This window comes from Oryza sativa, chromosome 2 (assembly GCF_034140825.1).
Source record: "Oryza sativa Japonica Group chromosome 2, ASM3414082v1".
In the NCBI taxonomy this organism is placed as follows: domain Eukaryota; kingdom Viridiplantae; phylum Streptophyta; class Magnoliopsida; order Poales; family Poaceae; genus Oryza; species Oryza sativa.
In genome coordinates, this window is record NC_089036.1 from 28,758,813 (window position 1) to 28,815,329 (window position 56,517).

The window sequence follows — 56,517 nt, forward strand, 5'->3', positions numbered from 1 at the left end:
CCAATTTTGCTATATATTTGTCGACAAATTTTCTCTTAAAAATTTAACACTATAACTTATATGTAATTACACTATAACTATAATATAACTTATAATATAACTTGTATGTAACTTTCAAAAATCTCTCCATAACATATTATTTTGGTAAAATAAAGGTTGTGGGAACAATTTTTTTTCAGATATGTGTGTACTGTGATTTTTTTTTCTTCCTCACCAAAACAAATCTTTATAATAGATCTAATAATTTAAAATTACGTGAAACTTACATGCAAGTTACAGTGTAATTACATACAAATTACAGTGTAATTACACTACGATTGTACTGTAATTACATCTGTCAAATTTTTAGAAGAAAATTTGTCGACAAATGTATAGGTGGTCCCATGATGACTGCTGAGGTAGAGTGGGCCATATACGGGTCGAATCTTCTTCGTTGCTTTTGCACGAGCGATCACATTCGGCCCATTGAGCCAGTCAGCCAGAGGAATAAGTTCACCGGAGATCCCTCAACTTAACAACGAGATTTTTTGAGATCCCTTAACCACAAAACCAGAAATCTCTACCCCTAAACTATACAAAACCGTTCACTCAAGGTCCCTAGGCAGTATATATGGGTGGTTTCACTGACGTGGCATACTAGTCAGAAAAAAAAAATTATACGTGAGGGCCACATGTCAGCTGCACATTCCTTCCCTTCTCTTATCCTTCTCCTCTTTTCTCTCTTCTCTCTTCTCTTCTTCTTCAGTGAGGGATCTAGGCCGGCGGCCGGTGGGCGGAGCGGCAGCGGGCCGGCGGTGGACGAGCGCGCCGGGGCGGCGAGGAGAATGGCGGAGAAGGCGAGTGAGGCGGGCGGCGACCTTGCTCCCGTTCGCGTGCGTGGAGTTCTTCCGACCTTGCTCTCGTCCGGCGGTGCGTCCAGGGCGCGCCCGGCGCCGTGGAGTTCCTCTTGTCCGTCGTCAAGGGGCAGCACGCCACCACCGTGGACAAGACGACGTCCACACCGCTGGTTCGTTCTTTCTAGGAAGAGACGACGTGCGGCGTGCAGGATTCGGCGAAGGTGAGCTCGCCGGAGGAGGCGGCTTTGAGCATCCTGCATGCTTCAGCTCTCCTCCTTCGCCTGCTTCCGCGCCGACCCCACTGACGACGACTTCATCACGCCATTCCCATACGCGTCCCACCCGCCGCCCTCGTCTCCTCAGCCATTGCCGCCGCTGGAGCTTGAGCTGGTCGTAGTAGAGCGCGGTCAGCACCTCCTAACCACAAAACCGTTAGTGGTGTGCATGCATAGCTTAGTTAGCTGATTAGTTAGAGTTAGTCAATACATGCATGTGTTGCATGAGTTGTGTGGCAGTTAGCTTCGTGTATGCGGCTAGCTAGTGGCTGCCAAATTAAGTGGATCGCGTGCTGCGTGCGCGTACGATGTGGCCGAAGTTTGTGTTCTTAGCTATAAAAGTCATGTAATCTCGGCTTCCGGCTTCCGGCTCCGGCCGTTCACGCCGCCCGAAGATGATGCGGCGCACGTTGTCGACGTTCTGGACGCGCTCACCGGCGCCGTCGAGCGCGATGGTCAGCAGGTCACCCGCGGTGGCCTGCTCGAGCACCGCCGCCACGCGCGCGGGGCTCCAGGTCGCGGCACGTATTGGGAGCCAGCAAGAGATGACGCCGGCGAAACCACCCACCGCTCCACCCGCCACCCGCTGACCGCTCCCCGCCGCCGGCCTCCCTCACCGAAGAAGAGAAGAGAGAAGAGAGAAAAGAGAAGAGAAGAGGAATAACAGAGAAGAAAAAAATATGTACGGCTGACATGTGGACCCCACGTATTCTTTTAATTGTTTTTGCTGACTATGATGCCACGTCAACAAAATCACCCATATATACTGCCTAGGGACCTTGAGTGAACTTATTCCTCAGCCAGACTGCTCCCAAAAACCAGAATTCCCACGCGGCCACTCTGAAAGAGGACTCGCAGGAAAATTGGGAAAAAGTATATTGAATGTCCCTCATCTTGTCATCAGATTACAAAATTGTCCATTAACCGCAAAACCGGGTCACTCGGGGTGTTTAGGCAGTTTTGACACCGGTTTCATCTGACGTGGCAATTAAGCCAGCGTAGCACCTACGTGGGCCCCATATGTCAATGAAACATCCCTTCTTTTTCTTTCCCCCTCTCCCGTCTCTTCCCCATCCTCGCGTCCGCACTCCAGAGTGGCGCAACGGGCAGCGGCGAGCGGCCGCTAACCCACGGACCCCGACGACGGCGTGGACGATGGGCGGCGGCGACAAGCTCCATTCCTCGCTCCCCTCCTCTAGCTCCCTCTTCCTCGGCGTCCCCGGCCCCTTCCCTTCTCTCCAAACGATCTTGAGGAGGAGCAGCGGCGGCAACCTCCCCGCTGCCATGGACCCTGACGATGGGGCGAGCGGCGGCTGACGAGCTCCATGTGCACCCCTCCTCCACCTCCTCCCATAGTGCCCCCGCCCCTTCTCTCCCGTCGATCTTGAGGAGGAGCGCGTGGTGACGGACCTGGGACTCTCTGCGTTTGTCCACAGTTACGCCGCCTACCTTGACGACCGGCTCGAGATCCGCCTCCTCCTCCCACCACCGCGCTCGACTCTGGCCCCGCGCCGCGCCGTTCCTCGTCATCGACAGCCTCTCCCGCATCCACGGCATCGGGGAGACGCTGCTCATCGTCAACCACGACAGCGCCGCCGCGGTTTGTCCGGGACAGGCGCGCCGCGACGGTGGCGTTGGAGTAGACGGGCAGCTGGCCCTCCCTATGCTCCCCCTTCGCCTTCCCCCATGCTCCCGCCGTCGCCACCGCCGGCTGTCGCGCCTCCTCTCCTGCCTCGCCCCGCCGGCCTCCTCCCCACCAGGCGCCCCCCTGCCCAAACGAGAAGAATAGTGAGAGAGAGGAGGAGGTGAGAAAAGAGGGGAAAGAGAGAGGTGATGACGTGGATAGTCTAACAGGATGGGTTCATGTGGTCCCACGCTGATTCAGATACTACGTCGGACGAAACCGGGGTCAAAACCGCTTAAGGATTCAGAGTTAGCCGGTTTTGTAAGATAAGGTATGTTATATATCTGTTGTTTTTGCGGTTAAGGGATGATTTTGTTATCCGATGACTAAGTTGAGGGACCTTCGGTGTACTTTTTCCTAGGAAAAGCCACTCTTGAGCTTTACTGTGCGGCTGAACGGCCCATTTGGCAGAAGGCCCAAGTGGCTCGTGTGTTCTACGCAATAGTTAGGCCCTTGTACAAAACTAGAGAAAATTCTGAATTTCTGACGAATATATGTGCGTGTAGAGCAGTTAACCATGAAGTTGGTATTCCCTGATGAGTTTGCACGACCCGTCAAGAACAGATATCGATCACAACTCACAAGCTTTTCCGGCCCGTCCAAGAAATATTGCAGTCTTTCCGTTAAGAATAAGAAGAAGAAGAAGAAGAAGAAGAAGAAGAAGAAGAAATGTTGCAGTACTGCAGAAATCACCAAGCACAGCGTAAGGATTCTGTCTCACCGAACTGTTCGTCCATTTTGCAGTACAAGACTACATAGTTTGCAGAAACGGAGAAACCAACTGGACCGCTGCCACCGAAAATGGAGAATCTATGACATAAATACTCTCAACAGCCAGTTTCGTAGATCGTGCTTGGGTCATCGCCATGCGCTGGCGCGTCAGCAAGAAGGTTAAGTGCAACTCCATTTGTGGTACTTATCATGGATGGTCCTAATACAGTTCTCCATTTAAGGGCTTGTTTTGTTGTGAACGCATCAATTAGCGACGCATGTGCTTGAAATACTTTGCTCATCTATTGCGTTCATACGTACATCATCAACTTAACAACTGTAACCAGACGCATTTATCCTCGAGGTTGGTGGAATGGCGACCATCACCGTACCTGTCCCTGGAGATGAAGTACTCCGTACATCAAACGCCAGAAGATTCTTCTACTCCACGGAAGCTTCAATCGGCCTCACACAGTGCTGGATCAGTAGCCTTGCCGTGCATGCAACCAGGCTAGCTTTCACGGTTCCATGAGCAATTGAGCACGCAAAATTAGCCCACGATGCTGCCATGCTTAGGATCTCAATTACCAGGTCGCAAGAAAAAAATCATTCTGAGTAGGCGGTTTCATGTTGTCCTGGAAGTACAAAAACAAAAACAGAAGAGCAAAACGTGTTTTTCATTCTCCAGGAGAGCAACGATCGATCGAGCCACGGTGTAGACAATGTCCCAAATTAAAAGAGAGTTGCGTGACGTCCTACGATTTTTCCCTGGCTCCCAACAAACGCTTGATCCGTCATTCAATCAATTGCGTAATCACGCTCGCTCGGGACCTGAAGTTTGTTGCGCGTTGGCGACGAGGCACTTGACCAGCAGCAGGCCACAGCCCACAGGGGCAAGTCCATGTCCATCCTTCGCCGCAAAGCAGAGCAAAAGGGGAGCAGCAGCAGCAGCCAGACAGCCAGCCAGCCAACAGACACCGGGACCGGAGAGATCGACCGATCGATCGACCAGGTCAGGCGTGGTGTGCCCCGGCCGACAAGAGGCTCTGGCTCGGTTCACCGCTCGGCAAACGCAAGCCCGGGGGCACGGGCCGCCACCGGCGCAGTCAGCCAAAACGCACGCAGAAACGCGATCCAACCACCGCCCGATCGAGGCGCGCAGAAAAGGCGGAGCGGATGGCGAAACGAGAGGGTTACGCACTAGTACGCGCGGCTGCGTCCTGGAGCGCGGGTCAACCGTACGTGACGCCGCACTAGCTAGCGAGTGCTCGGCTCATCATCACACGCGCCCCCACCAGCCACCACCCACCACACCGCCGGTGAATGCGTGTGCCACCCATCGATCGGGCGCGCCGTCTGCCGTTCACATCCACCGCACCGCGAGGGCCGCGGCTGACCTGAGCTTAACGCCTCTCGGGGTGAGGATTATGCGCATTAGGCAAGCTTGTTCCCGAAGCGACAGGCAGGTAGCGGACGGCAGCGTCCTGGGCGGGCCAGTGGTGCCGAAATGCAAGCCATGATTGCACACTTCTTGCGGGTTTCTATTGCTTTCTGGTGTGTGCTGGAAATGTATGCATGCTGATTTTTATTTTTCGTTGCCAATGCTAGGCTGCCTCCTTTTTATCGATAAAGGAAGAGAGTTTATTTCTAGAAAAAAAAGGGGACTTAAGCATATTCCCTCGGCAATAGGTGATCTATAAGCTTCCATGTTCTGGACTTCTGACCAGGCACCAAAATCTGTGATCTTCGTTTTATCTTTGCTACTATCACAATAGGATTTATAAGTTAAAAGAGTCGGGCATTTCGCACTTTTCAAATTTACTAGCTCACCATTTGGATCAACGAGTGAAGCGGGCTCTTTGAAGCTCAAGTGTCTGTGCAAGGGACACTCTCCTCTTATCCACCATGCTCATTACTCTCTGTGTTTTATATTACAAGACGTTTAACTTTTTTCTAGTTAATTTTTTCTTTAAATTTAATCAAGTTTATAGAAATGTATAGTAATATTTTCAAAACAAAGCAAAAATATTATCAAAATATATTTAATGCTAGATTTAATGAAGCTAATTTGATATTTTAAATTTTATTGATTTTTTCTACTAACTTAGTTAAACTTAATAAAATTTGAATATGAAAAAAATTCAAACGACATATAATATTATGACAGAGGGAGTATGTCCCGTTGATCTATTCTTAGGTTTACTAGCGCCCACATCGCTATCATCCTCCAAATTCTCTGGGAGAACCGAGTCTCTTCCATTCTCATCCTCCAAAACAGTTGGGAGAAGAAGAAGAAAAGCCTTGATTGTTTGATCGTGGTTTTATGAGCTGTGAAAAAGCTAACCTACGCAATAATGATAATTTATATACAAAATTATATTTTAAGCAAAGAAAGCCAATGCAGAAAAAATAAATGAAAGAAATCAACTTAAATTTAAGTTATACGGGGTAAAAGTCTAACTTTTGCTGCAACTGATAATACGACAAGCAGATTTCCATGGGAGGCGTCATTAAAAGGACTTACTGCTAGCATTTTACATAATCAAATTGCGCTCCCTCCTTCCAAATAAATTACTATGAGAATAGGCTTATTTCATATTTTGGTTTTTTCAAATAAGTTGGCCATATTTGTAGTTTCCATGTACTTAAGATTTAAATGAAAAGATAAATTAAATGTTTAATCAAAACATGAGAAATCATCTTAATATTCATTGGTTGCATGCGTATATATGCTATTTAATTTTTGTTATATGAAAGATAGATTATTTTTTTCCTTAATCCTCAGTATAAAAATAATATGTCTAACCCTTTTGATGGGGGGAGTACTTTGCAAGTACGGTTGTGGAGAGAACATATGCAGGTTGACTTTTTACATATTGCTTGCACGAAGAGGGTTGACTTGGCAACTGCCCAGTGGCATGGCTCTTTTGCTCTTTTGACATCATGATTATTAGTACTAGTAGTATTCATAGAACATACTCCTTCCGTTCTAAAAAAGATAAATCTTTGGTTTCCGTGTCCAACGTTTAACTGTCAGTCTTATATGAAATTTTTTTATAATTAGTATTTTCATTGTTGTTAGATGATAAAACATAATTAATACTTTATGCGTGACTTATCTTTTTAATTTTTTTTATAATTTTTTTTAAATAAGACATACGGTTAAACGTTGTATACGAAAACCCAGGTTTTGATTAATACTTTATACGTGACTTATCTTTTTATTTTTTTATTTTTTTTTGATGGAGGGAGTAGAGTCCGATAGAAAAGGCGAAATACGTTGAAAACAAGGAGCCGAAGGCGAATCAAAACTCTGCCTGCACTGCCGCTACAATTCCAGTGATGATGCAAAGCTCACGTTAGATTAGCAGGAGTAACATTCAAAAAATTATATATTTTTCTACCGGCTCCACTGGATAATACTACTATATGATCCAGGGCTAATTCAAACAGAGAGAAAAATATTAGCACAGCAATTGAAAAGTCCAACCTTCTATTTTAATTAACAGAAAGTGTAACGGGTGATCTTAACAAGAGTGAGCCACATCTCCCAAATAATATATTTGCTTAGTGAAGTAGGAGTACTAGCTACTGGTTTGATGTTGTTTATTAGCAGCAACTCCTGTACTTTGGTATGTTGATGGTACCATGAGCAAAAACAAAAGGATGAATCCTACCAAAGAGCTGGAAGATTGGAGTATATAAAGTTAAACAAACAAATAACTTGTTGCACCAGGAGAAAGTAAGAAAATAATGCATGCAACTAAAGAGCTGGAGAGAGTGGGACAGCATGTAAAGCACAAAATGTAGCATCGGAGTGAATTTCTATTCACAACTTTGCAGTTGCATGTTATAATTTGTACCGAAACCTTAAGAGGAATCTATCAAAACACAAAATGTTGCAGTATTAAGCTAGCTAGGAGAATCCAAACACTAAACAGTGCATGTTAACAGTTAACACGTCATAATCAGCCACCAGTCACAACACTGCCCACACGAATACAACATCATCATCATCACATATGCACATCGTGGGCAGCCCACAAGTCGCCAGCAAGACCTGAAATGACCTGAAATGAATACAAAGAATCATACCAAATCATCTAAATCGATATCAACTTTCGTATAATCGAAGGAAATTATGCTCGCTAATAACAGGACGTACTCATAACGAATACTATGTTTGTTTGTGTACATCTTCCACCGTGCCATCAAGAAAACGAATACTACAATCTCATGATGTTTGTCTATTGTCACGGTAGTCAAGGCCTCAAATCAGAATGTAGTTATCGCAATGATTCCACTCTCTAACACTGATTAATTGATTTGAAAGGGATGAATTAAAGTGGTTGCATCGTGTCATGCTAGTAGAGGAATGCATGTTCTTTCCCCCCCCCATCAAGTTTTTCTAAGATTTAGCAGCGTATTTTTGGCCTGTGCGCACCGTGTTGCACAGAGCGCTTCAAATATGTTGTTTTTTCCCCATCTGTACGTGGTAACTGTGCAAAAAATGGAATGAGCAGATACTATTAACTTCGGTATGCACAAAGAGGTTGAGACCATTTAATTAGTATGGTTTGGTGCACCAGAAAAGGGAGTAATGGAGGCAGAGGCAGCCATCGCCCATAAATACGCTGCCTGCCTCCATGTGAAAGCTCTGACCAAATGAATTGAATTGATGCTATTTCATGGAGTATTCATAGACCATTGGATCAGATTCAGAATTCATTTCAGACACAAAACAATCAAGAACCTTCTTTTAATCCCTGTGCACAAAGCCACATACACTCCTATCCCCCTCTACTCAGATCCCTCTCACTCATAAATCCAGCATTTAATCCTGTGTACAAACGACCTGTACCGTGCAGTCCATGCACATCAACAAGTCCACTCATTCTTAAACCCAAGCATCAAAGAAAAAAAAAAGAAACTAAGGTTAATTAACAATTTTGCAAATCAAGATTAGACAACTAGCTGTACAAACAAACAAGCAGCTCTTACAGTAATGGTCGGCTGACGAGCAGTAGTAACCTATATGTCAACGAAGTGGTTTGGAGTTGGGAGTATAAAATCTTATAGAGACTTTTCATGGATGGACAAAATGCGAGTAAGAAAGGAGAAGAAAAATCTAAAAAGGATGGTAATTGGGATTAGGTGGTGATAAGCGGTGAAGAGAAGATGAAAAAGGTGAAAAAGAAAACGTGAAAAGATCACCGGAAGCGTCCGCCGTCGGCGAGCTTCCTGGAGCGGCACCGAGTAATGGAGGCGGCGGAGGAGAGGTTGTGGAGCGGCGATGGCCGTAGCTCGCAGGAGAAGGTGCCTGGGTCGGGCGGATGGGCGTGGCGGTGGCGGCGCCCGGGGCTGGGCCGCACGAGAGGGCTGAGGCAGACGGCGAAGCCCGATGGCATGGTGCTGGTTTGGCGCCGCCGGCATGGGGTCCTCCGCATCGGTGAAGGAGATGGCTGCCATGGGGGATCAGTCGGCGAGCTGCTCTCCTCGTCGCTGCCGTCGCAGTCCCGCTCCGGCGAGAGCCCACGGTTGCTGACCACGCGGCAGGAGCGCCTAGGCGGGGGCGACGAGGCGGCTGCGGCTGCGGCTGGCGCTGGCGGCTGCTTCTTGCGGCGGCGCGGCATGAACCCGGCGAGCCAAGAACGGTTTCTGCTCTCCCTGTTGTCGCCTCCCTTGTCCTTCTCCTCCGATCTGTGATGGTGGTGGTGGTGGCCGAAGAGCGTGGCGATGACGGAGAACTTCCCCGCGCGCCGCTTCTCGTACCCGATGTCCCCCTCCTCGAGCCCGCCGCTGCTGCCGTAGGCGGGGCCGACCTGCGGCGTCCGGAAGAAGAGGAGGCTGGGATGATGCTTAAGCGCGCCGCCGCCCGAGGAATCCGACTTCCTGCGGGACACGTACGGCGACACCGACCTCGGGAACGCCGGCGCCGCCGCGGCCGGTGGCGCAGCCGGAGGAGGAGGCGACGACGACGCCCCGTTCTGCGCGGCGGCGAGCGCGAGCAGGCGGTCGTTGAGGCACGTGGCGCAGACGCCGCCGCCCGCCTGGTACGGGTGCTTCTTGCACCTCATCCCCATCTCATCGACTCATCTCGCCGCCGTCGCCGCCGCCGCCGCCGCGCGCTCCGGCCACGAGGAAGGAGCAATCTACAACGGCGCACGCGCACCTGCCTTCCTTCTTCCCCTTCCCTTCCCTTGAAATTTGGGCGAGTTTTTTAAAACGGAGATTGGTGCGCGTTTTGGCGAGGGGATTTTTTTTTCCTCTTTTTTTTCGGTCCGCGACGCTGCGTCCGCGGGCTTAAATAAGCTTCGGCGAAACGAAGGGCTTACCAAGTGCAGGGGGGACGGAGTAAATGGTGGCCTTGACTACGCTTTTGGGCGAATTTTGGTTTGATTGCGGTTGCTTTTCTATTCGTGTTTGTGAGACTTGCGAGTAGAGTAGAATAGTAGTAGATGCAGATGTATAGTAGTAGTACTAGTTGAGATAGATTTGGCACGGGACCATGCTTGGATTTGGTTGCGGTGGTGCGGCGGCTGAGCACACATGCACACCGTTGAGAGCGAGACATACATGTTCGTTTTTATCGGCTAATCTTTGAAAAGTGTATTTTGGGTTTGGCCTATCTACACGAGTCATCTTAAAGGGATTCCTTATCTTAATTAATCCAGGGAGATGCTCTACTGTTATTGAACAAATGCTGCCACTCCACTAGCTAGCATCCCACAAATTGTTGCTTGGCCATTCGGCCTACTTTTCAGGTTCTTCCTCTCTGAAGCCTATAAACCCAAGCCGTGGACTTCCCAGACCTCTCGATTCTCAGCCTTGCTTACGGCCCTTTTTTCCTTGTCATGATCTGGTGTAGGTGATTTGGTTTATGGTTCAACCAAAAGCGAAGAATTGTCTCGTTAAACCATACGCTCCAGTGTGTCGCTGAGGTCTAGACACGTCGGTATTTATACACCATATAATTTACAGTTAATTGCACAGTGGGCCACTTATGTTTACCAAGGTTGCAACTTGGACTAGGGAGAAGAAAATATTTTCACTTTGATTTAGATAAGTTTGCAAAATGATTCACTTTGTACCACTTCCCTCTCCAGCTCTCTCATCACTTTCTTCTCTACAATCTAGGAAACTTGGTGAGCTCGTGAAGGCAGCAGCACGCGGCTCAAATTCTTAATGCATCAGATCAGCATGAGCATGATTCAACTACTACCAATACAGGATCTGCTAGCTAGGTGCTCGCTTCTTGCGTTGATTATGGGAACTGGGAGCCTGGGAGATCCTTGAGCTTCACGTCAGGTAGAGGGCACGGCCCGGAGGAGATGCTCCTTGGCGATGAGCAGTAGGCGCTCGTCGTAGCCTCCGCAAATTGGGGACATTCCCCGGTGCAGTTCACCAAAGCATCAACTATGCTTGCTCCAATGCTTCACGATACGCAGTGCATGGCAGAATGTGTAGGTCGAGCAGAGCGCGTACGGCACCAGCAGAAATCGAGCTCGAGCAGCAATATATGGACGGCAACGTACTAGTGGAGGCATGCGTTCTTGAACATTTTGTGTGTGTATATCCTTCTCATCTCCTTCCTCCGTTGAGCCTGCTCTCATCTCTGCTTCCTCGTCGACCACAAGTAGCTGGCCGTGATTAGGGAGGAGAGGAGAGGAAGAACACTATTTGATATTGATGTGTGGGCCACTGGTTAAAAATGCAAAGTTCAGTAATAAAACCCGGTCAAAAGTGAAAAGATCTGCTGATAGCTGGTCCAATTTACAACTTGGGTAATAAAACCTGCCCTAAAGTGCAATTCACTCTATAATTTATCCTCAAGTGATTACGTTGCTGACTGTGATCTCTCAGGTAAAAAAAAAAAGGCCCGACCAAAATCCATTCGGAGGGCGTGAAATCGATAGCAAATTAGCAAGTACTCGTACTATACGTACTTAATAACGCCTTGCACGAACCGCATGCACCACACGTATAAACCAGCTCGTCACTTTCTCGGGTAATATATAATCGCGTTCCAGAAGACGTTTGCGCTCATCCTGAGCCGTACTATCCATTCATCCACTCTCAGCTTTGGCACGGATGCAGTGCACCAAAAGTTATGGAAAAGAGCAACTTTCACCGCACTTAATTAGCACAGTAGAAGCTTCCCGTTTACACTGATGCTTAGTCATTAGTCACTCGAGAAAGGACCCGGTAAAACAGAAAGATCTCAAGACGTACGAGCGCGACTTTGCCGGTGTCGATCGGTTTTAATTTGGTCGCTGATCGATCACGCCGAGATGGCCTCTCGCCGCGCCATGACGGAGTGGGACGGAGATGGACTGTTCGTTCGTCTAGAGAAAGAGCACAGGGCGTAGCTACTGGTCGGTTGATTGATCGCGCGATCGATGGAGACCGACTCGAGAGACCGGGCCGGCGCGCGAGCGAGGAGGCAAGCGAAGCGCGCGCGGATGCAGCCATCGATCGGCGACCGCGCGCGCGCGCGTACGCGTCACGTCGCGCTCGTGGAGAAGCTGGCGCTGCTGGCGATGGCGCTGTCCGGGTTTCTTGTGCTCGCGCCGCGCGGGTTCGTGGAATCACGGTGGGATTGCGGCGTCACGAGGGAAAATATAGTGAAAAACGCGCGGTTGATTTTGTCGCGGGGGGGAACTGTGCAAGTGGGTAGAAAGATCAGAACGGCGACAATTCTATCGTCTTCTGGAGGGAGAAGTGTAAGGATACGTCCGTTTCTAACCTGTTCATGGAAGTGGTCATTGTCGAGATGGATTGGGATTAGTCCATCCTGCTTAATAATAATGTAAAAGAAGCTAACCTACTTGCCATTCAGCAAGCAACCAAGTATCACACGCCTCGGATATATTGCTAGTGGTTTCATTAGGGTCTATATGTTTGATTTTATTTTTTCTGATCTAAAGCATTTGGCTGCGTTTGTCCAACTCACGTCGCAAAGGAAGCTGACGAGATAGTGGAAGCGTCATCATCATTGCACTTAAACTACTCGTGTCTGGTTTACTTGTACACTCACGATGAAAATTAAGGAAAGATACCGTCAGGTTCATCGTTTTCATCTCATCGATATATATATATATATATGAGATTTCGGCAATGCTGTCGTACGTGTCGTGCCGACGCCACGCGTCGCAGTCGCATCTAATTCACACAGGGCTGATTAACGATTGACCAGGTAGCTTCTTGCTGATCAAATACCAGAAGCGACAGGAAGGGCAACATTATCTTCTTCTGCTTAATACTCTTAGCTTAAACGTCACGACTCAGCCCGATCATCTGTAGCACTATTTCTGCTAGTAATTAACTTTTGCTTTCTAGTACTATTAACCATCATGATCCGCGCCCCTTTCGCGGGGTCAAGCCTGAAAGCTCCACGTACGCGCCGCCACCGTGTGCTAGCTTTTTTCTCTCCCACTCTTCCATATGCACCTATATATCCATTTCCCCCTTCACAAGGGCGCCGTGAAACCGATGAATATACGAGGACTTGTCGTGCCATCCTGCCAAATCGACGTCCGCCGCGGGCTCGCGCCGCGCGCGGGACGGACGGGACATCGCCTCGCGCCCGTTCGCCGCGTTGCGCTTGCGCTTTGCTCGTGAAACGGCCGTGCGGCAGGGTGGGGGCGCGCAGGTGCAAAGCGGCCCGTGGGCGGTGGGCTCTCTCGCATCGGCAAAAAACGGGTGGCGGCTACGTCCCTTGTCCCAGGTGGCCCAACTGAACGGGGAGCTAGTTTTGGACGAGAAATTGTTCGAGAGGCTTGGGCTCGCGATAAGATGGGCCGAGACACCAGTGCTGCAAGCCGGCCACAGCCAGGGGCCAATAGCCCACTACTGCGGGGACCGCTAATGCGCGGGTCCACACCCCTCTCCCCTATACGTCTCTCTCCTCCCCCTTCCTCCTCCCCTTATCCAAATTCATTTGCACTTAATAAATACCAGCTTCTGCCATAGTGGAACGGAGGCGCGTCGCCATATATATACCTCTTGTAAGCCGCCGTGCGGCGTTGTAACCTCACCCCAGATATAGTGAAGATATTTTGCTGGCTAGCGTCCGTGGTTTTTCTCTCCTACTTTGGGAGGGTTTTCCACGTTAAAATCTCGTGTCTTCTGTGATTAATCTATTATTCTTTATCTTTTGTTTGCCTATCATTTCCTAACACCTTCTTCTCTTCCCTACTATAGTACACCACAAAATTATTTTGAAAAAACAAAAGTTAGAAAAATTTATGTAAAGAAATATTATATATAAATATTTGAATTTAAATTTAAATTTGAATCAGGTATGTAAACTTTTGACTTATAAACTTTGGATCTATAAACTTTAGGTGTATAAACTTTAGATGTATAGAAATACTATATATTAGAAAACATTTGAATTCAAATTCAAAATTAAATCAGATATAATTCAAATTTAAATTTGAAACGGGTATATAAACTTTAGGTTTATAAACTTTAGATGTATAGAAATACTATATATAAAAAATATTTGAATTCAAATTCAAATTTGAATCGGATATATAAACTTTTGACTTATAAATTTTTGCTCTCTACACTTTAGATGTGTAAACTTGAGGTGTATAAACTTTATATGCATAAATTTACTAAAATAGAAAAGTAATGTGGTGAAAAAAAAAGAAACCAGGTGAAGAAAGATGGAACTGATCGCAACCAGTTGGTCCTGTCGATCGATCGCGAATCAGCCTTTCCGCACTACTACTAGCAATTTGCAGTTTGATGGCGCTCGGCAGGCACACGCACAACAGGAGGACTGAACAAGTGGTGGCTCTCTCTACTTCTCTAGATGAAACGAAAAGTTTCCAGCTCAGTTTGTAGTGCCCATCGTGTCGATTGGAGTTCCTGCCACTGTGAAGCTTTTTATTCGATCGCAACTAGGACGAGTGTCAAGCTCTGATTGATTGCAGCAACTAGGAGTATAGGACGAGTGTCGATATTTGATTCGATTGCAACTAGGAAGTGCCAGTAACGTGCCAGCCTCTGAACCACACGAAGCTCAGTTGAATCAGTCCCAACTCCAGTTTCCCATGACTTGGCTCTAGATGGTTACCGAAAGGTCGCCAGACAAAACTTGATTATTACACACTGATGCTGTAAGTACGTACCTTGAGAGCAAAAAAAAGTTGCAACTACTCCTGATTCCTGAAGGATACGTAAGTGGTGACAACTTGTGCTCAAACCATGGGTCAAATGGATCCAAAACTGCTTCGTTAATAGCACTTGGTTGAAGAAACATGCTTATATACTCCATGGTCCCCTTCAATAATGGTAAAATGAGGTCCCCACATCCTCGGATATGTATCACCATCGTCGATAAAGAATTGAGGCTCAAGATCATATGCCTATGATAATGGCACATTCCATCAATCCCGAAAGCAAGGAGGGCCCCTGTTCATTAGTATGCTACAAACTGACTGACTAGCCAAATAAATACAAATTATCTTTTCAGTCTTAAAAATGTGCAATGGGCAATGGGACATTGTAGTTGATCTAAGAACATTTTGATAAGAGTTATGGATGTATGTACTAGTCATTGGTTATTGGTTAGTTCTTACACAAGTGATATGGTATACCCTCTAATATTCAGGAATTCAAGATTTCAAGTCCCAGTGCCGACGTATACTTTCAACATCATCTTCTAAGGAAGAAAAAAAGTATGACGAGTACTAATTTAAGTCAATAATAGCTTCCTTAGTCAATAGAGTAGTTGTTAAGTCCGATGAAGTTATATTGCTGGATAATCAGGTGACAGTACTAGCAGATCATGCAATAATATAATCCAAAGTGAAAACCATTCGTATGTACCACCTCATCTCGGTTCTTTTAATAACAACTTCCACATTTAGAACGTATATAAGGGCATAAGAACTGATCAGCAGCAAACAGAACCCACCATATCACAACCACGACTTCCCTTTCGAGTAAGCATACTACCTGCTTATCATTTATATGTCAGGCTCATTTGAAAACATTTCATTTCCTTGATATAGTTTGTTTTAAATTTTGATGCATTTCAGTTAATCTTGGAAAGTATGCTTTTCTTCTATGTTATGAAACACACACCGTCTTGTGGAGTTTGTGTGACTACTTGTTTTCTGAAAGAATATGCTCAGACTGGCATCTAGCAGCATACATGTGTTTTCTGACTATTTTATGTTCAACCATATGATACAAATGGGAAAAGGTTCAAGGCTCAAATGATAAAAGCTTTAATTACTCCATCCTTTGTATTGTGAGCATCTCTTTAAATACGTAGTGCATTGGATGCATAGAATATACTCTACAGATAACTCTCAGGAACTAGTTATTCTTACTGTCTACTCTCTCCGTCCTATAATATAAGGGATTTTAAGATTTTGCTTGCAACGTTTGACCACTCGTCTTATTCAAATTTTTTTAAAATTATTATTTATTTTATCTGTGACTTACTTTATTATCTACAGTACTTTAAGTGTGACTTTTTGTTTTTTATATTTGCAAAAAAAATTTAAATAAGACGAGTGGTCAAACGTTGCAAATAAAAACTCAAAATCCCTTATATTATGGGACGGAGGGAGTAATTATTTGAATTTGTGCCGCTCACAGATTTGAACCCTCAAAAGATAATTCAAGCCGTCAGCAAATGGGGCAAACGGTAAAATTTGGAAGAGTTCCTTTCAAGGTTGGCTTCTCACATTCACAGTCCCGCCCAAAGGTGAGCCTTTTTGTTCTTTTCAATGTCACGATAAACTCATTCAAACAGAAATACAATTACAGAGACATCATAATCAAAATTCCTGGAATAGTTACTGCTTTTAATTAGTTCATTGGTCGATGATAAGAGAGATTTAAAGAAATATAAGCACGTAAGGTAGATAATTTACTAATTTAATGTAAATGATTGATCATGCTTCACAGCAGGACCGATGGCAAGGAAAATCGAGCGAGCAAAGAAGCATCGAATCATACAACAAAATTCCAGAATTTCCAAATTGTCACAAGCTAGAGGAACCAGAGGACAATCAACAAACAGCACTGCTTCTATCTGGATCCCAGAACCTGTCTTCCCCCGATATTTTTCAGCTGCTATCTGTGGATGTATGTATACCAACACAACTTAATTACTCTACTATGCATTTAACTTTTCAAGAATCATTTAACTTAAAGTACAGGCCATAGTCATCCTAACTATTTGTTTGGGATCATTCATGCTGATTTAGACCGATTCAGAAACTGAATAAATTTTTGACATATATTTCATCCATTAGATATAATATACACTCCATAATACCAGTGTACTTTAATTAACAGAACATTATGCACTAAAGTACTAATGATGTGCATTATACTGTACACATTTCAGTTTGTATCATACCTTTAAAAATACATATTGCTGAAACATGTGCGTTTCATTTATTTCAAAAGTAACTAGCTGGGTGGCCTGCGCAATTGCGCGGCTAGCACCCAAACAAAATCATATATTTTTCAGTATGATTTTACTTAAGATTTATTAAATAGCTATACTTGTATTTCTAATTATATAGTTTTTAAAAGTCACACCAGCTGCTACCCTTTACTTCTGTCATATCCTTCTTTTGTTTCCTCGGTCTACCACTATTTCTATTCATTCTCCTTGAAACCTCTAAAAATTGGATCTTATAGTTTTTTGAGTTTATTATCTCGTTGGGTTTCGTTTTTATAATTTCTAGAAGTCCCGTCAAACGCTGCCATTATACTCATCTACGACCCGTCCATTGTCTTTTCTCTTTATTGTCATTGGGATTTTACAAATCGAACATAATAATCGTTCGGGTTCATTTTTTTACTTTCTATAAGTCCCGCCAAACCGTCAGTGGCTTTGCCATTGTACTCCTTTATGGTTCGCCCGCTGCCTCCCTTCTTTATTGTCATTGAGATTTTAAAATGTATCATGATTATCATTGTTTTATTTTTACTTTTTAGAAGTTCCGAAACTTTAAAAATTGGACCTTGTAGTTTTTAGAGTTTATTGTCTTGTTGGGTTTCATTTTTTATAATTTTTAGAAGTCCCGTCAAACGATGCCACTATACACCTCTACAGCCCATCCCCCGCCTATTCTTTATTTTCATTGGGATTCTAAAATCGAATATAACTATCGTTGGAATTTATTTTTTATTTTCTAAAAGTCCCGCCAACCGTCGGCGGCTCTGCAACTATACTCCTATACACCCCGCGCACGCTGCTTCTCCTTTTTATTCTCATTGAGATTTTAAAAATCGAATGTGTTTATCAATGTTTTTTTTTTACTTTCTAGAAGTCCCGGCAACCGTCTTGCCCGTCCCTCCTTTTAATCATCATTAGGATTCTATTTGATGTTTTACTAACAGTTTTTATATATCGTATCAACTGCCACCACTATTCCTAATTAAAATCTTTTTTTCTTTTTCTAATTTATTTTTTTAATTAATACCGTATAGTGTTTTTTTAATATTTTTATTTTTTATCTTTTGAATTTCAGTTGAACTCTCTTTTATTTTTTATTCTGAATTTTAATTAATCTCATATTGGTTTCTTATATGGATTCTTCTTTCACTATTGCTTATTTTTAATTCCGAATTTCAGTTGATTTTAAGTTGTATTCCTACTTTAACTTTTCTTTTCTTTTTGCTAATTTCAATTTTTTTATTTTTATTCCGAATATTAACTAATCTCATATTGGGTTCTTATATGTACTCTTCTCTCAATATTCTTTATTTTTAATTCCGAATTTCAGCTATTTTTAAATTGTATTCTTACTTGGACTCTCCTTTTATTTTATAATTTCGGATTTTATTTTATTTTTATTTTGAATTTGTATTAATCTCGTATTGGGTTGTTATATGGAAACTTCTTTCAATATAGCTTATTTTTAATTCCGAATTTCAGCTATTTTTAGATTGTATTTCTACTTAAACTCTCCTTTTCTTTTTTTCTTTTTCTCCGATTAATGTGGGAATTTCTAGCCCCCCACAGCGAACGTGGTGTCTCCTTTTAAAGCTGTTTTAATAATAAAATAGATATATCAAAATAGCACTATTAATGCACTATCACACTAATAATAAAAAGAAGGACCGAACAGAGTCTGACTGGAATAGAATTAATTCATTAGATGTGATGTACATCCTTCATCCATACGATCTGTCCATGGGAAAAGTTGCACAAAGTGAGCTATCCATGTGGGTTTCTGTAGAGTACAACTGCATGCTTCGGGAATGGTGCATTCGATCAGGGCAAGGATGCCCAAGGGAAACATGAGGAGAACAGCGTACACAATGTCAATCAAGAGATCAAACAAACCATGGATGGAATCAGGGTAAAACAAATACAGTGCTTACATGTAGATTATATGAATACAGAATTGATCTAACTGGAAATTCTTTCCCTACTGCATGATTTTAATTTCAAGACTCTGCTCTCCAGTGAAAAGGTTCCTCACACAACATATCAGAAAATCAAGACTAGGCACAAAACCTGCGTAAGAAAATGGAATACTCTACAACATTAAACCAAGTTTTTCATGTGTAGATGACTGTGGGGGGCGTGGCAGAATTCTTGAAAAGTAAATTAGCAAACATGGTACAGAGGGGATGTGGAAGGAAGAGAGAGGACATAAGACTCCAAACAGCTCAGATGCATGCAGCTCTCTCAGTTGCAAGACTAGCTACAGCAGTTGCACGAATGGTTGGTAATTGCCAATCTGAGTCTACCAATGCAAACAACACTATCATGACTGCCATAGGGAAAGATGAACATAGAAAAATGCATGTTGCAATTGCATCTGCCGCAGCACTGGTGGCAGCCTCATGCTCTGAGGCTGCAAAGTTAACTGGAGCTAGCAGAGAACAGATTTCGACAGTCATTCACATGGGCATGGAAACTAGGTCGCTAGGGGATTTGCTCATGCTGACTACCAGCGCGGCGACCTGTAAGACCAAGAATAGAACCAGCTCATATTTCTCTATATATTGTATACTAAGTTACTTGCATGAAACTTGGTTCTTTTGCTGCAGGCTTAAAAGGAGCTAATGCCTTTAAGATGCGGAACAGGGCAATAAGCAATTATGCCTTTGAGAATCTCATGAGTAACCAGAAAGATGTCCGACTTCCTATTCGAACACCTGATGGTATAATGCCCAATTAACTCATCAATGACATGCCACATTCAATTAGATTACTTCATTTTCCAGGGATACAAGATGAATGCGAAAAAAAAAACACTTTCATTTGTGTATTCATGCAGGGAAGATCCATATCAGGATGGTTTCTGTGCACTGCAAGCATGACAAGATAATATTGAACTTAGGAAAGGAGCATAGTTTGAGAACCAGTAAAGAATGTGAGCCTCATTTTACTATCCTCTTTCTTAAGTGCAGGACCATTCACCATAGGCAGTGCAAATCTGAGGTCTTACCTTTGCTTTTAATATGTAGCTGTGCTAAATTGATTTATCCAATTGTTTAATCACCCACTTTCTTCCAGACATAATTTTTGATGAACATGGTGGGACAACAGACTTCAGCTACCCAACAGATGAACATAGCTACCATGCAATAAACCTCGCAACATCTGGTGGAAACATACAGTTATTATTTGAAGAACATGAACAATACAGCGCTTGGAAGTCATTCATCAGATACCTGATAATCAACAAGAGATCAAGGCTATCCTACTGATACATGATGTACGAAAATTCGACAATCAGTAGGGACTCATGCTCTACATTCCTTACAAACCCACACATTTCTTACGTGAACAATACCAATGATCAACATCATGTTATGGGAAGCACCATTTGTGTGGTGGTGGAACACATGACTCCATCCACAAATATGATTGTGTGTATCCTTAGTTGGTGCAGATCCCGGAAGTTATACTTCCTTTGTCCAAATAAATAAATAATAATAATGTAATAGAACTTAGTAATAGTTATTCCACCAAAATGCAGTTTATTACTAAGATGTTTGGTTGAATGATGAGATCCATCCCCTGAATTATCATCTCAACGTATTTATGTATATTTTAAGATCACAGCTAGCTGGCAAAATTCAACTCAGTAAACCTGAACTGAGATGATCAGACGGGTTCCAAGGCCCTACCCCTGCCATTCTCACATATTCCATTAGCATTAACATCACAGCAGTCTTTTTACACATTTGACAGGACAATTTTGGTGTGTTTCCAACTTCAGAACTAAAAAAGGCATGAATTATTTTTGAAAGGAAGAGTTTCTGTATTTATTTGAAACATAAGTATATTTTTGAAATAAGTATGTCTGATTTCTATACTTTTTAGTGGAAGCAATAGATAAAACAATTGCATTCGCTGTAAACCACCAACCCATGAGCAAAATCGTAAGAAAAACAAGCAATTCTACAAGCAGAATAACATCACAAGACCGACATTAAGAAGGCAATAGCACAAAAAAAAATCCTACTTACATTTTAATCAACGTTGTAAGCTGAACTTGCCTAAACAAATATAATGCCGTGCTCCTTAATGGTGTCGATGACGATGCCAAGCTTCCCCTCGATCCTCTCGTTCTTCTTGGGCTCGTAGGACATGGCGAAGACGTCGGCGTCCATGGACCTCTCGGCGATGAGGCGGCCGATGGTCCTGCAGGCGTTGTCGTCGACGAGGGAGGGCAGCGTGGTCCTGAGGTCCTTGGCGTTGGTGCTGGCGACGGAGATGACCTTGCTGGTGCCCCTGTGCACGACCTTGGCGTGGACGAAGCGCTTGGAGAAGAAGACGTTGAGCAGGAACGGCCGCATGTACATGTCCGTGCGCTGCTTCCACGACTTGCGGTTGGGCCTCTCCTCCGCCTCCTTCCGCGACCGCCGCGTCCACGCCGCGCGCACCACCAGGGACGCGCGGTTGCTGGGCACGGGCGGCGGCGAGAGCGCGAGGTGGGCGATGGAGGCGGACCACGAGAGCGGCGGCGACGGCCGGAGAGAGGGCGGAGGTGCGCGGCGCGGGGGGAGAGTGGCGGCGGTGGGGTACGCGGCGGCGGCGGCCATGGGAGCGTGGGGGTTTAGACGAGGTCGCCTTATCCTGTACTTACACCAATTCTTTTAAGAGTAAATGGCATATAGGGCCACTTCTTTTTACCAATGTGGTAAGAGTAAAAGACTAGGAAGTAGGAACAGCCGAGCAGCCCAACACTTTAAATTTGAACCCAAAAAGATTACATATAAGTTTTACTTTGGGCAATTTGCTTCTTCCCTATCTTTCCCTCTCTTCCTTGCTCTCTGTCTTCTTGAGCTTGTTGGGTTGGTGTGAAAGCTCAAACAGACAGTAACATAGAGCCTATGGAGTACCGCCCTCCGTCGCACTGCTCGCATCTCGTCAATTTGCTCCTACACCACATAGTCCCCAAGCTAGAGCAGCTCTGCGCTTGCGTCGATTGGAGGCGGCCATCTCTACGGTTTATGGTCGACGATGAGCAGGCCTAGGTCCATCCTTCGTTCATTATAGGTTAATAGCATTAGGAGGGACATAGCTTGCTCACGAGCTCATTAGTGGTGATGAGTGTGGAAGCGTAAGCGTGGATCTGGAAGAAGTGAGTTTCAGTACGTTTGAGGACATGGAGAGGAGCTCATCAAGTGGCTAATGTATCAATTAGTTCCAATTTGCAATAAATTGTAAGTCCATCCGGTTCAAAGTGAAAATATGAGATGAGATGAGATCTAGTTCATTATACAACTTTGGTAAAGAAATCATGTCCAAATTACAATTAACTCTTTTTTTAATTGCAGAAAAAGCATCATAACTATGGCGAAGCGATGGCAGTTGAGATATTCAAATTTGTCAAGAGTGTCAGAGTGACAACATGCAGTTTTACAAATTTTCATTAAAAAAATATAGATCAAAGGTACATGTTATGAAATGCTTTTACCAAATTTATCATTATCCTGCCGCGGATTATAATAGCGTACATTGTAAATGCAGAGTCATATGTGTAGCGTTATCCCTTATATTAACTGACGTAATGGGTGCTTTTATCGTGGAGTATTTTACATCCTTATAACAAGTTTAATAGTATAGCGAACTATTAGCTCTAAATCATTTATAGTCAATCTAATAGCAGGTACAATAGCAAGCTATAAGCCAGCTATAAACATTTTTAAAGAGATAAAGAAAGAGAGAAAAGAGCAGCGGACTACAGATCTGTAGCCAGCTGCAGCACAGACTCCAAGACGTAATATGTGTATGACAGATGGGACCAGGTATTAATAGTATAGTAAGCAACTATTGTATGAATTGGCTATTACATTGACTATAGATGATTTGGAGCTAGTACTGGGCTATACTATTAAACTTGCTCTACTATCATTCATACAATAGTTACCTATAAGCATATAATACACCAATATATGGTCTCACCCCTCATACACATAATGTATTGAAGTCTGTGCTGCAGCTGACTATAAATCTGTAGCTCGCTTTCCTTCTCTCTATAAGCATATAATACACCAATATATGGTCTCACCCCTCATACACACACAATGTATTGAAGTCTGTGCTGCAGTTGACTATAAATCTGTAGCTCGCTTTCCTTCTCTTTCTCTTCTCTCCTCCAGCTAGACACACAACATATTGAAGTCTGTGCTGCAGCTGGCTCTTCTCTTCTCTCCTCCAGCTAGAGACACACAACGTATTGAAGTCCGTGCTGCAGCTGGCTATAAATTTGTAGCCCGCTTTCCTTCTCTCTCTTTTCTTCTCTCCTCCCGCTTTTCTTCTCTCCACTCTCTTTTCTTCTCTCATCCCCGCTTTCCTTCTCTCTCTTTTCTTCTCTCCTCCCGCTGTTCTTCTCTCCTCCATCTAGCTATAAATCTTTCTTCTCTCCTCCCACTATTCTTCTATCCTCCACTCTCCACTCTCTTTTCTTCTCTCCTCCCCGCTTTCCTTCTCTCTCTTTTCTTCTCTCCTCCCGCTGTTCTTCTCTCCTCCATCTGGCTATAAATCTTTCTTCTCTCCTCCCACTATTCTTCTCTCCTCCAGCTGGCTATAAATCTAAATCTTTCTTCTCTCCTCCCACTATTCTTCTCTCCTCCAGCTGGCTATAAATCTGCTGTTCTTCTCTCCTCCAATTGGCTATAAATCTATAGCTCTGTAGCCCGCTCTTCTTCGCTTTTCTTCTCTCTTTTCTTCTCTCTTCTAGAAATCTGTAGCTCGCTTTACTTCTTCTCTCTCTTTTCTCCACATGTGCTTACAGGTGACTTGTAGCCTGTTATTGTACTCGTTCTTACTCCACATGTGCGTGCTTACAGCTAACTTGTAGCCCGTTATTGTACTCGCTCTTACTGATACACTCCAGTTCACCCCACCCAGTTGCCCACAATACAAAAGAACACCGATGCACAAAATCCATAACACGACTCACCAAAACATTTTATACAGCGCGTAGCATGCATGTACAGATGTACCTATATGTGGTCTTACCTCTCTTGGATACCATGGAGTCAAGACTTCAGGATTACACAAACAAAATAATTTTTCCTCCAGTGAAATTAGAATATCGAATTTCACGAGGGATTTAACCGCGAATGTCATTTCTAAACTCCTGATTTTGATGACCAAGTGGGGACAACCACCACGAAGGTAAACATCTGAAAAAAATTCAGTGCCAAACAGGCAACTGGTAGCCAAAAAGGCTGGATTGAACGGGCCAATGAGCAACACACGAGAAATAATGATTTGGGTGGTGCCGAGGGCCTTCCTCTTTTCCCTTCTCTGTTGGCATCTGCTAAACAAAATTTCCAAGTTACAAAGTCTTCCCTCAACATAAATGAGGGAATACAATTCTACATCTAAAGAGCCTACGCTACCAATATACATACATGTATAGAAAGTACCCAATGCCTCCATTAGTGCTAACCAAACCCTCCAAGCTTGTAAGGTCATTGTGACCACATCAAGCAAATAGCTTCGCTCCCACCAATCGCCATCAAGCTTGCATCAATTCTGTGTGGCGAGCGACTCAATCTGTGTATCCTTGGGCTCCTACCGTTGACAATCTAATGTCCTCTTTAAAAGAAAGGGCATGACATCCAGAGCAATATGTTCATTTGTTCTCATCCGATGTCTGTGAAATCTGTAAGAGGATCCAACTCCTCAATGCCAGAAAGGACATCAGAGTCATACTGGTACGGAACAAACTCTGTTTCAGCCTCTTGAGGAAGATTATCAAAGTAGGTGAATTCAGAATCACTGATGCCAAGGTCAGATAGGGACTGGGTAATGTGGAACTCTGCTGAGTTATGCAGAAGTTGCCCCGGAATCCTATGAAAATTATTTGTAACCGGCACTTCCTGTGGTTCAGTGGTCCTTTGAATTTTGGATTTGGGAGGCCTTCCAGATTCTGATGATGCTTTGTGCTTTCCTATGGACTTAGGACCAGATTTATGCCGACCGGCATCGTATGTGTGGAAAGCAGATGAGGCCCAGTGAGAACCTTCCCCTTCAAAACAAGTTTCTGATACCATCCTGTGTAAATGAATGCAATGACACGTTAGGAAGATCAGAAGCAAAAATAAATAAATAAAAAATGCAAAGCAGAACTGTATCATCATGAAGAGGATTTTTCCGGTGCTAATAACCACTAGCTCCAATAAATACACAAAATATCTGTGTCAACAATTACCTGAATCTGTTCTCAGCATGTCTATAAGAAAGTGTGGACAGTAGTGAGTGCTCCACTGGCTCCACAGCATGTTTTAATGGTTCCGGTTCTAGTATGGACACGTTAACAACAGATGGAAAGTCCGCCTCATAATCATCTCGATCTGTCAAGAAATCCAATTCCAATTCCAAAAAGTTACGGCGGGACTCATGATTGCTTGTTGGAACTACCATTCTTGGACATTGAACCTGAGCATCTGCGAGGGCTGTCCTTACTAGATTAAAGTTTGGTCTGAAGTTTGTCATGGACCAGTTCTCGCTGAGTCTGCCAGGTTTCTGGAGTGTGTTAGAGTAACTCATAACACAGTGGGACTCACAGGCAGACTTCGATCTCCAAACAGATGAAAGAACAGCCATGAAATGTTTCTGGAGAAGCAATTCATTGTTAGGAAGCTCGCTGATTACATTGAGCAACATCTGAGTTTGATCCTGGAAAATAAGTCATAGAAAATCAAGTTGTGCACACAATAAGTTGAATATAAATAGTAGATTTGTTTAAAGCACACATATACAAAAAAAAACAGGCACAGTATAGATATATTCACATGCCTGGCCTCTTAACTGGATTAAAGCACAAGATTGCAGATTGCAACTGGCAATTGGCAGAGGTATGACTTGCTTATTAGTCAGATAGAGGACCAACCCCAGCACGACAACCATTTAACACTTGTAATCACTGTCAAAGATATTCAATGACTTGAGCTTCTAAAAACGGCCCTCCAGGAATTAAGAATATGGTATTTTACTCAAAATCCCCTTAATTTAGCGTTTTTATGTGTGTCTAGTCTGTCGGACTTTCCGAATTTGAGTCATTTCAGACATATTGATCATGTGGCATGTTTCGAATTTGAGTCATTTCAGACTTATTTTAGTGAGTGAGAAATGAGAACAGCGAGAACCATGGTAAAAATGTAAAATTTGTAAAAATTTAAGGTTGTCAGCATATTGAGAACTATCCCACTAACTACTCCCTTCGTCCCTAAATAAGTGTAGTTTTAGCTAGTCAAAGACATATTAAGGGGTCAAAAGACTACTAAGCCCTTCATTAATATGGAGAGAAAGTGAGTAGGATGAGGGAGTACTATTGGTTCGATGACTAAAAATGAGAAGAAAAGGATGTAGGTGGTATTAAAAAGGTCTAATGCTAGTGGACCACTCTAAAACTACACTCTTTTAGGGACGAATTCTTATGCTAAAAACTAGACTTATTTAGGGATGGAGGGAGTAGATGACATGAGTAAACTGACCTCAGATACTTTCAAGATAGCCTTCCCAGTCCCAGAAGGAACCTTCTCACTGTTTGAATTGTCTGTTGCTGATAAGATGTGCTTGCAGACTAATTCCCGGAATCTCTCACAGCAATGCACAGGGTGACGGTATCTTCCTCTATAAAATGCACCACCTGGTACAGAATGAAGAGAATCACTAGCCAGTTCCCAAAGAGGGCCGTACTCATTTACAGTTGCACAAAGAACAGCATCTTCCTCAGTTGTCCACGAGTCTGAAGCACAATCGCGAGACCATAGGCTCTTCTTCTTCAATCTCTCAGGCTTGATTACCATGACACGCTTTACTGGCATGCATGGGACAGAAATTCGGCCATCACTCTTAATTCTTGCCCCCGATTTGGGATCAGAATCATTAAGTTCATCTTTCAACTTAAGCTGCTTGCCTTCAAGAAAATGCTTAGGTGATAAGGCCTCGGAACTGAAACTCGATTTAGGGGCTTTCTTGAGCTTCTTCAGGCTTCTGCTATTGCTGTTCTCTTCCTCATTGGTTGACATTATCCTCTTATGCTTGTTAGAATGATGGTGTGCTGATTCATCGCTCATTAGCTCTGGTGAGGGTGCATTGTCATCAATGCTCATAGTATCTACTGATGTTTCCTCAACCATAACCTCTGACTCAGATGATAAACGTCCTTTCTTCAAAGATTTGAACTTCGCTGCCTTCTTCTTGTTCTTTTTTGACTTTTTTCGTTGAGTGCTGTCAAAGATTGACAAAAGTTATTCTTTTAGGATACAGTAAATAGATGAAAGCATATGGACACATCTAAAACCAATTGGAAAGAAAATGCAGGCATACCATGTAACCCTACAGATGAGCACCAAAGTGAAGTGCAAAACAGCACAAAAGCTCCCTCTGTTTTCATGACTGTCAACATTGACTACTACTGTTTCTACTTTGACCTTTTTTTTTTTGCGAGGAACTATTAATGGTCAAAATTATTAAAATGATTAATAGTTTAGGATTAAAGTTTCTTGTTGAAGTTTAGGATTAAAGAATTAATGGTGAATTGAACTTTCTTGTTTATGCTTACGATACAGTACACTTTAATAACATGACATCTTTTCATTTGTAAAATTATTGAAAAAAGATGAGTGATCACAGTGTGAAAATGAATAGTGCCCGCTGTTAGATAATAAAAAAGCAGAGGGAGTATATGCATCTACCCACTAAGGCCCCATTCTAATGTGCTTCTAGGGGGAGCTACTCCCTCGTTTATCATGAGCACGCTTCCCGAACTGCTAAACGGTGTGTTTTTGCAAAAACTTTCTATATCAAAGTTTCTTAAAAAACAAATAAATCTATTTTTAAGTTTATGGTAGTTAATACTCAATTAATCATACCCTAATCATCTGCATCATTTTGCGTGGAGCTAATAAGCTCAGGTTATCCCCACTATCGAACAGGGCCTAAGAGCCAAAAACAATGAACACCAAAGTGAGAGCACAATTTCTCAGTCTATACCTATTATCATTCTTTTCCTCCAACTCTTTTGCTGCTTCACGGGCTTGTCTTTCTTGTTCCTCAAACAACTGTGGGTATCACATCAGGTGACATAATTAGCCACTAGCCCCAAGAGGAAAACACAAGAATAGAAGTATGAACTGACCTGTTTTTGAGCTAGAGCCTCAACATGTTGCCGATATGCTGTAGTAGCAAAATCAACATCCCATGCTGCAGTTAAGATGATGTGTCAACACAACAAAGCATAATACAAGGAAGGGTGAGTATAGCAGAGACAACTACCTAAAACTAAGTTGCATAAATCAAATATGAGATGAAACTTTTTTCGTAAGTGCTATGGGCTGTTGGGTCAACATAAACATAAAAACACTTACACTCATAAGAAAGTGGTTCCTGGTCTTCATCAATTTCTGCTTCTAAATCTTCTTTGAGTTTTTCAATGCGTTCAAGTTCCCATTCTTCCTCTTCAACATTGACCTGATAGTTTATAGCAGCTTTATCAATTATTGGATCCCAGAGTTCCAAAAACCGCATGGCATATCTATCAATTGGCCGGAGCTGATTTTCAAAAGACGAACTTGCTTGACCTGCTGCAGCAGCTGCAGCAGCCATCTGCTTAACATCAGCAAGCATGTCAATATCTCCATCTCCTCCAGCCAAAGTTATAGCCTTTTCTTCATCTAATTGATTTATAGATAAAGCAACATGCTTGTCCTTGACCAAATCAGAACACTGATATTTATGCTCTTCATTGGTGTGTTCATCAGGTTTAGTGTCATCCTCGTTTACAAGATCATCCTCCTCAAGTCTTCCAGCAGCCTCCTCGCTGAACTCTTGATTGTCCACGGCCTCTTCCTGCTCCAGCCTCTTGAGAGCCATATAGTCAGCTTCATCTTCTGCCTGTCTAATAGCTGCTTCAACATCAACATTTGACAGCGCCAGATTAGTTCCGTTTGAGGGTCCAGCAGACAGAGAGCAATCCTTCTGCTGATTCTCTGCATGAAGTGATGAGTGCCCAGAAAAGAATTCCATAGGATCAAGCTTCTTGAAGAACTCTGTATTGTAGCTACCGCGTTGTATCACTAGATCATCAAGAGCTCGCTTCTGATTGGCTTTCTTGAGTATATTCTCCTCTATAGTGCTCTCACTGATCAGTCTATAGATGTGAACTTCACGAGTTTGACCTATCCTGTGGCATCTGTCTTGGGCCTGTTGGTCCATTGCAGGATTCCAGTCACTATCATAGAAAATGACAGTGTCTGCACCTACTAGGTTGATTCCCACACCACCACTACGAGTGGATAAGATAAAAAGAAAAAACTTTGGGTTAGTATTAAACCTCTGCATCAGTGTCTGCCTCTCTTCTGGCTGGGTTGATCCATCTAACCGCAAATACGTATACCCATATAGATTAATGAACTCCTCCAGTATATCAAGCATCTTAGTCATCTGAGTAAATATCAAGGCCCTGTGTCCTTCTGACTTCAAACGCCTCAACAAAATAGCAAGTTCCTGCAACTTTCCACAGTCAAACTGGATCAAACGCCTGTCAGGAAAGTACACTTGACGGCGAACAATCGCAGGCCTTATAGGAGAGAAAACAGGAGAAAACTCATTCATGCATTTCTCTCTGTATGCTGGTTCAATAAGAACAGGAGATTTCCCTTTGTTGCACCAGAATAATGGTGCAGGCGCTCGTGCAGCAGGAATTGCAAAAGTAAATGACTCAATAAAATCAAGCATTGTCTTGAAGCGATCCACCGATGATAGAACAAGATTTGCTAGGCTTGATGAAAATTCCATGTGGCATAAAGGGTTCTTCTTCTTCTCGAGAATATCAGACACAGGATGCTTTATGGTCAAAACCTCCCGAATATTTGTGCCATAAACAGGCCTCTTCTGGCATCTTACCCTATTCCACCATGCAATGGAAGCTGCTCTTTCATTAGCTTCTTTTATTCTCTCCTCCCACAAAGAATTGTGAATCTCTTCAAAAATATTTGTCCCATTGCTTCTCTGACCATCATTAGTAGAGCGAGAAATGCCAGAACCCCTGAGGGTTATGCTTGGAGAAAAAATGGCAGCAACCTCATCTTCCTCCCAAGAAGTCATATTATATTCATTTTGAGTAAATACAAAATTCATATCTGACAGGTCAACCTGAGAAAATGGGCCTTTATCAAGGACCATGCCAACAGAAGAGCTGATTTGCATGTTGATCCCTGCCATGTCAAAAGAGCTGATAATTGGACGGCCTTCAAAAAGATCTGGATGGTTACAAACCTTTCTAAGCTGCATAATGATGCTAATCATGCCAAAATAATTTCCACTTGCCAATGTTGCCTGTGTCTCTGAGCTTGCAATGAAATCTTCATACAAGTTCCTTTGCCTTCTGGAAAGTCGGCAATATATGACATGCTCATGCTTCTGTGGCAACTGTTTCTCCACATCCCGTTTCAATCGACGAAGTATAAACGGACGAAGGACGTTGTGCAACCGATCTATCACTTCTTTGTTTACCTTGTCTTGGCCCTCTACCATGCCTGAAATTGGATTGCAGAACCAGTCCTTGAACTCTTGATGTGACTGAAATACATGAGGCATCAAAAAGTGCATGAGAGACCAAAGTTCCATGAGGTCATTTTGTAGAGGAGTTCCAGTTAAAAGAATGCGTCGCTTCGAATTAAAATTTAGTAAAGTCTGCCATCTTTGTGATTTCCAGTTCTTTATCAAATGAGCCTCATCAAGAATAAGATACTTCCATTTTTTTCGCTTAAACACTTTGGAGTCCTGAATAACAAGCCTGTATGTAGTGATGCATACATGGAAGTAATTTGGTTTCATCCAACCTTGACGTTTCTGTTTTCTCTCTTTTGCACTTCCAAAATATGTCAGTATTTTAAACGCAGGACACCATTTGAGAAATTCAGTCTCCCAATTTAGCATAACACTAGTTGGCACTACAATAAGATGTGGACCCCATATTCCCTTCTCACATGCAAGGTGTGCTAGCAAGGAGATGGTCATAATTGTCTTCCCCAAACCCATTTCATCTGCTAGAATTCCATTCAGCCTCTTTTCATACATAGCAACAAGCCAGTCCAGTCCAATGTGCTGATATTCTCGTAGAGAATGCTTAAGAAGGAAAGGGAATTTTGTCCGCACATTTGTTGTTGAGAACGTGTTACCAGTCGGTTGTGCTGATCTTGCAGCAGCTGCAGCATCAGCAATCACATCACTATTATCTCCATTGGCCATCGCTTTAGTATCAGTTACATCACCCTCTTTAGCAGTATTTTCCTGTACAATAGGCTCTGATGTTTCTAGTTGTAGAACACTACCACTGACATGCTCAGGTCCCAGCATGCCTGCAGATTCATGATCTTCAAATGTGTCATTGTTGCCCTCCACAATCTCTGCAGACTGGTCATTATTCACTTTTACGGTCTCTGCAGACTGATCTCTGGTCAGTTTCATGGTATCTGCAGAAAGATCCCTGTTTACCTCCACGGTGTCTGCAGACTCATCATCCACAGGCATGTTGGCATTGACATCCTCAACTGATAGTGCAGGTGAATTTTCCAATTCTGTTGTGTCATCATCTGCATAGCCATCCTAAACATAAAAAAGGCATTACAAATGGACCACAGTAAAGCATAACTGAAGAAAGAAATAGAAATTCAGCAGATACCTTTTGGTATCTTGCAAGAAGTTCTTCAAGTGGGATCTCACTCTCTTTCTGCAGTAACTTAACCTACAGATTAAAAAATAATAATACCAATGATCCAGAACTGTCACAAGAAATATGTATTGCACAAGGGTGCCTCTAGTACACCATAGTAGTATGTCTTTTGTATCAGTCCTAGTTTAGACAAGAAAATAGTTTTGCATCAATCTAGGCCAAATTAGGTTGTATACACTCGAATATTCAACTGGATACTTTGAATGTGTTGCCATCCTAGAGCAAGTTTATTGTATCACAAAAAGTGGTATAGTTTAAATCGGAATCCACAAAATTACTATCTAGTTGTTATACCAAGATATTTCGTATTAAAATATTAACCTTAAGTAGTTGTGATAGCACAGATAATAAATCGATTGTATTTTATTGACAAGTTTATTCTACTGGCAACAAATCAGGAACTAGAGTGGCTAAACTTCACAGTGTGAAATTTTGAATAATAATGATGTTCAATGCTTATATTCACCTCATCTAGAGGATCACAGTCTTCTTTCTTCGCCAACTCTTCCTCTTCAGACAAAGTAGCTTCATCATCCTGTCAAAAAAGATGAGTTTATAGCTGTATAAGAAAAAACCGCAAAAAGAGTGAGATAGACTAAATCGATGCAAATGATAACTAATCCATGAATGGATGTTTCTAGTTTTGAAGGACCGCCACACAGTCATAGGATGCAGAATATATGGGAAATATGAAGGCAGTGGGAAAAACAGATGAAGATGTTCATGGTACCTTTCCTTCATCATTAGCAACATAATCTTCGTCGTCCTGAAAATGGTAGGTACATAACAGTTGTCTACATTAGAGTGTTACCACATGTTGCTCAGATAACAAATAGGAGGGGAGAAAAGCTTTTTTACTTGGCAGTCAGAATCCAAAGAAAACTATAACAGGAATCACAGGAATTTGTTTGAAAATTCTAATCCACGTCAACTTTAACAAACTTCATTTCCCTAAAAAGCTTTGTACTTGACAAAAATTGCCAGTTTGGCTAATTCACCCCCATATAACTATATTTCCATCCATTTTATTGGGTAATGTAGTCTCAAGAGAAATCAAGTCATAATGCAACGTCCCCCCACTCTGCATTTTCCTTTTCTCTTGAAGCTACAGGAGAGACTAGAGAAGTTAAAATATTCCATTTAATACGGGTAGCAAGGTCCAATCCTATTTATTAACTTATTTGCAAACATTAGTTGGAGTATGCAACAAAACTAAGGGATCGGCAGTAAGTTGCCAATAAAATCCTTTCTTCCCCACCCCAATACCATTCAGAAAACTTGGTCCAACAACAATTGTCTGTTCGTACTTTCCAATATTTGAAAGATTTCATTATCTTGTTACTAGGCAGTGGACAGCTGGTAGCGGTGGGCATAAAAACCGAGGACGGAAGACCGGACCCAAAAAAACGAACCCAAAAAGACCGAAAGCTCGGTCATTGGTCACTAATTCGGGTGTACAACCAGAAAGACCGAACTTAATTCGGTGAGTTCGGTCGTTACTTTGGATTAACCGAAAGAACCGATGGACCGAAGCAGCCAACTACCTCCCTGTATCCCTCCTGTACAAGGCCCACAAGTCCACAAGCTCATTCGCATGAACACATCAGCCACAACCTTATCCCTTTCGTCCATCACGCAAAGGCAAACCCATCTGCGCCAGCCTTCTAAATTCGCAACGCCACCCATGCTAAGCCTCCGAGCCCCCGGCTGATCGTTGCAACGCCGCCCGCGCCTAGCCTCCGCACCGCTCGACGCTCAGCTGCTCGTTGCACCGCCGCCCGCGCGCAGCCTCTCCGTGGCCCCTGCTGCTCATTGCACCATGGCCAGCACCCAAACTCCGCACCACCCAGGTCCCGACTGATTGTCGCACCACCACCTACAGCCTGCATCCACCCTACCTCCGCGCCACCGCTTGGGCCTAGCTCTCCCAGAGTCCATGTACCTTCGGTCATTTCGGTGGAGACCAAGGATCGGACCGATAGTTCAGTTAACTAAATCATCATTAACGATTTCTTGTTCACTACTTCTGTTTTCTATTTGTAAAAAACGATCTTCAGAAAAACTGAACTACCCAGACCGAATTTTCGGTCTAGACAGAATGCCCACCCCTAACAGCTAGTCTTTCTAAGAGATATGAGTGAAATAGACCAAATGGTATTGGAACGGAGAAGACAAAATCCAAAACAAATACAATGATAATAAAAATGTTCCCCTCCAAAAATAATGATAACAAAAATGTACCTTTGCATCAACAGATGAGATATTGCCATTGCATTTCACCTGAAAAGTCAAGAAAGTTTGATGGCACGTTCAGAGAACATTCAAAAGCTCGAAATCCTGAGTCCCCTGTCTTTACTATATACTACATAAGCATAAGCCAAATGACACAAAGAAATCAAGCATACAGTGTTCTTTTTCACAAACTCAGAGTAAGACTGGTAATCATCTGCTTCCTCAGAAGAAATGCCTTCATCACTTGAAGTATGATCAGATTCATCGTTGCATCCATTAGCCTGGTTCAAAGGATCTGGAAGAAACCATACACAACACAAATCAAATGAAAGGCCACAATGTGTCAAGTATTTCAGATTCCAAATACCATAAAGGTGTCTGAAACTCTGAATATATAACCTTTAATCAAATCCTTTGAATCTGAGTCACTAAAAACGTCTCTGCCATCTGGACTGCTTTCCCTGCTAACTGAGAAAGCTTGAACTGATCAAATTATCAATTGAGAGCAAAGTGGAACACAGAATTGATTCCTAAAATATGTGAAACATGGCAAAAGAGAACTGTTTTTCGGAGATCACCTTTATTTTTAGTGTACAACTTGAGAATATCATCCAGTGGTAGATCAGCTTCTGCCTGCAAAGCAGCCAATTCCTCGTTGCGCTCAGCCTCCGTAATTTGAGCTTCATCCTCATCGATTGTGTGTTCATCATCTTTCTACAGCACAAACACACACAAGAGTAATTCAATGTCCTGAGAAATGAAAAACAAACCAAAAAGGAAAAGGAGAGGTGTCATTATTATCTTTTTTGGACAGGAAAATATGTATTCCTTGCCCTGGTACACAACTTACAAAAAAAGTAATAATGGTTGGTGCCAGTACCAGTATCTGTAGAAATCTAACAAGTTGTAATGCTACCCACGAAAAATAAAAAAAAGAATCAAAAAAATCACAATAGTAGCTTACTGGCTCTTCACCCAAGGAACTGTTGTAATCATCATCGATTTCCACATTGTCTGTAAAAGCATACTGTTAAAAGCTAAAGAAAAAGGACATTTAAAATTTCAGAGATATACAGAACATTTCATAAAGCTACACACCAACATCAGTCGGACTTGATGCATTTATGTTCTCTTGTGCTAGTTCCTGCTGGGATCTTTGATTAGTCTGTAAAGAGTCATTTTCTTGATTTTGAAGGCGCACATCAACAAGATTTTCTGCCAGCATTGTTGAATATCTAGAAAAAGTTTGCACAAAACAACAGAGAGTGAGCATGCAGCGATGAACTTACTAAAAAGTAAGATAGTTCCAAAACAAAACCAACTGATAATAGATGGTAGTACCTTTCAGTCTGTCCTAAGAGGAAATCAAGTTGCTTGTCTAGGGCCTTTTTTTTCCTTTCCTCAAGCTCCAGTTGGTTCTTATAAAAAACCTGCATCAAACCCAAATATAAATAGCATAAGGTTTAGTATATTGGAAAATGTGGTGTTCTAAATATACACTGAGCCACAATGAACTTGCCAGCTTCTCTATTTTGGTCCAGAACTTCTTCACGTCCTTAGAAATATTTAGGGCAACTTTTCTCAGGCGAACTTCTTCCTCCTATGAAAATCGCAGCCAACATTAAGATAAAACCCATGAATACTGATTTGCTATCCACATAATCTACGGTCATTGAGTATGTCGCTCAATGTGCTGGTTATATATTTACTTGCAGTTGAAAGAACAAATTAGGGGAAGGAACACTGCTTGGTTCTCAACTTATCTTCATCAAAGTTCAATTCAATGTGCTGTTATAAATAATGTCTTATGTACTAATGAAATATATTTCCTAGACTGACCATAGTTTATGCCAAAACATGCAGTACTTGTGAATTTAACCTATTCTAGGCTTTATTTGTCAACCTGATCTTATTGATCAAAGTCTCCACCAAATTTAGGTTTAGCAAGCAGTTAAGCAATCAGTTAGCTATGGTTCTTCATTCTTTATTCTCGGCAGGTTAAAGTCAGATCATGGTAATAAATAAAGGGTACTCAGTTAAGGTCCCTGTGTACTGCAGTGAGGATAAACTAAGATGCACATCACTCAGTTCAGCAAACGGCAAGCATGCAGATGTGGCCATGTGGGTCATTGCCAGCAATAAATTACAGTCCAGCTTCCTTGTCGCCTTCCCAGCCTCCAACCTTTCCCATTACTACAGTTTATTATTCTATGTATATAAATGATAAAGCTGCTGATAGCCTTCAATATGGGACAGAATTGTAATAAGACAACTCTCATGGAGTCATGTTAATCTGCCTAATTAATAAAAAAAAGACAAGCAAACCTTCTGTTTTCTCTCGTCCTTTGTTGCTTGGTCAACTACACCCTTATTAGCTCTTTGAGCAATCCTTTTAGCCATGGACAGCTTCCATTTTCTCTCAGCATCAAACTCCTGCACAACATTTAATATTAACCAAGCCAAGGGAATAGGATTAGTATATCTTCATTATAAAACCATGCAAATTCACTCAGTGAAAGAAGGATCATGATCTGTCAAATGTACTAATAGCAAGTAACCTTTGCCAGCCAAGCCATTTCTCCAAGAAGATGGTCCCAGTGAGTTTTCGTCCTTCGAGGCTCCCCCCTTGGGGCTTCAAGAGCCTGCACAAGATAGGACAAAACTTTTCAGTCAGTGCAATACAAAGAAAGTGAAAATGGATTTACATATATACAAAAGAACATGACTTAATTTTCCTTCTCTAACTAGGCCTGACAAAATCAAAAACAGTATTATGCAAGCGTGGAATAGAAAGAAAAATGTGTGTGAAGATAAGAGAAATAGTATAACAATGATTTGCAGCTACTAAACATAAATACCAATGCTAAAAGCTAACCTTCTGGCGTCTGGCTCTTGTCTCATGATCTAACTTTGATCGAGGACCTTTTGATGCCATCTTTCCGATATTTTGTAGAGAACTATCTCATGTCTTGGGGCATATTCAGAAAAATCGTATACAAACTGTAAAATACATTTAGTGCATGAGATAAAAGGTCTAAACTTTTTTCCAAAAAAAAAAAGTATTACAGAAAGAAGAGAAATAAAACAGTGAAACTAGGTCATTAAGTCATCCGTGAATGGTATGACATGTTTTGAACTCCCTACGAATTGTCCAAAACATCTATTCACACGTTTCAACGAGTACCCAAAACCAACCATGATCATCATAGTCACAATGCAACATTAATAACCCCTAATAACCAACAGAGCTAATTGACAGTATCTGAGCTTATACAGCATGTGACAACATGAAATTCCTAACAGTACATGTTGGAGTTACCTGCAAAAACAATATGTAGCAGAAGGCAAATTGCACCTCAGAGCAACACTAGTCAAATGCACTGAACTCATGTTAAGTCCCATCACTCTTTGGTCAAACTGATTGGTCGATCGGAGAAATGAGCACAAAGGCATCACATAAACGCTCAGCCTAGCCACATTATCACCATCCTAACTGATACTTATGCCGCATTACCTTACTCCCAATAAAAGAATAAAATATCACCAATCTTATGCACCAAAACTTCAAAACCTGAATACCGCAAGCTGAAAGGCAGGCGCCCATGCCATCGACGCAAACCCCTGCAGAAATGCTAAACCCCACAAAAGTGCAGCCCAGACCCAAAGCACAAGTAGGAGCCCTAAACTACAGCGACATAGAGTCGAATCGACTCGATAGTTTCCTCACCTCGGCACAAACCCTCTGAACCAGAGAGGCACCCAAGCGTGGCCCCGGGGTTCAAATCAGAGAGGGGCCCACCCACCCCAAGCGCCCCACCGGCGGCGACCGGCGGTGCGGCCTCGCGGCGGCGAATGGCCCCGTCAGGGCCAGCCGTCGGAGGGGATCTCGGGCGAGGGCCTCGGGCGCCGGCGGAGCAGGTCGTCACCGGCGAGCGGCGCCGGAGGCGGGGCGGCGGCGAGATCGGGGGAGTCTAGGGCACGGGGGTTGCGGGGGTTGGGGGACTCCTTCCCCTCCGCCTCGACGCCTCGGGAGCTAAAACTCGCGCGGCTGCGAATGGACGGAAACGCCCCTGGGGGTTGCGAGGTGCGGGCGGCGCGCGTGGAGGCAGTCTGGGGATTTCGCGTGGGCTTTAGTGGATTCGGGCGCTTTTGGGATTATTTTCGCAGCTGCGGGGTGTCACGCAGGCTTGGCTTTGACGAGGAGGAGGTTTGTTTTATCGTTTTGCCCCGCTTTTGATTGCGGGACGAGTTCGCTGAGCCGGAGGAAGGATGCGAAATCGGTCCGCCGCTATCGACCCAAGTTGTTGGGGTCGTCTCCGTGGGGCCCTGTTGCAGTGAGAGAGGTACGTCGGTTTTTCAAGGAGTACTCCTTACACAGGATCGCAGAAACCTATCACTATCACTCTCTATCAGTTGTGCGGTTGTGCCATCTTTTGGGGGCTGTGTTGTAAATGGCCTGGAGGGAACAATATGGGTAGTTTTGATGGGCTTTCTAATGGGCTCTCAATTACCCTTCTACCCAATTAAATTTGCCAAGACCATCAAATTGGAATAGCTCCACTTTAACCCCCTCAAATATAGGTCTAATCTAATTCGTATATCTCAACCGTAATGCCGGATCTTGACCCTCCAAGTATTAAAACCGGGGTGAAATGTCTCTCGGTGGTTTTGAGGGTGGTTTTCGTTGACGTGGTTCCGGCAAAGTCAACACATGGGTCCCACATGTCACATCCCCTCCCTCCCACCCTACCCCCCTCCCCCTTATCTCTCCCTCTCTCTGCCCCCTTCCTCTTCCCTCTTCGTCCCTTTCTTTCCTAGACAGCTCCTCTCGCCTTCTTCTCCACAGCTGCGTGCACGGGATCGGGGGGCTAGAGGCGAGCACTCTTCTCCTCACTCTCTCTCCTAGCTTCGGGCACAATGGAATCGAGGACGGCAGTCAGCGGCTTGGACGACAGAGCCAAGGAGAATGGCGACGGTGTGGCCGAAGAGAAGGACATCACGTCACTACTAGCCTCGAGGAGGTCGACGCTGGCCTCCCGTTTTGTCATGTCATGCACATGTGTCTTTCCCTCGATCCTGAACCCTGACTGGACGTATAGGTATGTGGTATGCCAATGACAGTTATTGAAGCTGCCATCAGTTATGCATTTATGGATTCGGGTCTAGTGAATAGGGTATGCCTAAGCGCCCACCCGAGATTGGACTCGATGGTGGGTAAGACCCGGAGCGAGGTTGTCCACGATAGGTCGCGGCGGTGACCTCAGTCTCCTCCTCATGGAGGCTCGCGACAACGGGCTCTGATGCTGCCTGCTTCTTCCCCCCTCTTGTCATCGTTGAACACCATAGTCCTTACCATGGATGAAGACGGTGGCCTCTTCACCCTTGACCCGCTAGTCGGCGAGGAAGACCCACCCATCCTTGATCTCCTTCTCATCAAGGCTCGCGGCGGTGGGCTCTAATGCCGCCCGCTTCTTCATCCCCAATCTCTTTCTCCTTCCCTCTTCTCTCCCTCATCCCTCCTCTGTCACCCCGTCGCCCCCTACCCGTCACATCTCCCACGGCACGACGTTCATCCCCTCATGCGCGCGACACCGCGCAACGAAGATTGTGTCCGCCTTCACGATGCTTCTCTCCACCGGTGCTTACACAGGGACGTCGGTGATGGCCACTGCCTCCCAACCCCCTTGAGCTACTGCATCGTCGTTGCGCTGTTGCCGCCAGCCTCTGCCCTCCCCTTTACCTCCCACCGCCTTGCCTCCCGTCGAGAGACATGGGGACCGCAGCTCCCTTGAGCTCCTCTGCCATCGTCACACTGTTGCCACCCATTGCCTTCTCCTCAACCTCCCATCGCCTCGGGCGCCGCGTTGCCCACTCCTAGAGTCGCGCCGAATCCAGAAGATAAGGGTAGAGAAGAGGGGGTGGAGAAGGAGAGAAGGGATTTGGCATGTGGGGTCCGCATAGTAACTCGGCCTGCTAGAGTAGGTCAACGAGTCACGTCAACAAAAAAACACCCTCAAAACCACTAAGGGAGTCATCTTGCATTGGTTTTAATAGTTATGGGTCAAGATATCTGATATAGTAGTTAAGAGATACAAATTAGATCGGACCTTCAATCATCAAACCCAACTAATGAAGGAAACGGTCCATTTCGCATCCCTAATTTGAGTTTGCATCACTCAACTATAAAATTAGGTAAGAGTATCCTCTAACTTTTAAAATCACTGCAAATCGAGTCCCTCGACTAATTTGAAAGTGGTTTTTGACCTATGTAACCTCTACTTGGCACGTTGGCATAGTCTTAATCTAACATGGCACTTGTGGTAATCACGAAACTAGAAAAAAATTTAAAAAATTTTAAAAATAAGGAGACCCAATGTGAGTCGTAGTTGTGCCATAATTTTTCTAATGAAAGATGTAGGACTCATATGTTTCACATGGAAAAAAAATATAAGAGTAAATTTCACAAAGCTATAAATACTTTGATTAAATTATCATAAAACTACATATTTAAAGTGATGTATCACAAAACTACAGATCTAACAATAAATTTATGACAAACCTACTGGTTTAAGGCTAAGTATAAAAAAGATATAGATTTGCTGATGAAATTATCGTAAACTACAGATTTTGGGGTTTAAATCCTCAGCACTAATGCTATGTTTGAGTTATATAAGTCCAACTTCTGTTATTAAATTGATATCAAATCTATAGTTTTGTGATACTTAGTCTTAAACATGTAGTTATGTGATAAATTTAGTGCTAAATCTATAGTTTTGTGATATATCATGTTAAACCTGCAGTACTGTGATAATTTACTCAAAATAAAAAAAACATCTATACAATTACCACTTACATGTGGATACGAGTCCTATTATATATTTTTTCCTTGGCTGTAATTACATGTAAGCATTACGTCGGATAAGGACTAAGTTAATCTGTCATGTAGCCGTAGGATGAAAGCGCCGTGTAAACTACCGAGGGACTTGATTTACATTAGTTTTGATAATCGGTAACGCTCTATAGCCGGTTTTGCGCTAATGGACACGAATGAAGCTCAATGCATAGCCAAGATAATTAGGGTGTGTTTGCATAGGCTGGTTTCCAACCCGGAACAGTAACACGGAAAACTGAGCAGTCAATTAGCACGTGATTAATTAAGTATTTGTTTTTTTTAAAAAATGGATTAATATGACTTTTTAAGCAACTTTTGTATAGAAACTTTTTGCAAAAAATACACCATTTAATAGTTTGAAAAGCGTGCGCGCAGAAAACGAGAGAGATGGGTTGGGAAAAAGGGGTGCTGAACACACCCTTAAAGTGTACTCTTCCACAGAAATAATAAACTTCCAACTCAAATTTGGCCCAGCAATCCAAATATGGTGAGTGCTAGGCAGCCAAATAGATAACTCGTCTGCTACTGAAAAATAACGATTTCATGGTTTTCGGCTACAAGTTGGATGTGAATCCACATACCACATTTACGCCCCCACAAACCCAAGTGGGCGCACACACCTTATTTTTCTACCACTTAACTTTATTTCAGCTGTTCACCGCCTTGCTGCTAACAAAGGGCCTATTTCGTACAGTTCCAACTCCTAAATATAACTCCAGGAGTTGAGTCTAGAGTGGAGTTGTGTAGCTGTCTAAGGCCCCGTTTGGTAGGGCTCCAAACTCCAACTCCTAACTCTAAACTCCAACTCCAGTGAGAGCTAGCTCCGGTTGAAGTTGAAAACTCGTTAAAAGTGTTTGGCTATACTTTCAGTTCTAGATCTGAAAAAAAAAATGAAAAAATGAAAAAAAACGAAACCAATCGGCCCCAGCCGCGCCGCCGGCCGCCGGCCACGCGCGCCGCCCGTCCTCGTCCCGCAGCCCCCGGCCGCCGCAGCCCTTCGCCGCCGCCGGCCTCCGCCCGCGCGTCGTCGTCACGCCCCGTCGCCGTGGCCCCCTACCGCCGACGCTACCGTAGCCCGCCGCCGCCGGCCTCCACCCGCTCGTCATCGTCACGCTGCGCCGCCTGTCGCCGCCTGTCGTCATCCCGCCGCTGCCGCAGCCCGCCACCGCCGCCGGCGCCCGCTCGGGATTGGGAGGGGAGGAGAGAGAACGGGAGGAAAGGAGGATTGTAGGGGTAGTTGAGTGGCATTTTCGTGTAGATACTCTAAAAAATTAGAGGGTAGTGGGTCTTTTGGGATAGAGTGGAGCTGTGGAGCAGCAAAAACCCAGCTCCACCCCGTAGTTCATTTTTTAGGAGTAGCTCTGCCAACTCCACTCCAAAAAAAGGTGGATCTGGATCGTTTGGCACAACTCCGGCTCCTGATAAGTTGGAGTGGGAGCTAGAGCTATGCCAAACGGGGCCTAAACCCAGCTCCACAACTCTAGTACATTTTGTGAGAGAGCTTCACCCAACTCCACTCTCAATTTTGGTGGAGCTGAAACTGTTTGGCTGAACTCCAGCTCTAGGAGGGGTGGAGTTAGAGCTGGAGCTGTGCCAAACAGGCCCAAAGTAACAGTGCCACCGTGAAGGAACAGCAGTGAATTGTAAATAGTAGAAACAAAACAGTACTAGGCAGGGAAAATGAAGTATTATTAGCACTAGTATGCGTATCAATCAACAGTCGGCAATGCACAGAAGCATTGATCAGTCACTCTTGCAGAAGAAAAAACATGAGTGGTCAGTAACAGTCGCGTTCTCTTGTTACATTGGCCAGAAAAATGTGAAACGATGAAACACAGGCGTACATGATAGAACAATACTGCATCTGTAGGCGACCTCTTATTCTTTAGTATCGTGTCACTATCCCCCCGTGCATGTCCTATCATCAACGGAGACTTGTCGTGCTAAACCAACTCGTCCCAATGCAACTCATCCCCTCGAAGAGTCTGCAGTCTCCGTCTCAAGAACCACGACAGCCTGCCATGCATCTATCGAGCGCGAGCAGACGGCCGATTCATCCTGACGCTTACACCGTTGCCGCCATCTGCCTGCCGGCCACGCCATCCTCCTCCTCCCCGTCGCTCCGGTCGACGTCCACCGTGCCACTCCTGTACCGGCTCGCGCACACGAGGTACACGGCGAAGTCCGCGACGGCCAGCACGGCGAGCAGGAAGAAGAACTTGTCGAGGTGGCCCTCGTTAAGGTCGGCGGGGATCCAGCCGGGGCGGCCGCGCACGGCGGTGGCCTTGGTCACCGCGCTCACGATGACGTCGCTGAAGTAGTTGCCGAGCGACATGGACATCATGCAGAGCGCGCTCCCGAAGCTCTTGAGCGCGTCGGGCATCTCCCCGTTGAAGAACTCGAGCTGGCCGACGTACATCATCACCTCCGACACGCCGATCAGCGCGTACTGCGGCACCTGCCACATGATGTGCAGGTCGCTGCTCATCGCCGTGGTGGCGCCGGCCTTCCTGAAGTGCTCGACCGTGCCGGCGGTGGCCATGGCCATCGCGCCGAGCACCAGGCCGAGGCCCATCCTCTGCAGCTCGGTTGGGCCGGTGTGGCGGCCCGTGAGCCGCGACACGAGCGGGCAGACGGCCCGGCGGTACAGGAAGATGGTGGTGGCGACGGTGAGGATGTCGAAGGCCGACATGCTGGAGGGCGGGACGGAGAAGCCCGGGAACCGGGTGGTGCGGCGCATCGCGGCGCCCTGCACGACGAACAGCGACGCCATCTGCGTGAACACGACCGAATAGAGGATGGTGCAGAGCCAGATGGGGAGGAGCCGCAGGATGCTCTTCACCTCCTCCACCTGCGTCACCGTGCACAGCTTCCAGGGGTCACGCGGTTGGGTGCACGTGCCAAGCTTCGGGTTAGCGCCCACCACCGCCGCACGGTCCAAGAACCTGCAATACATGGCGAGTTCAGTGCGTGCATGCGTGATCAGTTCACAGCTCACAAAACCACACAACACTTTACCTGAAACCTTCCGTGTGCAGGAGCTTCCTCCCACCGGAATCCGCCTTCTCGTCGCTCTCGTAGAGTGTCACGGCGCCCGGCGACTCGCCGGCCTTCCAGTTCCTGCACGCGGCGAACGCGACCTGGAAGATCCTGCCAACCGGGTTGCCGCTGGGGCGGATGTACCGGTAGCGGAGCGTGCCGCCGAGGAACAGCAGCAGCGCGGTGGCCGCGGCGGCGGTGGAGACCCAGAAGCCGAGCGCCCAGTTGCCCTCGTCCTCGAGGAAGCTGAGGAAGGTGTTGGAGAAGAGCGAGCCGAGGTTGAGCGCCAGGTAGAAGTAGCTGAAGAAGGAGACCTTGGAGTGCGACTCGGCCGGGTCCTCGCCGTCGAACTGGTCGGCGCCGAAGGTGGCGACGTTGGGCTGGTACCCGCCGTTGCCGAACGCGATCATGTACAGCGCGATGTAGAAGATCCCCAGCTCCGCGCCGGAGTGCGGCTCGCAGGGCACGTGCTCCGTGCCGCACCCGACCGGCCTGATCAGGTACAGCCGCGACGACAGGGACAGCAGCGCGAGGCCCTGCAGGCAAAACACCGTGACGCGAACGAGTCAGCCGCGTGATCCACATCTCCTGGGCGTACGCGCAACGCGACCGCGATGTGCCTTGGGCCGATCGACCGACCGGTCGGCGCCACCACGTACTACTCTATGCCTCTACTATATGGACCATCCACTTTCGACACCAGCATACGTGCAGATACAATCCACCCAGTACAGAGTACAGGCCGAATTAACTCCACTCTGGACAGATTCTCCCGCACCAATCGCTGTTACTTTGTACGTACGTTCCTACGCATCTATAGACCATCATTTCCCGTGAAATGGGCAATCAGAACGGAAAAAACTGGTCACTGATGATTGCCCGACCAACAGATCAGACCGAAGTAGCTAGAAACATGAGATCAATCGATCGCACCGAGAAAGGCGCGTGGTTTTCAGATAGAACTGCGGAGAGAGAGGGATGTGCCGTGTGGTGGTGCTTACAAGGACAAAGATGGCCTGGAATATGGCGCAGGTCTTGTAGCGGCCCCAGTAGGAGTCGCTGAGGAAGGCGCCGATGAGGGAGAACATGTAAACCGTGCCGGTCCATTTGCTCACGTTGTTGGCGGCGTCGCCGTTGCTCTGCTGCAGCACCCTCGTCAGGAACAACACCAGGTTCACGTTTACCCCGAAGAACGCCAGGGTTGCCAGACCCTGGTTCACTGCACAACACACACAAAATAAAAAGGTGTCAAGGCCTTCAAGAATAATTCTAAACAAACATAAAACGATGCACACATGCAAACAGTGCGCCGCTTAACTCCCCCATGAAAGCAGCAATAAAGCCAAACTGTGGTAGGGCGATATCGTACTCCACATACCCTACAGATCGATCGATCATTTGATCGCTATGCATGGTTGCTACATCGTGGATACCATGTCCGATGTCTCCTACGGAGATCCTAATGTGGCGCTAGTAATGCGTGCGCCCGAATCCCCCGTGGCGAGGAACCCTCCAGTTGTGGGCGTTGCATGGCCGATGTCACCTCGTCATGCAGCATTCCGCGTAAAGACCCGGCGCCTACCGCCACTTTAAGCCTCAACGTCGAGTCACCTCAGACCGACTTGCACTGTTGCGAAAACACTTCACTGGAAAGCCCAGTCATCGACTTTGTCTCCATTTTTTGCTGGCCCGTCTCAGCCGGGAAGGAGATGGTGAAATCAGCAGAGTTCAGCACAAAGTACTTACGAAGAATAAGGCCGCCGGCGAGCCATCCGCCGGACTTGCCCTTCACCGCCGGTGAGCCCTTGATATCCACGGAGCCATCGAGGGTGTACTCGCAGCATACATCCTTCGGGGCGTTACTCGTCTCATCGCCTTCCACGACGATCACCCTCATCTTCATGTCTCCGTCGTTGCCAGACTGCAACCATCAAGTTACATGCTGTCAGTTAGTTTCCAGTTTCATGTGCTGCCATGTATACGCATGGTGTTTCATCACTGAACATGGAGACAAAACTGAATCTTGGCTACAGACCAACAAGCTACAGAAACAAGCTGAAACCGTGTAGCTTTGCTAACATATATGCCAAGAACGATCAAATCATGAGCACGTACTAACCATTTCTTGCTCCTCCTCGGGCTCTCCTCACCGGTGGCCTCCGTCGGCTAATGCAACGAGAAGCTCTGTGTGAGGAAGCCGAGCAGGAGGAAGAAGAGGAGGGGATCTATGGAAGTGGTTGTGTCTGAGCAGAGAGGTCTGGGATTTATAGAGCTCAGCTGCAGCTGGCTAGCTGGCTCTGCGACTGTGAGTAGGATGTGCAGATCACAAAAGGGAGGTGGAGGAGCGTGCGTGTCTTGCTCGCATGATGTCACAAACAGGTATTCTTAGGTATGTGCATCACACCGAGACGTCGCGCTCGACGATGACTGTCGCCGTTTTTCCACCTCTCTTTTTTTTTTTTTATCCCGTTCTCATAGCCCGGCCATCGTAGCACGCAAGAGCAGCCTTTTCCCAAGAAAAATTCAGATCGTTCCTGGCAATCTCAAGTGTGCCTTTTACTCTTATTTGTGGTCGGTTGGTGTGGCTGCTCGTGTTCTGTTTCAGTAACTTATGTGACTTTACCTGGTTAGATAATTGGCAAACGACGAAAAACTTAGTGCCGAGTCCAGCAATTTGTCTGGTTTTAATCAGGGTTTATCTGCACAGGAATACTACATGACAGCATATATAGCCCGCCGCATCTTTTTCACTCGCCAGTCTATTTATGCAGGGTAATTGCAAGCTGCTAGTCGACCCTGGAAATGGGTGCACGCCAAAGATGCCCCTCACGCTTTCTCTTGGAAATCCAGAAATGGAGTGGCATTCTACATTAGACTGCTACGCTTAGTCGTGGTCAACCAACCATTCCTTCATATAATCACATCTGCTTGAGTAAATGAAGGCCGAGACTGGAACTCTGGATTGTTTGCCCCTGAATATGTTGCCACTTGCCTGTGTGAACACAACCGCACGATGATTATTCTACGAGGCTGTACGGAACACGAGCCTCGTCTCTACTAGTAGCTGGCTAGTGCATCGTCACTTCGTCAGGTAGAAATGGCAAAAAAGACCGAGGCCCCAAAAAAAAACTGAACCGAACTAAGATCAGATTATTGTCATGTTTTTTCACTAGCCAAAATTTTAAGTTGAAGGTTGTAATTGCTATAATTAATGCTATCTCGATGAATTGATACGTTATATGATGTTTGCTACTATTATCTTGTGATGTTTAATTGATAAGTTAAACATGTCCTCAAAGAGGGGAAAGTGATGCCAAAAAAATTGTTCTCATTTCCGCTAATTCTTCTGTCTCTTAAAAATAGTCACATATTCTGGTCATAACCTAAAATAGTCACATGTAAGAACTGGTATTGATTTAGGTTACATGCAGCGGCAGCCTACTGACCTTATGTATTGGATATCCGTAGATTGAACGGGAATAAAAATATAAACTAGATGACGTCATTGATTTGTGGATATATATATATGTTTAACGATTTGTCTTATTAAAAGATTTACATAATATATAGTATTATTTATTTTGTTGTAAGTTGTTTTAAGCATAATCTGTATCTTATCTATTTACACAAAATTGTCAAATAAGATAAATAGTTAAACATATATATAAAATAGTTACAGCGTTACCTACAACGGAGGGAGTACAATGCACGAGCCTAGATAGGCTTGCACAAGTGGCAGGTGAGTGTTACTACTGTGTTAGTCCCTTAGAGATAGGGATAGCATATTTACTGCCATCCATGAGTTTAAGCTGCGCGGAATGGATCGAGCTAGCTAGCGCGAGCTATCGTCGCTGCATGCTCCGCCGCTCGGTGTCGGAGGTTGCGTCGACACCAGTGGACTGGCGCCAGTGGCTGCCAATGCGCCACCAGTTGCCACACTCCCTTATCTCGTGCATGCATTTGTCATTTTCGCGGGTTTGCGCAGCAGCGATCGATCGATCGATCGGAAAGCCGTTGTTTCGGGCTGCCGCCTGCCGCCGGCTGGCTCTCGCCGGTTTCAGGGAACAGTTAACAGTGCGCGGATTGACGTCCAGGGTTCTTCACAGTGGCCGCTGTGCTTTACAGCTCAACGTGGGCTCTCTTCCACTGATGGCATGCAGGGTAGTGTGACGATACATCATCGGCCGGTTGCCATCGATCGGATCATATATCACACGCACGCACGGGCGTCATCACGCCGGTTGAGGGGTGGGCGTGTGGTGGCGCCTAGTTCGCTGTGGTATTACTGTCGTCAAGCGTTGTCAAATCTTTGCTTCTGTTTTTCTCTAGCCACTGGTGGTTGCAACTTGCAACTAGAGGAGGAGGCTAAGAGAGATCCCACATATCTCGGTCACTGTATGTGTCGCTATATATATTGAACTGAATCAATATGCATGCCAAGGTGTCATTCCTAAGGTCATGTGCGATGTGGTCGGGACCTATAGAGTTTACGGAGAGTGCTACAAATCGAAAGTCTGATATTTTTTAAAATATCGGACGGTGTTGCAGCGCATACGGAGAAATGTTTCACTGACCAATAAAAATTGTTTCAAGAGGAATGTTTCAGTGCCGCAGAGAAATGTGTCATTGACAATAAAAAATTGTTTTAATATAAATGTTTCAGTTGTTTGTATTTTGGAGAGAAATGTTTCATCAGTCTTGAGAAAATATTTTATCACCGGGTTAAAAAGTTGTAACTAGATGCAACACTTGAAAACTACTACCTGCAACATAAAGACAACAATATGTGCAACATCGATTAAAAACACAATGAAACATCATTCCACGACAAGATGCAACAAAAAGCAAATAATGGGACGACTCGATCAGGCGGTGGGTGAATGCAACAGTTGAAAACTACTGATTGCAACAAAAAGACAATAATATATGCAACATCCAATAAAAATACAATGAAACATCATTTCACGACAAAGGTGCAACGAAAACAAATAATGAGACGACTCGACGAGGCGGTGGGCAGCGATGGAGCCGTCGGCATGGCCGGTGAAGAGGAAGAAGAGGTGTGGCGCGGAGAGAGGTACACAAGCAGGGCAGTGATCGGCGGCTCGTTGCACACCCTAGGCTCCAGCTCGAGCAGCGCGTCCACGGCGACAGAGAACACGAACACGCGGCCGCGGGAGTCGTCGACGGCGAAGTACTTGATGAGCCCATCCGCGTCCTCGTAGGGCAGCGTGGTCGCCGCGGCGGAGTACACGCCGTCCCCCGAGCCACGCGGCCGCGACGAACCCCTGCGGTGCCCTCCGGTCACCGGGATGGCGAGAAGAAAATGGGGAGAAGAAGATAAGACATAAGAGATAAGGATGGGGAATGGCGAATGGGAAATGGATTGGTTGAATAGTTAAATGACTGGGTCCCACCATACGCAGCCGTCCGGCATTTTGTTTTCTATCGAACGTCAGGAAGCATTTTCGAGAGTCTACCGTGTGCCGAGGTAAAATGCGAAAGGGCTAATCTGCAAATTGCCATAGTTTTCTTCCTTATTTAAAATGGTTTTACGTAGAATGTTTTTATGGGTGTGTTTAGATCGGGGTGTAAAGTTTTGGCGTGTCATATCGGATATATGGATACACATTTAAAATATCAAACGTAGACTAATAACGAAACAAATTATATATTCTGTCTGTAAACTACGAGACGAATTTATTAAACCTAACTAATCTGTCATTAGCAAATGTTTACTGTAGCAACATATTATCAAATCATGGCGTAATTAGGCTTAAAAAATTCATCTCGCAAATTAGTCGCAAACTGTGCAATTATATATTTTTTCTATGTTTAATACTATTTACATGTGTCCAAACGTTCGATGTGATATGTTGTAAATTTTTTCCCTGGGAACTAAACACAACCATATCAAAAGTACCTAGGAAAATGTTTCACAGTGGACCATAAATATACACTTGGTTCAGTGTCCAGACACTTCACACGACCGCGCACAAGCATCCGGCCATTAGGTCTACCCTGTAAATTGTGGTAAAACACGCAATTGTTACAAAACAACTTCTAAATCTGATGCATTGCAATCGGTATAGTCAAAGTGAGAAAGAAAACACTAGTGAACTATTTCCTCCGTTTCACAATGTAAGTCATTCTAGTATTTTCCACATTCATTATGGATGTTAATGAATCTAGACATATATATCTATCTAGATTCATTAGCATCAATATGAATGTGAAAAATCTATCTTGATGCTAATGAATCTAGATAGATATATATGTCTAGATTTATTAACATCTATATGAATGTGGAAAATACTAGAATGACTTACATTGTGAAACGGAGTACTACCCCAGGACGTTTACTCCTACATTGCATACGGTCTTACATCATGTAATATTAGAATTGTTTTTCTCATTTCACATGACCAAAGGCCATCAGCAATGTGGATAGACAATAGGACGTCAGGGCATATAAGAGTTTCATAGATGCTAATTAAATAAGTATGGTAAAGAATGGAAGGCTCTGTTTGGTAAACCTCTAACTCTAAAATTTAGTTTTAGGAGTTGTGTTCAGAGTGGAGTTCTAGAGCAGTCAAAACCTAGCTCCACATCTCTAGTTCATTTTGTGAGAGCACTCTACCCAGCTCCACTCCCATTTTAGGTGGAGCTGAAATTGTTTGGCTGAGCTCCAGGAAAGATAGAGCTGGAGCTGTGTCAAACAGGGCCGAAATGGATTATAATTCTTTGAGAAGATGTTTTCTCCTGTCGCTCTTATATGTCATCTAAATAGTAAAATTATGATAGATTAATATGTGATATATCACTTTATAAATATGTAAGTTTAAATTTGATCCCCATAAGTTGTAACAAAAATAACCAATTTAACTTAAACTAGTACACACAAGCATATCTATTTATTTTAACTTATAGAAGTCAAATTTAAACTTGTATATTTATGGAGTGATATATTAATATATCTTGCCAAATATAATTATCTTAATTCTTCAAAACTATTTATTTGATAAGCACGATACGATGGAACATCCCTCTATGGGTTAAAAGAGTTTCCTGATAAAACATGCAATTGTTGGAACAAATTGGCCGAACAATCATGGCAAGGGCTCCCACCCCTCATTGGAGAGAGCCTAAGGTTGGATATAGGAGATAGTCAAATAGGAGGAGAGGAGGGATGAGAGTTAGAGTAACCATATATTCATGGGATGGATTGGGATCCCCCTTGTCTCTGGAGGGCCCTATCTATTCATTGACAACGGAAAATTACATTATTGCCCTTGACTCGTTACATGAGAGTGACATTGCTCTAGGGGTGTTCAATCCTCTATCTACTAACTTATTAAATAATAGAAAAAAGGCTCCACACTTTCTCTCACGATAAAGAAATTCTCATATTAATCAAGAATAAGAAAAAAAGGGAGTCCATAATAAAGTACAATTTAAAAATAGCTGAAATTTGAAATTAAAAATAAGTAATATTGGAAGAGGAAACTAGAGTCCACATTGGTATTCAATTTAGAACCAAGTGAAATTTAGAATTAAAAATAAAAAAAGTAAAAGTAAAGGTTAGAGTCCATATAGAAATACAATTTAGAAATAACAAAATTTCAAAATTTTTAAAAAATATTGGAAAACAAGTCTAGATTTCATATAGAAATATAGAGTGTATTTAGTTCACGTCAAAATTGGAAGTTTGATTCAAATTGGAACAATGTGACGGAAAAGTTGGAAGTGTGTGTGTGTAGGAAAGTTTTGATGTGATAGAAAAGTTGGAAGTTTGAAGAAAAAAGTTTGGAACTAAACTCGGCCATAATTTAGAAATAACTAAAATTAGGAATTAAAAAAATAAGGAATATTGAAAGATGAATTTAGAGTCCATATAAAAAATACAATTTAGTAATAACGAAAATTCGGAATTTAAAAATAAGGAATATTATAAGAAGAGTCTAAAGTCTACATAGGAATTTAAAATAAATTTGGATCTAAAATAAAAATACTAAAATTGTAGAGTTTAAAGTCCCTATAGAAATGTAATTTAGAAATAACTAAAATTTAAAATAAAAAAATAAATATTGGAAGAAGGACCTAAAGTCTATATATGAATATAATTTAGAAATAACTAAAATTCGGAATTAAAAATAAAAAAGTATTAAAATATGAGTTCAGGGTTCATAAAAAATACAATTAGAAATAATAGGAATTTAGAATTAATAAATAAGGAATATTGAAAGAGGAATTTAGAGTCCATATATAGGAGTACTATTTAGAAATAATTGAAATTCAAAATTTAAAAATAAAAAATATTGAAACAAGTGTTAAGTGTTTAGAATCCATATAAAAATAAAATTTATAAATAATGATAATGCGGAATTAAAAAATAAAGAATAGTGGTGTCATGGTTATGGATACTACATACCTAATAGTAGTTGACTAAATCTCGGCAGGACCCACCACATACCATGTCCTATACGGAAACCGACTTCAGATATGGAGGGAGTTCCGGATAAGGAAAGACAACCAGAGTTCTACATGGAAACGACAAGGACTACTCGGATTGTATCCATATTGGTTTCCCTAGTTCTACTTGGACAAGGGGACACCTATGGGTATAAATACAAGCCCCCCTAGGAGGACAGGGGGACAGACACTCACCATGAGACGATCAACACGATCGACAACCACCATGAGACGATCAACACGATCACCACGATAGGGACGACCACCTCATCAACACCCAACACAATCAACATACAAGCCTACATACGCCAAGACACGCCGCCGGATATCGACTTCAGGGATAGGCATGGCTATTCCCCTACGGTGTCTCCGGATACCGTCAGGAGATACGAAAGCGCTATCTCTGATCTCGTCGGGCACGGATTCGAGGAGGAAGACTACCTTGTTGTCGACTACGAGTTAGACCTTCAAACTGACATGTCAACAACAGTTAGATAGGCTACCCACATATTGTACTGGTGTGATTATGGTGAATAAGAGCAATACCGGCTTCGGCCAACAGGATGTAAGGTTATTACCTAACTACTCAGGGGCCCGAACCTGTATAAAAATCCATGTCTCCATCTCTTTACCTCAGTCTCACATATATCCTAGCACCAACGATCCCCATACTGTCCAAATACCGTAGTCGTGACATCAAACGTCGACAAGTGGAAGTAGAGGTTAGAGTACATGTAGTAATACAATTTAGAAATAACTAAGATCAAAATTGAAAGTAATTAATAACTATCACGTATGATCAATTTAGTAAATAATTTAAAACTATGTTGCTATTTTAATAATAAAATGTGAAATATATATATATATATATATATATATATATATATATATATATATACACACACACACACACACACACACACACACACACACACACACACTATTATATAAGAAAAAAAAGATACTTTTCGCGCAATTTGCATGGGCCATCAATAGTGTAGTTATGTTATTAGTTAACACGATAAGAGCAGGTACAATAGTAGACTATAAGCCAGGTATAAACATATTTTAATGAGATAAAGGAAGAGAGAGAAGAGCAGCGGGCTACAGATTTGTAGCCAGCTATAGCTAGGTGTAGGACTAGGTATTAATAGTATAGTAAGCAACTATTGTATGAATTGCCTATTACATTGGTTATAGATGATTCGTAGCTAGAAGTTGGCTATCCTATTAAACTTGCTCTAACCCTAAGAGTGGGGTTTATCCCTAACACAGTGGTTAACACTGAATGTGGAACAATATATATACTTAAAAAATCATGTCATCCTCACTAGTCTTGAGCCAACGCTTGGAAAACAATAGTAATGATTTTCATTTGTTTCAAGGTCCAAACCTGGACCTGGTACAGAGTAAATTTGACGCATGCAATGGGTAGACTGTAGTGTGAGAAAGAAAAGAGGTCTTCCGCCCTCGCATTGCACATGACCTAATCGGTTCTACTGTACACTCGTAACAGTAGATGCAAGATGTGCTAGCTGGTGCTCGATTCGGACTACTGGTAACTAATGTCATGCGATCATTGTCCAAGGCCAGTCCTAACTTAGGTCTGTGCCTGAGAAGTAAGAATTGATCACATCCACGGTTGCAGGGTTCGGTGAGATGACCAATCGATCGATCATTGTAGATGGGACTAATTATCGCTGCTGATAATGACTCTCAGGCAGCTGATGGGCGCCGTTCGCGTGGTGATTAACCTGACGGCACGCCGCTGTGCGGGGTGAGGCAATGAACTCGTGTACCTTCATGCTGATAATAACATTTTCCTGACAGTCCTGCTCTCAAAATATCATTGCATGCTGCTTAATTCAGATTGCCCGTCTTTGACCGTTAAACTAAATGCAAAAAACATGGAGAGATATCACATTGGACATGCTGTCAATCAGATGGGCGCCATACGTTTGGACTCTGTATTTTCTAGTGTCCTGGTTCACTGGTTCTGGAATGAATACAATTACACAAACCGTCCTTTGTAATGATATTTCGAGAAAAATAAACCTCCGCTAATTATTTCCCCCCAGAAAGCTACATATATATGTCTTCAGGCTGAATCAGGCAGACGCCTCTGACGAATTCCACGTACGTCCTGATAGATCGATACTACTAACATCTGAGCTGAGATAGCTATGGTCCAAGCTTTGCAGCGCATTGGCAGTACGGCAGATCGATTAAACCCAGCGACCGTTTGGAATCCTAAAGGGCATGCATGGTCGACGGCTCAAGATAACCAAAGGTTACTAGCTGAACAATCCTACCCGTCACTGCCTTTATCACGCTTAAAAAAATATAAAAACCAAAACGTGCCTGTTCTTATAGCTATACTATGAACGATCAACCAATGCAACGTAAGTGCACGCACGCTAGCTTACTGCTACTAACCACATGCATGCTGCATGCATGCCAGAATCACTATATTCACTGCCGTGCCGATGATAATACATCAACTAACCCTTCGTGACATGTGGTTAGGCCAAAAGAGACAACCCCTGATCCAATCGATCCTCCCTCTCCGAAACCGTGCGCGAAACGACACGCGCGCATACATGCACAGCAACGCGCGGCTCGCGAGCACTGGCCCGCGCGCGGCCCACGTACGTCGACAGCCGAATCCCACGCGATCTCCCGGCCAGGACGGTCGCGCGCGCGGGGAGGCTAGGCTTCGGGCTTCCTTTTTCCGGTTTTCCCCCGCTTTTCTCGCGGCCGTATAAGCGGAGGAGAATATCAACGCGCACGTAGGTGTACGCCCGTACTACTACGCCTCTCTCTCTCTCTCCTGTGGTTGGCATATCGCTCGCGCGCACGCGTGGGCTTTGGCTGCCATGCATCCGCCCTGTCACGCTCCACTCAACCCCCCCGATCGGCTATCGCAAGGGCTGGGCCTACCCGATCGTGACCGTTCCGAGGGGCACATCGCCGTCGACCATCCAATGCCCACGACCGGGGCGGTCACGCATCCATCCATCCACCCCCTTGTGCAGCAGCACGACAGCTACTACTTTGGTAGGGGTCCTAGCTATAGCTACTGCTCCCTGGGACGTGGTACGCGCTTCTGCTCATGGACGGATCCGCGACGACTGTGATGCTGCCATGCTCGCACGCTGCGCGCTAAAGCCGCGGGCCACGCGAGACCGCGAGAGACACGAAGAAGTTGGGCCAACTGTTTTCAGGTTTCCTGGTCACGACCCCCATGTGTGACCAGATCGCGCGCATGCAGCATGCACACACTCCGCCGGCTCGGCGAGCGTACAGAGCTGGCTGTTCCCCTGTTCCTGTTGGTGCAGGCGAATCGATTAGTTGGTTCGACTTCCGCGCATATGTGTTCATTGCACGCGCGGGCAATGGGCGATGGAGGGACTAGGGAGCCGCAATTCGGGAGCAGGGTGTACTGTACTCGCGGTGTACAATGGTGGCGAGCAGCGAGATCGATCTATCGGCGCATCCCCTTTCTGGTCCTGCACGGGTAGACGCTCGCATAGTTCAAGCGATCCTGACCTACCGTTTCCTCTGCACAGGTCGTCCCTTTAGGCTAGCTACCTTTTAGCAGAGTTTAGTGTGTGACAGTGTGTTCCCTGTCATATGGCCGAGCTTTTCTTGTGTGTGTGTGTGGGGGGGGGGGGGGGGGGTTTACAGTTGAATGTACCCAAATGTTCTTGTCGGTAAGCCAGATATGATGATCGGGGGAATATAGGCCATCCATACGACGACATATTGTCAGGTGTGTGTATATTGTGAGTCGTTATCACTTTTGTCTGCACTGTACTAGTGATTTACTCCTACGTGTCTGCAGCGCTACATGAGCTGCATTTTGCATGACTACCATGAAAGTGTGTCGACAGGTCCATATACTGTGTATCCAGATTAAAACGTAGTAGTACGAGTGACTATGATATTTGCTAAAGAAAGCAATTGCATTGTGCTTTCCAATGCATTTGCGCACTTTTTTCCTTTTAAGAAAAATGCAGAAATGTTATCTCTCTCTTTTTTTTTGTCTTTTTAAAAAGACATAGATGCGTGCACTAGGAGGGCTGGACGTAGAAGCCTTACCAGGCATACGTCCAGGACTCTAGGCGTGCAAATTTTTCAGGTAAGCTAATCCAATCAATCTTTCCTGTGC

The 56,517-nt window shown here is 44.3% G+C and overlaps 4 protein-coding genes across 13 annotated transcripts; all 4 read right to left on the reverse strand.

Annotated features, from left to right (window-relative positions):
* Window positions 1-8,234: 8,234 nt before the first annotated feature.
* Window positions 8,235-9,784, reverse strand: LOC4330369 (uncharacterized). The gene has a single exon (XM_015767118.3). The coding sequence runs from the start codon at window positions 9,587-9,589 to the stop codon at window positions 8,717-8,719; it is 873 nt and encodes a 290-aa protein (XP_015622604.1). The 5' UTR covers window positions 9,590-9,784; the 3' UTR covers window positions 8,235-8,716.
* An 8,948-nt stretch (window positions 9,785-18,732) lies between these two features.
* LOC4330370 (uncharacterized) lies at window positions 18,733-21,598 on the reverse strand. 5 transcript variants are annotated; one of them, XR_003240503.2, is made up of 3 exons: window positions 20,979-21,598; window positions 19,952-20,106; window positions 18,733-19,011 (listed from the first exon to the last, which is right to left on the reverse strand). XR_003240503.2 is itself a non-coding variant. In XM_026022818.2 (2 exons), exon 1 carries the CDS (start codon window positions 21,552-21,554, stop codon window positions 21,009-21,011), a length of 546 nt encoding a protein of 181 aa, XP_025878603.1. In that variant the 5' UTR covers window positions 21,555-21,598; the 3' UTR covers window positions 19,678-20,106; window positions 20,979-21,008. The 5 variants fall into 5 exon arrangements, 1 of the variants encoding a protein (XP_025878603.1); XR_003240501.2 differs by lacking the exon at window positions 18,733-19,011 and adding an exon at window positions 19,027-19,463; XR_010739619.1 differs by lacking the exon at window positions 18,733-19,011 and adding an exon at window positions 19,678-19,811 and having other exon boundaries at window positions 21,009-21,598.
* Window positions 21,599-24,147: 2,549 nt separating this feature from the next.
* LOC4330371 (protein PHOTOPERIOD-INDEPENDENT EARLY FLOWERING 1) lies at window positions 24,148-38,015 on the reverse strand. Of its 6 annotated transcripts, none has more exons than XR_010739620.1 (22): window positions 37,671-37,818; window positions 36,819-36,943; window positions 36,502-36,585; window positions 36,269-36,376; window positions 35,463-35,543; window positions 35,285-35,373; window positions 35,042-35,178; window positions 34,908-34,957; window positions 34,522-34,657; window positions 34,343-34,411; window positions 34,117-34,238; window positions 33,953-33,991; window positions 32,442-32,477; window positions 32,178-32,246; window positions 31,661-31,723; window positions 28,344-31,584; window positions 28,115-28,179; window positions 27,970-28,037; window positions 26,466-27,204; window positions 25,181-25,647; window positions 24,378-25,023; window positions 24,148-24,280 (listed from the first exon to the last, which is right to left on the reverse strand). XR_010739620.1 is itself a non-coding variant. In XM_015770118.3 (21 exons), the coding sequence occupies exons 2-21, from the start codon at window positions 36,876-36,878 to the stop codon at window positions 24,612-24,614; spliced, it is 6,135 nt and encodes a 2,044-aa protein (XP_015625604.1). In that variant the 5' UTR covers window positions 36,879-36,943; window positions 37,671-38,015; the 3' UTR covers window positions 24,148-24,611. The 6 variants fall into 6 exon arrangements, 4 of the variants coding, with proteins under 4 accessions (XP_015625604.1, XP_025878605.1, XP_025878606.1 ...); XR_003240506.2 differs by having other exon boundaries at window positions 34,343-34,426; XM_015770118.3 differs by having other exon boundaries at window positions 24,148-25,023; window positions 37,671-38,015.
* A 4,594-nt stretch (window positions 38,016-42,609) lies between these two features.
* Window positions 42,610-46,226, reverse strand: LOC4330372 (protein NRT1/ PTR FAMILY 7.2). Its single transcript, XM_015772266.3, has 5 exons — window positions 45,994-46,226; window positions 45,621-45,795; window positions 44,876-45,093; window positions 43,854-44,410; window positions 42,610-43,780 (listed from the first exon to the last, which is right to left on the reverse strand). Exons 1-5 carry the CDS (start codon window positions 45,994-45,996, stop codon window positions 42,901-42,903), a joined length of 1,833 nt encoding a protein of 610 aa, XP_015627752.1. The 5' UTR covers window positions 45,997-46,226; the 3' UTR covers window positions 42,610-42,900.
* Between the last annotated feature and the right edge of the window lie 10,291 nt (window positions 46,227-56,517).

What these genes read in the sequence shown, in the direction of transcription:
- LOC4330369 (XM_015767118.3), bottom strand. Translation starts at nt 9,589, where the DNA reads ATGGGGATGAGGTGCAAGAAGCACCCGTACCAGGCGGGCGGCGGCGTC.
- LOC4330370 (XM_026022818.2), bottom strand. Translation starts at nt 21,554, where the DNA reads ATGGCCGCCGCCGCCGCGTACCCCACCGCCGCCACTCTCCCCCCGCGC.
- LOC4330371 (XM_026022820.2), bottom strand. Translation starts at nt 36,878, where the DNA reads ATGGCATCAAAAGGTCCTCGATCAAAGTTAGATCATGAGACAAGAGCC. An exon ending in AGGCTCTAGCTCAAAAACAG is followed by an intron (nt 28,038 to 28,114) that starts GTCAGTTCATAC and finishes TGATACCCACAG; the next exon opens with TTGTTTGAGGAACAAGAAAG. An exon ending in CTATCTTGAAAGTATCTGAG is followed by an intron (nt 25,648 to 26,465) that starts GTCAGTTTACTC and finishes CTTATTTTCCAG; the next exon opens with GATCAAACTCAGATGTTGCT.
- LOC4330372 (XM_015772266.3), bottom strand. An exon ending in TCCAGGCCATCTTTGTCCTT is followed by an intron (nt 44,411 to 44,875) that starts GTAAGCACCACC and finishes TTTTGCCTGCAG; the next exon opens with GGCCTCGCGCTGCTGTCCCT. An exon ending in CTGCACACGGAAGGTTTCAG is followed by an intron (nt 43,781 to 43,853) that starts GTAAAGTGTTGT and finishes CATGTATTGCAG; the next exon opens with GTTCTTGGACCGTGCGGCGG.